The sequence below is a fragment of the Oncorhynchus keta genome, chromosome 18, assembly GCF_023373465.1.
Source record: "Oncorhynchus keta strain PuntledgeMale-10-30-2019 chromosome 18, Oket_V2, whole genome shotgun sequence".
Taxonomy (NCBI): Eukaryota; Metazoa; Chordata; class Actinopteri; order Salmoniformes; family Salmonidae; genus Oncorhynchus; species Oncorhynchus keta.
The window spans coordinates 17242966-17315054 of NC_068438.1; the positions used below are offsets into that span (position 1 = coordinate 17242966).

The following is a 72089-nucleotide window of genomic DNA, read 5'->3' on the forward strand; positions in this document are numbered from 1 at the left end:
TCTCTGTAAATAAATAGGACGTGGTCCATTTTTCTTTGAAAATTCTACACTCCTTAGCTACTTTTCTCCGTTTGGATAACGACATTTTGGCTAATGAGGGTGTAGTGGAGAGGTAGAGACATTAACAATCTTAACAACGTCGTAACAAGCAGCAGATGGCGCATTGATACCGTCTGCTGTTTTCAGTCTGTCTCAGTGATGCGGCTTGTCTTAAAAAAAAAAAAAAATTAATTCCATGTCTTTTATGCATTTTTTTCCACTTTCAAATTATCCTGCGGGCCTGATCGAACCTCCTTGGGGCCGGTTCCGGCCCGCGGGCCGTATGTTTGACACCCCTGGTCTAAACCAACAACATATGCCATGGCAGAAGATAGGCGATTAGTTACAGCTTTGCTTAATAATTTATAGTCAACACACAACATTGTTAAAGGTCTCCAATTTGCTAATGTCTTGGGGTCTCCCTTTTTATACACTAGAGAGATTACCCCTCACACATCGAAACTCCCATATGCTCTAAACCAAATATACCTCTAAACACTTCCAACAGATGACATCCAATTATATCCCAAAAAACGATGTAAAACTCTTTAGAGAGCCCATCCACTCCTGGTACTTTGTTATCTTTCATGCTCTTCAGCGCCCTATGAATTTAATCTAATTTCAATTCCCCTTCTAATTGGTCTCTAATATCTAAAGGTATCTGCACATCCACGCATTTTAAAAATGTAGTCCCTTTCTCATAATCAATTGTTTGTTTTTGAAATAGTTGAGAAAAGTGGTGTGTAGCGACACCAAGCATGCCATCTCCATCCTCAACCATCTCCCCATCTTGGTCCAATAAAGCCGAAATAGTCCTCCTCTTTCCCGTGATTTAATTTGCTTAAAAAAATATGCAGAGCACTTCTCATCATTTTCCCATTTATCTTGCTGACTTTTAAAAATGAAGTCTCGAGCTTTCTTTTCAAATAATGTGTGTTGCTTTTTCAGCAGGATGCCCAATTTGTCTTTATCTAATCCACCACCATTTACATTTCCTTGGCTGTGTAGATCTTTTAGTTCATTCTGCAATGTATAAAATTCTGTGTGGTTATTACGTACTTTGTCTTTGCAAAAATTCTGAATAAAAATCTTGATTCTTAATTTTGTGCTCTCCCACCACTCTATGACAGTATAATAAAAAGGTTTCATAGCTACACAGCCCTGGAAAAAATACCTGAATCTTGTCCCAAAAGTTTTGTCATGTAAAATGCCGTTATTAATTTTCCAATACCCTTTTCCAAATTCAGTTGTTTTTAAATCTACTGTCACAGACAGGCAACTGTGGTCCGAATAAAAAACCAGTGTAACGCTCGCGGAGGACACACGGAGTTCACGCGGAACAAACAGATAATCTATTCGGCTCCTCGAGCCCCTGCTGTTTCCCCAAGTGAAACCGGGATCATCCGCATGCGCTATTCTATAAGTATCAACCAAATTATATTTACCTATAAGACTTTTTACAAGATGCCCGCCGAGATTACCTCGGTCATATGACACATTAAAATCTCCCCCCATAAACACCTGTCTGTTTGTCATGAAAATAGCGTCTAGGTCGTTAAGCATTTCCCTCCTTTCCTTGGGTGCCGATGGTGCATATACATTAATAAATCTAAAACATTTACCCTTCCAATCGATATCTACTATTAAAACCCTCCCGTGTACTGCCGAAAAACTTCCTACTATTTTTAAATGCCTATTCCCACATATAACACCAACCCCTGTAGAATGCACCCCTCCGACACTCCACCTCGACTCTCCCTGAACCCATTCCCTCGTAAACCTCTCCACGTCATTTTGATCTTTTAAATGTACTTCTTGTAAAAAAACACACAGAGAAGCGAATGGAGGACAAATGGGAAAAAACAGTCGCCCTTTTAACTGGGTTCCTAAGCCCTCTAACATTGATGCTAGCTAGGTTAATAATAGACGACATGAGGTAAAGAGGGAAAAAGACATCTAAAAATTACATTATTTTCCAAACCCACTTTAAGTACATTAACTCATTTGGCGGCCTGTCTGGGAAACGATGGTCACCAGTCGTAGGACTGTCCACCAAGACAGGGGTCGGGAAAACACTGTCCTCCTCATGCTCCCCCTCCATCTGCGTGGGTGCAGGAACCCCACTGGGTGCCAGACCGCTGCTCTCGATGGAGGCCGCGCCTGACAGGGATAGCAGTCTCCTCTGCGCTGCCCAGGTTTCCCTCGCTTTTCTCCTCAGACTTCCCGCTTTCAAAACAACTGAAGCGATTCCCCCCTGTTGATAATGGGATAAGATAAAGGGTGAGTCGGTCAAGGATCGATGCAGACAAGGTGGTAGATTGTACGACAAGCGACAGGTTTATTCAGAGTGAAGATATCTGGTACAGCGTATATACGGGCCCCTCTGTTAGCTCATCAGAGTCTAGCAGAAAGGCACCTTGCTAACAGTGAGTACAAGCATCATATACACAACAGAAAGTAGGTTGATTTCTAGGAGATCGGATCTTCGGATTGGATCAGGCTGGGGTGTAGTCATCCGGCATTGGCTCTGTTGTCTGTCCGTCATCGTAGAATCCTGCCATGCCTGTTCTTGGTCGTCACACCATGTTCAGCTGAAAAGGAGATCTGGTGTGTGCGCTAGTTTGTCTCTAAGTCTAGGCTTTCTGCCAATCTGTGGGTGTCTTATCTGGGTGTCCTCGGCAGCTATGTGTGTACTGTATGTGCGTCGTCCCTGTCTTCTGGGGTCAGTGTGTAAGAGCGTATGCGTCCCTGTCCTGTCCTCAAGAGTCCGTGTGTAATGTGTGTGCGTCCCTATCTTCAGGGGAGTTGTGGCCGAACTGCCGGCTAGCACCTGTGGCTAGGAGTATCCTGTTGTGACAGTGTTCTGGATGATCAAAGTGAGTGTGTGTGTGAGAGATATCCTGTATGGGGCCCAACCTGTTTTACTATGAAAATACGTTGTCCCAGCTATAGTAGTGTAATGTCACCTACATAAGAATTAGCAGTCCTCTACACCCCCAAAGCGGACTTCTCCGTCGCCTCCATGCGGATGAGTGGGGAAACAGGGCTCATCTGCTTCCTTTTCACCGAGCACTTTCTCCTCTCTCTCACCGTTGTCCAGCTCTTGGTAGCCACGGGCGCGGTGGGCTCTCCCTTCTCCTCCTCCACTTGCTTATTCCAACTGCTGTCCGCTTCTCCTCTCTCCTCGTGAGATGATGATGGCGTCTCACTCCCGCTCTCCTCGGACTCTCGCAGTTCTCTCTCCATCACTAGCTCATCCACAACCTCATCAATAGCGCGTAGTTCCATGCCTTCTCCCTCATCTGGTCTTTTCCCGCTCACCGCTCTGGCGTAAGAGGGAGAGACTGCCTTCGGGCAGTGACGGAACAGGTGGTCCTCCGAGTTGCACAAACTGCAGCGCTTGGGCACGGTGCAATCCCTCATTGTATGTCCAATAGTCCCACAGTTTCTGCACCTTGTCTGCGAGCAGGCATCCGCGAGGTGCCCGTACGTGCTACACTTCCTGCAGAAACGAGGCTGTCCAGCATACATGAGGTAGCCCCTGTCTGCACCGATGGAAAAAGAAGCGGGAGGATGGCGGTAACCATCATGGCCGGTCTCGTCCTCCTTTAGCAGCACACGAAACTGCCTCTTCCCTGTCCAGATGCCTAGGGCGTCCTTAATGTCTCTCACTCCAGGCAAGATGGTCACATACCGGCTGAGGTAGCACACTAACGTTTCTTCAGTGACCCATGGGTTGAACATGTGCACCGTTAGCACCCTCATATTGTGCCTGCACATGGACTCAACGTTAAAATCCACGAGGGCGGGTGCTGTCGCGTTAGCACGGAAAAAGAGATAAACTGAGAAACAGGCAGACCTGAGGTATTCGTCATTTCTGGTAGAGGGAGGAAGGGGCGTTTTATTTCTACATAATCGTTAGTTATTTTATATTTCTTACCAATTTCATGCGTTCGATATTATTTTTAATCAAGTACGGTAAAATACATATTCGAATAATTCGACCTGCAATTTGATTTATTTCCATAGCTAGTACGACTCGATCGCGCACCCATTGAAATCATGTGGTACGCTCCATAGCTCTCTGTTGCCCCGGAAGAAAGCAGTTCGCTTTACCACTTGGAAAGTGATCAGCTCGCGAGGTTGCAACCGTGAAAGTTCATGATCTACTCGCATAAAAGAAACACAACTCTTGGAATCCAAGGTTTGCATAAAATATTCACATAGTTTTAATATCCAAAACTGTGTTGTGGATGCACTGACGTAAACCTGTGGCAAATATTTGGCTAGCTACGTTAGCCAACAACGGCTACATACGTTTTCTGACTTGTTGAGAAACTAAGTTTAGCATTCCAGCTAATCGTTTCCATTGTTTTGGTCGAATTCGATTGATCTCTTTACCCAGTGTATTCTAGCTAACCTTAGCTAGACATGCTAGTTAAATACAGCCTTCTTTGCCGGTCCCACGCATTCGACTGTTGGCTTTTGAACGTCATCGTGACAGAAATAACCTGCGAACTGGCTTGCTAAAGTATCTGACTGTTAGCTACCCGCGTTAGTTGGCTAGCTAGCTAATTAGCTTACATTTTTAGTAAACTCGAACTAGCTAGCTATCTTTCTTGACAACAAAAAAAAAGCACCGCCCAGTGTGTGTATTGGCGTAATCTTTATGCAGATAATTCATTTTGTGGTTAAGATGATTAATCACATGTATAGTCCTGATTCAGCCAGAACAACAACGTTGTTTGCTTCACTAAGCTAACTAACTTACTAACGTTAGTAGGTAATTGATTGATAACGTTGATCCAGTAATTTTACATTTGAAAACCTGGATCGTTGGGAAAGGTTCGTAAACAAGCATTTCGCTGTAAAGTCTACACCTGTTGTATTTGGTTCATGTGATGAATTACATTTTATTTCGAAAAGCAATGCATGTTGTAAGCTACCTGTCTAGTTAGCCTTTGCAATCGCAGTTAAGTTGGCTAGCCGCTAGCTAACATTAGTACTCTGACAATATTTCGTATGACAGGTCTAGCCTATCTTTTTTTCAAATTGGATTTGATAACAACCGTTATAACGTACTTTGGCATTGTATTATAGTTAATATTTAGACTATCTAGCTAGTTACCCAGTGCAGTGGGTTTCTGAATGTTTCGCATCGTTCGGCATTACGGTGACGCAGTTATTCTGACCAGCGTTGTTTGACGTTTGTTAGCACCTACAACAATAACTGGGAGATACTCCTGCATGTGTGTCGATGCATATCGTTATTTGTTGTAGTTCTGTGTGCGTTAACTGGGTGACTAACGTTAACTATTAGAATAACGATCATTGATATGTCTGCTGTCTGTACATTAAAGAATCCGGTAGAAATGTAACTTTAGATAACTAGACTATCAAGGTAACTTGGATGAAATCTGGCCGCTAGCTCTGATTTGACAATATCCAGTTATTTCACGTTTGTTTATCAGCTTCAAACAGAAAGGTCCACAGGTCTCGAGAACCCAAGGGGGGTATACCCATCTACCCAGTGGTGTAGTGGGGGCTATGTGCAGTATACTCACTTTTTTTCAGTGGGCATTGCCTACATTTTTTCCCCCCAGACCTAAAATAAAATAGTCTCCTGATGTGGTTTAAGCGTTGTTGTGGACTTAGACCATTCCATTTTGGCTGGTCAGTTCTCCCTTCCAGTTTCTAGAGCGTTGTTACCCTTTGGATGGTGGACAATTTTTGATACACACAGGAAACTGTTGAGCGTGAAAACCCCACCAGTGGGGGCAGTGTATAATATAATAATATATGCCATTTAGCAGACGTTTTTATCCAAAGCGACTTACAGTCATGTGTGCATACATTCTACGTATGGGTGGTCCCGGGAATCGAACCCACTACCCTGGCGTTACAAGCGCCATGCTCTACCAACTGTGCTACAGAAGGACTTTCCTTGCGCCTTTCCTTTTAGATAATTAGAGTATACCCACTTCTCCAGACACCACTGCAGCTACTGTCTATTGAATGGGCTACAGTCCTCATAACTTATGGACCAGATAGCAGCTAGCCAATTATTAACAACACATACATTGGATGAGATCTGTTTGTTTAGACGAGGTAGCTGCTTCGATATACAGCCAACTGGCTAACATTAAACATAGGAGTTATCTGATTTGTGGTTTACGCCTTGTCTGGCGCACAACCCCGAAAACCACTTACACAGGACGAAGCTAGCTTGCCAGTATATTAGCTACTATATCATCTCACCATTCCCTCCCGCTCGCTCTCTCTCTGTCTGTCGCTGTAGGATAGTACACAGTGTCCGTACTGGCTGAGGAGACAGACCTACAGACGGTATCACAGACACTGGACAGATTTGTAAGTTAACAGACTCATGAGTGAACTATTGGGATAACCCAGTACTGTAGCTAGATAGCTAGTTGAGCCACTGCCAGAGCAGGGGCATTCTGAGAGTTGATTAGCTATGTGATGTGACCATACTGTCTTGTCTTTATGTATGCTTTATAATGTTATGGTACTATGTAGTTTATCACCTCAAGTCTCACTGTAAACTGTGTTTTTATTATAGAATCTTATAGATTTGAATGGACAAGGAGACCAGAAATACATAGGTAGTTCTCCTATATACTATCTGTAAATAGTATACTGTTTATGGTATGGCTCTCAGCTCGGTGAGCTGACAGACTCGTGTGTGTGTGTGTGTGTGTGTGTGTGTGTGTGTGTGTGTGTGTGTGTGTGTGTGTGTGTGTGTGTGTGTGGACCCAGCCCAGCTAGTTAACCCGTGTGGAAACTCTGTGATGCCTGTGAAGAAAAAGAGGAAGTCTTCAGGGTCAGATGACCCGGGACTCAGGAAGTGTAAAATCACCTGGTGAGGAACCCTTCCTCACCCACCACCCGTCACCTCTCCTGCTTCTCACCTTTCCTGCGTCTCACCTCTCCTGTTCCTCACCTCTCCTGCTCCTCACCACTTCTTCCACCATCCTTCACTATTGGATGTTTGGTCTTTTTCCTCCACACACTCCATTTCATGATTCCCACCCCTTAAAAACCTGCTGTATTTAGAGCTGTAGTGGAACTCTGCCTCACCCAACCGTTCTACTGTAGACCTTCCTTCTCCTCACTCATTCCACCGTATGTGTGTGTTGCAGCTGCTGCTTGCTGGCTTTGCTCTGTGCAGTGAGCCTTGCTGCTTGACTGGGGAACTCAACACTCAGCACATATTTGTCCCATTATGCAGCACAGACCTCAATCAGTCCACAGGAAAGGAAAGATGGAGGAGTGTGTGTGTGACACTGAACATCCTAAGAACTCCTCTCATGCATGTGTCTGAGTCTGTTTAGTGACCATGTTCTATCCTGTGGTGTAGTTTCTGACTGTTCTATCCTGTGGTGTAGTTTCTGACTGTTCTATCCTGTGTGTTGTAGTTTCTGACTGTGTTCTATCCCGTGTGGTGTCGTTTCTGACTGTGTTCTATCCTGTGTGGTGTCGTTTCTGACTGTGTTCTATCCCGTGTGGTGTCGTTTCTGACTGTGTTCTATCCCGTGTGGTGTCGTTTCTGACTGTGTTCTATCCCGTGTGGTGTCGTTTCTGACTGTGTTCTATCCTGTGTGGTGTCGTTTCTGACTGTGTTCTATCCTGTGTGGTGTCGTTTCTGACTGTTCTATCCTGTGTGTTGTCGTTTCTGACTGTTCTATCCCGTGTGTTGTCATTTCTGACTGTGTTCTATCCCGTGTGTTGTCGTTTCTGACTGTTCTATCCCGTGTGGTGTCGTTTCTGACTGTGGTGTCGTTTCTGACTGTGGTGTCGTTTCTGACTGTGTTCTATCCCGTGTGTTGTAGTTTCTGACTGTGTTCTATCCTGTGGTGTAGTTTCTGACTGTTCTATCCTGTGTGTTGTAGTTTCTGACTGTGTTCTATCCTGTGTGTTGTAGTTTCTGACTGTGTTCTATCCTGTGTGTTGTAGTTTCTGACTGTGTTCTATCCCGTGTGGTATCGTTTCTGACTGTGTTCTATCCCGTGTGGTGTCGTTTCTGACTGTGTTCTATCCCGTGTGGTGTCGTTTCTGACTGTGTTCTATCCCGTGTGGTGTCGTTTCTGACTGTGTTCTATCCCGTGTGGTGTCGTTTCTGACTGTGTTCTATCCCGTGTGTTGTAGTTTCTGACTGTGTTCTATCCTGTGTGTTGTAGTTTCTGCAGACCTCAGGCTCCAGGCCGGTTGATCAGCCCAGAGGACCAGTTCTCCAATAAGAAATGTCTGGCCTGGTTCTACGAGTACACAGGTACAGTGCCTTCAGAAAGTATCCATGCCTAGTTAAAGGTAAAATAAAAATTACACATTTTGTTATGTTACAGCCTGAATTCAAAATTGAATAACTATATCTTTTTCTCACCCATCTGTATTGAAAATTAAATGTCTCATTTACATAAGTATTCACACCCCTGAGTCAATTACATGTTAGACAATCACCTTTGGCAGCGATTACAGCTATGAGCAATGTTCTCTCTCCAAGTTGGCTACTGTTGCTATTTGATCATAATGTAGGCCTATCAGAGTGGTCTATCATAGAAAACAATGTAGAAAATACATCCCATAACATGTTTACATGGAAATAGCTGTTCCTTCATTCAGCCTACAGTAGCAGACAATGTGTGGTGTTCAATGTTGGCCTACATTCCATAAAACTTAAATAAAATAAACAACTTTTAAGGATCGACATTAACCTGTTTATCCACTTGTCCTTCAGACAAGGTGACTGAAAATGTTGTGGTGTTTGATGCAAGAAACCACTATTCCCTTACCATTATTACAGATAATCAAACAAATTATGCTACCCTCTGCCTATTTGCTACTTAGCTTATTCAAGCCTGTCTCAAAATATGACACTGCCCCTTTTTTTTAAAAATAAGCTCTTTATGCGACTTGCTTTTGAAAGATGTCTAGAAAAGCATAGGTTTTGTGCTCTTACAGGAAGCAACCACTCCCTTACTGCTGACTAGAAATAACTGGGCTAAAACTGACTTACTAAAAAATGTACACATCTGGCTACATGCAGCTCTTGCTTTGATCTCAAAAGAAGCGCATCTACTCCCGACCACTTATGCTGTAAACACAGTTCAAAGTGAATGGAACAGCTCCATATATGGCAACGGTCTATTTACATATAGGGATACTGCAACTCTGATTGGCTATGGCGCACCGGTCTGTGTAGAGTATGGGCCTGAGTCATGCTTGTCAATGCAATAGAATCCTACTCTGTGCTCTACCTACAAGAAAATGTCTTACATAGTTTGTTTTGTTTCAGTATATTGCGTTGATTCGATCACAATTCGTACAGTAGAGGGAAACGTTGAAATAGTTAACTAAAGGGGAACATTTCAATCTCGTGCTTCTCTGTGTGGGGGGAGCTGCGAGTCTTCACGCAGTTTTGAGGGAACATTGTCTGTGAGTCTTTCTGGTTAAGTCTCTAAATGTTTTGCACACCTGGATTGTACAGTATTTGCACATTCTTTTTTTATGTTCTTAAAACTTTGTCAAGTTGGTTGTTAATTATTGCGAGACAGCCATTTTCAAATCTTGCCATAGATTGAGCAAATTTATGTCAAAACTAACCAGGCCACTCTCAGTGTATATTTGTCATTGTGTTTTAGGTTATTGTCCTTCTGAAATGTGCGTTTTTCAGCAGCCACCACCATGCTTACATATATGAAGACTGGTACTCAGTGATGTGTTGTGTTGGATTTGCACCAGACATAATGCTTTGTATTCAGGATATAGTTTATTTCTTTGCCAAATTATTTGCAGTTTTACTTTCGTTCCTTATTGCAAACAGGATGCATGTTTTGGAATATTTTTAATTCTGTACATTTTTCCTTATTTGTACTTGTCATTTAGGTTAGTATTGTGGATTAACTACAATGTTGTTGATTCATCCTCAGTTTTCTTCCTCAGTTTTCTCCTATCACAGCCATTAAACTCTGTAACTGTTTTAAAGTCACCCTTGGCCTCATGGTGAAATCCCTAAGCAGTTTCCTTCCTCTCCGGCAACTGAGTTGGGAAGGACGCCTGTATCTTTGTAGTGACTGGGTGTGTTGATACACTATTCAACGTGTAATTAATAACGTCACCATTCTCAAAAGGGATATTCAATGTCTGTTTTAGTTTAACCCATCTACCAATAGGTGCCCTTCTTTGTGAGGCATTGGAAAACGCCCTTGGTCTTTGTGGTTGAATCTGTTTTAAATTTAGTGCTCGACTGTGGGACTTTACAGGTAATTATATGTGTAAGGTACAGAGATGAGGTGGTCATTCAAAAGTAATGTTAAACACTATTATTGCACAAAGAGTGAGTCCATGCAACCTATTGTGTGACTTATTAAGATTATTGTACTCTTGAACTTTATTTAGGCTTGCCATAACAAAGGGGTTGAATACTAATTGACTCGAGACATTTCAGCTTTTTATTCATTTGTAAAAATGTCTAAACATAATTCCACTTTGACATTATGGGATATTGTGTGTAGGCCAGTGACACATCTCAATTTAATCGATTTTAAATTCAGTCTGTAACACGACAAAATGTGGGGGAACAGTCAAGGGGTGTGAATACTTTCTGAAGGCACTGTATGTCATGATGATCATAGATAGAACAATAAGATGGCCTATTAACTTGGCTACACACTCAGAACTCTTTTTAAATTGCAAGGAACTCTGAAGCTGATTATTGGTCACTAAGTATTGAGTCATTTATACCATTTTGTGTGTGTTTTTGTGCCTGCTTCCTGTGTACCAGGTCCAGATGAGGTGTTGGGTCCAGAGGGGATGGAGAAGTTCTGTGAAGACATTGGAGTGGAACCAGAAAATGTTAGTCTTCCTCGTCTTTTCTCTTCATCCATCCATCATTGATAATTATGATGTATGTTCTCTCCCTCCCCATCTTTTTCTTTTTCAGATAATTATGTTAGTTATTGCCTGGAAACTAGAAGCTCCAAATATGGGATTTTTCACTAAGGAGGAGTGGCTTAAGGGAATGACTTTACTACAGTGAGTAACCTTGATTTACCACTTCGCATGTCTATGTTCCTGATGCTTCTCACTCTACAGGTGTGACTGGGAAACCGTGTGTGTTAGTGACACTACACCCCCCCCCCCTCCCCCTGTAGGTGTGACTGGGAAACCGTGTGTGTTAGTGACACTACACCCCCTCCCCCTGTAGGTGTGACTGGGAAACCGTGTGTGTTAGTGACACTACACCCCCCTCCCCTGTAGGTGTGACTGGGAAACCGTGTGTGTTAGTGACACTACACCCCCCTCCCCTGTAGGTGTGACTGGGAAACCGTGTGTGTTAGTGACACTACACCCCCCTCCCCTGTAGGTGTGACTGGGAAACCGTGTGTGTTAGTGACACTACACCCCCCTCCCCTGTAGGTGTGACTGGGAAACCGTGTGTGTTAGTGACACTACACCCCCCTCCCCTGTAGGTGTGACTGGGAAACCGTGTGTGTTAGTGACACTACACCCCCCTCCCCCCTGGGAAACCGTGTGTGTTAGTGACCTCCCCCTGTAGGTGTGACTGGGAAACCGTGTGTGTTAGTGACACTACACCCCCCTCCCACTGTAGGTGTGACTGGGAAACCGTGTGTGTTAGTGACACTACACCCCCCTCCCCTGTAGGTGTGACTGGGAACCGTGTGTGTTAGTGACACTACACCCCCTCCCACTGTAGGTGTGACTGGGAAACCGTGTGTGTTAGTGACACTACACCCCCCTCCCCTGTAGGTGTGACTGGGAAACCGTGTGTGTTAGTGACACTGCACCCCCTCCCCCTGTAGGTGTGACTGGGAAACCGTGTGTGTTAGTGACACTACACCCCCCTCCCCTGTAGGTGTGACTGGGAAACCGTGTGTGTTAGTGACACTACACCCCCTCCCCCCCCTGTAGGTGTGACTGGGAAACCGTGTGTGTTAGTGACACTACACCCCCCTCCCCTGTAGGTGTGACTGGGAAACCCCTACACCCCCCCCCCTGTAGGTGTGACTGGGAAACCGTGTGTGTTAGTGACACTACACCCCCCTCCCCTGTAGGTGTGACTGGGAAACCGTGTGTGTTAGTGACACTACCCCCCCCCTCCCCTGTAGGTGTGACTGGGAAACCGTGTGTGTTAGTGACACTACACCCCCCCTCCCCTGTAGGTGTGACTGGGAAACCGTGTGTGTTAGTGACACTACACCCCCCTCCCCTGTAGGTGTGACTGGGAAACCGTGTGTGTTAGTGACACTACACCCCCCTCCCCTATAGGTGTGACTGGGAAACCGTGTGTGTTAGTGACACTACACCCCCTCCCCCCCGTGTGTGTTAGTGGCACTACACCCCTCCCCTATAGGTGTGACTGGGAAACCGTGTGTGTTAGTGACACTACACCCCCCTCCCCTGTAGGTGTGACTGGGAAACCGTGTGTGTTAGTGACACTACACCCCCTCCCCTGTAGGTGTGACTGGGAAACCGTGTGTGTTAGTGACACTACACCCCCCTCCCCTGTAGGTGTGACTGGGAAACCGTGTGTGTTAGTGACACTACACCCCCTCCCCTGTAGGTGTGACTGGGAAACCGTGTGTGTTAGTGACACTACACCCCCCCTCCCCTGTAGGTGTGACTGGGAAACCGTGTGTGTTAGTGACACTACACCCCCCTCCCCTGTAGGTGTGACTGGGAAACCGTGTGTGTTAGTGACACTACACCCCCCTCCCCCTGTAGGTGTGACTGGGAAACCGTGTGTGTTAGTGACACTACACCCCCCTCCCCTGTAGGTGTGACTGGGAAACCGTGTGTGTTAGTGACACTACACCCCCTCCCCTGTAGGTGTGACTGGGAAACCGTGTGTGTTAGTGACACTACACCCCCTCCCCCTGTAGGTGTGACTGGGAAACCGTGTGTGTTAGTGGCACTACACCCCCCCCCCTGTAGGTGTGACTGGGAAACCGTGTGTGTTAGTGACACTACACCCCCCTCCCCTGTAGGTGTGACTGGGAAACCGTGTGTGTTAGTGACACTACACCCCCCTCCCCTGTAGGTGTGACTGGGAAACCGTGTGTGTTAGTGACACTACACCCCCCTCCCCTGTAGGTGTGACTGGGAAACCGTGTGTGTTAGTGACACTACCCCCCCTCCCCTGTAGGTGTGACTGGGAAACCGTGTGTGTTAGTGACACTACACCCCCTCCCCTGTAGGTGTGACTGGGAAACCGTGTGTGTTAGTGACACTACCCCCCTCCCCTGTAGGTGTGACTGGGAAACCGTGTGTGTTAGTGACACTACACCCCCCCCCCTATAGGTGTGACTGGGAAACCGTGTGTGTTAGTGACACTACACCCCCCTCCCCTGTAGGTGTGACTGGGAAACCGTGTGTGTTAGTGACACTACACCCCCCCTCCCCTGTAGGTGTGACTGGGAAACCGTGTGTGTTAGTGACACTACACCCCCCTCCCCTGTAGGTGTGACTGGGAAACCGTGTGTGTTAGTGTAGGTGTGACTGGGAAACCGTGTGTGTTAGTACACCCCCCTCCCCTGTAGGTGTGACTGGGAAACCGTGTGTGTTAGTGACACTACACCCCCCTCCCCTGTAGGTGTGACTGGGAAACCGTGTGTGTTAGTGACACTACACCCCCCTCCCCCTGTAGGTGTGACTGGGAAACCGTGTGTGTTAGTGACACTACACCCCCTCCCCCTGTAGGTGTGACTGGGAAACTGTGTGTGTTAGTGACACTACACCCCCTCCCCTGTAGGTGTGACTGGGAAACCGTGTGTGTTAGTGGCACTACACCCCCCTCCCCTGTAGGTGTGACTGGGAAACCGTGTGTGTTAGTGACACTACACCCCCCTCCCCTGTAGGTGTGACTGGGAAACCGTGTGTGTTAGTGGCACTACACCCCCCTCCCCTGTAGGTGTGACTGGGAAACCGTGTGTGTTAGTGACACTACACCCCCCCCTCCCCCTATAGGTGTGACTGGGAAACCGTGTGTGTTAGTGGCACTACACCCCCCCCCTCCCCCTATAGGTGTGACTGGGAAACCGTGTGTGTTAGTGGCACTACACCCCCCTCCCCTGTAGGTGTGACTGGGAAACCGTGTGTGTTAGTGGCACTACACCCCCCTCCCCTATAGGTGTGACTGGGAAAAAACACCCACCCCCTCCCCCTATAGGTGTGACTGTGTGTGTTAGTGACACTACACCCCCCCCCCTATAGGTGTGACTGGGAAACCATGTGTGTTAGTAACACTACACCCCCCTCCCCCTATAGGTGTGACTGGGAAACCATGTGTGTTAGTGACACTACACCCCCCTATAGGTGTGACTGGGAAACCATGTGTGTTAGTGACACTACACCCCCCCCTATAGGTGTGACTGGGAAACCATGTGTGTTAGTGACACTACACCCCCCTCCCCCTATAGGTGTGACTGGGAGACCATGTGTGTTAGTGACACTACACCCCCCTCCCTATAGGTGTGACTGGGAAACCATGTGTGTTAGTGACACTACACCCCCTATAGGTGTGACTGGGAAACCGTGTGTGTTAGTGACACTACACCCCCCCCCCTATAGGTGTGACTGGGAAACCATGTGTGTTAGTGACACTACACCCCCCCCCCCCCCCCTCCCCCTATAGGTGTGACTGGGAAACCATGTGTGTTAGTGACACTACACCCCCTCCCCCTATAGGTGTGACTGGGAAACCGTGTGTGTTAGTGACACTACACCCCCTCCCCCTATAGGTGTGACTGGGAAACCATGTGTGTGTTAGTGACACTGACACTACCCCCCTCCCCTATAGGTGTGACTGGGAAACCGTGTGTGTTAGTGACACTACACCCCCTCCCCTGTAGGTGTGACTGGGAAACCGTGTGTGTTAGTGACACTACACCCCTCCCTATAGGTGTGACTGGGAAACCCCCTATAGGTGTGACTGGGAAACCATGTGTGTTAGTGACACTACACCCCCCTCCCTGTAGGTGTGACTGGGAAACCGTGTGTGTGTAGGTGTGACTGGGAAACCGTGTGTGTTAGTGACACTACACCCCCTCCCCTGTAGGTGTGACTGGGAAACCGTGTGTGTTAGTGACACTACACCCCCTCCCCTATAGGTGTGACTGGGAAACCGTGTGTGTTAGTGACACTACACCCCCCTCCCCTGTAGGTGTGACTGGGAAACCGTGTGTGTTAGTGACACTACACCCCCCTCCCCCTATAGGTGTGACTGGGAAACCGTGTGTGTTAGTGACACTACACCCCCCTCCCCTATAGGTGTGACTGGGAAACCGTGTGTGTTAGTGACACTACACCCCCCCCTATAGGTGTGACTGGGAAACCATGTGTGTTAGTGACACTACACCCCTCCCTATAGGTGTGACTGGGAAACCGTGTGTGTTAGTGACACTACACCCCCCCCCCTATAGGTGTGACTGGGAAACCGTGTGTGTTAGTGACACTACACCCCTCCCCTATAGGTGTGACTGGGAAACCGTGTGTGTTAGTGACACTACACCCCCTCCCCTATAGGTGTGACTGGGAAACCATGTGTGTTAGTGACACTACACCCCCCCCTATAGGTGTGACTGGGAAACCATGTGTGTTAGTGACACTACACCCCCTCCCCTATAGGTGTGACTGGGAAACCATGTGTGTTAGTGACACTACACCCCCCCTATAGGTGTGACTGGGAAACCGTGTGTGTTAGTGACACTACACCCCCCCTATAGGTGTGACTGGGAAACCATGTGTGTTAGTGACACTACACCCCCTCCCTATAGGTGTGACTGGGAAACCATGTGTGTTAGTGACACTACACCCCCTCCCCCTATAGGTGTGACTGGGAAACCGTGTGTGTTAGTGACACTACACCCCCTCCCTATAGGTGTGACTGGGAAACCGTGTGTTAGTGACACTACACCCCCTCCCTATAGGTGTGACTGGGAAACCGTGTGTGTTAGTGACACTACACCCCCCTCCCCTATAGGTGTGACTGGGAAACCGTGTGTGTTAGTGACACTACACCCCCCCCCCCCTGTAGGTGTGACTGGGAAACCGTGTGTGTTAGTGACACTACACCCCCCCCCCTATAGGTGTGACTGGGAAACCGTGTGTGTTAGTGACACTACACCCCCCTCCCCTATAGGTGTGACTGGGAAACCGTGTGTGTTAGTGACACTACACCCCCTCCCTATAGGTGTGACTGGGAAACCGTGTGTGTTAGTGACACTACACCCCCCTCCCCCTATAGGTGTGACTGGGAAACCGTGTGTGTTAGTGACACTACACCCCCCCCCCTATAGGTGTGACTGGGAAACCGTGTGTGTTAGTGACACTACACCCCCCCTCCCCCTGTAGGTGTGACTGGGAAACCGTGTGTGTTAGTGACACTACACCCCCCCCCCTATAGGTGTGACTGGGAAACCGTGTGTGTTAGTGACACTACACCCCCCTCCCTATAGGTGTGACTGGTGACAAACTATAGGTGTGACTGTGTGTGTTAGTGACACTACACCCCCCCCCTATAGGTGTGACTGGGAAACCATGTGTGTTAGTGACACTACACCCCCCTCCCTATAGGTGTGACTGGGAAACCATGTGTGTTAGTGACACTACACCCCCCTCCCTATAGGTGTGACTGGGAAACCATGTGTGTTAGTGACACTACACCCCCCTCCCTATAGGTGTGACTGGGAAACCGTGTGTTAGTGACACTACACCCCTCCCTATAGGTGTGACTGGGAAACCATGTGTGTTAGTGACACTACACCCCCTCCCCTATAGGTGTGACTGGGAAACCATGTGTGTTAGTGACACTACACCCCCTCCCTATAGGTGTGACTGGGAAACCGTGTGTGTTAGTGACCCTCCCTATAGGTGTGACTGGGAAACCGTGTGTGTTAGTGACACTACACCCCCTCCCCCTATAGGTGTGACTGGGAAACCGTGTGTGTTAGTGACACTACACCCCCCTCCCTATAGGTGTGACTGGGAAACCGTGTGTGTTAGTGACACTACACCCCCCTCCCTATAGGTGTGACTGGGAAACCGTGTGTGTTAGTGACACTACACCCCCCTCCCTATAGGTGTGACTGGGAAACCGTGTGTGTTAGTGACACTACACCCCCCCCCCTATAGGTGTGACTGGGAAACCGTGTGTGTTAGTGACACTACACCCCCCTCCCCTATAGGTGTGACTGGGAAACCGTGTGTGTTAGTGACACTACACCCCCTCCCTATAGGTGTGACTGGGAAACCGTGTGTGTTAGTGACACTACACCCCCTCCCTATAGGTGTGACTGGGAAACCATGTGTGTTAGTGACACTACACCCCCCCCTATAGGTGTGACTGGGAAACCATGTGTGTTAGTGACACTACACCCCCCTCCCCTATAGGTGTGACTGGGAAACCGTGTGTGTTAGTGACACTACACCCCCCCTCCCTATAGGTGTGACTGGGAAACCGTGTGTGTTAGTGACACTACACCCCCTCCCTATAGGTGTGACTGGGAAACCATGTGTGTTAGTGACACTACACCCCCCCTATAGGTGTGACTGGGAAACCATGTGTGTTAGTGACACTACACCCCCTCCCCTATAGGTGTGACTGGGAAACCATGTGTGTTAGTGACACTACACCCCCTCCCCTATAGGTGTGACTGGGAAACCATGTGTGTTAGTGACACTACACCCCCCTCCCTATAGGTGTGACTGGGAAACCGTGTGTGTTAGTGACACTACACCCCCTCCCTATAGGTGTGACTGGGAAACCGTGTGTGTTAGTGACACTACACCCCCTCCCCTATAGGTGTGACTGGGAAACCGTGTGTGTTAGTGACACTACACCCCCTCCCCTATAGGTGTGACTGGGAAACCGTGTGTGTTAGTGACACTACACCCCCTCCCTATAGGTGTGACTGGGAAACCGTGTGTTAGTGACACTACACCCCTCCCTATAGGTGTGACTGGGAAACCATGTGTGTTTGTGACCCCCCCTACAGGTGTGACTGGGAAACCATGTGTGTTAGTGACACTACACCCCCTCCCCTATAGGTGTGACTGGGAAACCATGTGTGTTAGTGACACTACACCCCCCTCCCTATAGGTGTGACTGGGAAACCGTGTGTTAGTGACACTACACCCCCTCCCCTATAGGTGTGACTGGGAAACCGTGTGTGTTAGTGACACCCCCCCCCCTATAGGTGTGACTGGGAAACCATGTGTGTTAGTGACACTACACCCCTCCCTATAGGTGTGACTGGGAAACCGTGTGTGTTAGTGACACTACACCCCCCTCCCTATAGGTGTGACTGGGAAACCATGTGTGTTAGTGACACTACACCCCCCTCCCTATAGGTGTGACTGGGAAACCGTGTGTGTTAGTGACACTACACCCCCCCCTCCCTATAGGTGTGACTGGGAAACCGTGTGTGTTAGTGACACTCCCTATAGGTGTGACTGGGAAACCGTGTGTGTTAGTGACACCCCCCCCCCTATAGGTGTGACTGGGAAACCATGTGTGTTAGTGACACTACACCCCCCCCCCTATAGGTGTGACTGGGAAACCATGTGTGTTAGTGACACTACACCCCCCCCCTATAGGTGTGACTGGGAAACCATGTGTGTTAGTGACACTACACCCCCTCCCTATAGGTGTGACTGGGAAACCGTGTGTGTTAGTGACACTCCACCCCCTCCCCCTATAGGTGTGACTGGGAAACCGTGTGTGTTAGTGACACTACACCCCCCCTCCCTATAGGTGTGACTGGGAAACCGTGTGTGTTAGTGACACTACACCCCCCCCCTATAGGTGTGACTGGGAAACCGTGTGTGTTAGTGACACTACACCCCCCTCCCTATAGGTGTGACTGGGAAACCGTGTGTGTTAGTGACACTACACCCCCCCCCCCCTATAGGTGTGACTGGGAAACCGTGTGTGTTAGTGACACTACACCCCCCCCTATAGGTGTGACTGGGAAACCATGTGTGTTAGTGACACTACACCCCCCCTCCCCCTATAGGTGTGACTGGGAAACCATGTGTGTTAGTGACACTACACCCCCCCCTATAGGTGTGACTGGGAAACCATGTGTGTTAGTGACACTACACCCCCTCCCTATAGGTGTGACTGGGAAACCGTGTGTGTTAGTGACACTACACCCCCTCCCTATAGGTGTGACTGGGAAACCGTGTGTGTTAGTGACACTACACCCCCTCCCTATAGGTGTGACTGGGAAACCATGTGTGTTAGTGACACTACACCCCTCCCTATAGGTGTGACTGGGAAACCGTGTGTGTTAGTGACACTTCACCCCCTCCCTATAGGTGTGACTGGGAAACCGTGTGTGTTAGTGACACTACACCCCCTCCCCTATAGGTGTGACTGGGAAACCGTGTGTGTTAGTGACACTACACCCCTCCCTATAGGTGTGACTGGGAAACCGTGTGTGTTAGTGACACTACACCCCCCCCCCTATAGGTGTGACTGGGAAACCATGTGTGTTAGTGACACTACACCCCCTCCCTATAGGTGTGACTGGGAAACCGTGTGTTAGTGACACTACACCCCCTCCCTATAGGTGTGACTGGGAAACCGTGTGTGTTAGTGACACTACACCCCCTCCCTATAGGTGTGACTGGGAAACCGTGTGTGTTAGTGACACTACACCCCCCTCCCTATAGGTGTGACTGGGAAACCATGTGTGTTAGTGACACTACACCCCCTCCCTATAGGTGTGACTGGGAAACCATGTGTGTTAGTGACACTACACCCCCTCCCTATAGGTGTGACTGGGAAACCATGTGTGTTAGTGACACTACACCCCCCTCCCTATAGGTGTGACTGGGAAACCGTGTGTGTTAGTGACACTTCACCCCCTCCCTATAGGTGTGACTGGGAAACCATGTGTGTTAGTGACACTACACCCCCCTCCCTATAGGTGTGACTGGGAAACCGTGTGTGTTAGTGACACTACACCCCCTCCCTATAGGTGTGACTGGGAAACCGTGTGTGTTAGTGACACTACACCCCCTCCCTATAGGTGTGACTGGGAAACCGTGTGTGTTAGTGACACTACACCCCCTCCCCTATAGGTGTGACTGGGAAACCATGTGTGTTAGTGACACTACACCCCCTCCCTATAGGTGTGACTGGGAAACCATGTGTGTTAGTGACACTACACCCCCTCCCCTATAGGTGTGACTGGGAAACCATGTGTGTTAGTGACACTACACCCCCCCCTATAGGTGTGACTGGGAAACCATGTGTGTTAGTGACACTACACCCCCCCCTATAGGTGTGACTGGGAAACCATGTGTGTTAGTGACACTACACCCCCTCCCTATAGGTGTGACTGGGAAACCATGTGTGTTAGTGACACTACACCCCCTCCCTATAGGTGTGACTGGGAAACCGTGTGTGTTAGTGACACTACACCCCCCTCCCTATAGGTGTGACTGAAACCGTGTGTGTTAGTGACAAACCCCCTCCCCCTATAGGTGTGACTGGGAAACCGTGTGTTTAGTGACACTACACCCCCTCCCTATAGGTGTGACTGGGAAACCGTGTGTGTTAGTGACACTACACCCCCCCCTATAGGTGTGACTGGGAAACCGTGTGTGTTAGTGACACTACACCCCCTCCCTATAGGTGTGACTGGGAAACCATGTGTGTTAGTGACACTACACCCCCCCTATAGGTGTGACTGGGAAACCGTGTGTGTTAGTGACACTACACCCCCTCCCCCTATAGGTGTGACTGGGAAACCATGTGTGTTAGTGACACTTCACCCCCCTCCCTATAGGTGTGACTGGGAAACCATGTGTGTTAGTGACACTACACCCCCTCCCTATAGGTGTGACTGGGAAACCGTGTGTGTTAGTGACACTACACCCCCTCCCTATAGGTGTGACTGGGAAACCGTGTGTGTTAGTGACACTACACCCCCTCCCCTATAGGTGTGACTGGGAAACCGTGTGTGTTAGTGACACTACACCCCCTCCCTATAGGTGTGACTGGGAAACCGTGTGTGTTAGTGACACTACACCCCCCTATAGGTATGACTGGGAAACCATGTGTGTTAGTGACACTACACCCCCCTCCCTATAGGTGTGACTGGGAAACCATGTGTGTTAGTGACACTTCACCCCCCCCTATAGGTGTGACTGAAACCATGTGTGTTAGTGAAACCCCCTCCCTATAGGTGTGACTGGGAAACCATGTGTGTTAGTGACACTACACCCCCTCCCTATAGGTGTGACTGGGAAACCATGTGTGTTAGTGACACTACACCCCCCTCCCTATAGGTGTGACTGGGAAACCGTGTGTGTTAGTGACACTACACCCCCTCCCTATAGGTGTGACTGGGAAACCATGTGTGTTAGTGACACTACACCCCCCTCCCTATAGGTGTGACTGGGAAACCATGTGTGTTGTGACACTACACCCCCTTAGGTGTGACTGGGAAACATGTGTGTTAGTGACTACACCCCCCCCCCCCCTATAGGTGTGACTGGGAAACCATGTGTGTTAGTGACACCCCCTCCCTATAGGTGTGACTGGGAAACCGTGTGTGTTAGTGACACTACACCCCCTCCCTATAGGTGTGACTGGGAAACCGTGTGTGTTAGTGACACTACACCCCCCCTCCCTATAGGTGTGACTGGGAAACCGTGTGTGTTAGTGACACTACACCCCCTCCCTATAGGTGTGACTGGGAAACCGTGTGTGTTAGTGACACTACACCCCCTCCCTATAGGTGTGACTGGGAAACCGTGTGTGTTAGTGACACTACACCCCCTCCCCTATAGGTGTGACTGGGAAACCGTGTGTGTTAGTGACACTACACCCCCTCCCCTATAGGTGTGACTGGGAAACCGTGTGTGTTAGTGACACTACACCCCCCCCCTATAGGTGTGACTGGGAAACCATGTGTGTTAGTGACACTACACCCCCTCCCTATAGGTGTGACTGGGAAACCGTGTGTGTTAGTGACACTACACCCCCCTCCCTATATAGGTGTGACTGGGAAACCGTGTGTGTTAGTGACACTCACCCCCCCTCCCTATAGGTGTGACTGGGAAACCGTGTGTGTTAGTGACACTACACCCCCCTCCCTATAGGTGTGACTGGGAAACCGTGTGTGTTAGTGACACTACACCCCCCTCCCTATAGGTGTGACTGGGAAACCGTGTGTGTTAGTGACACTACACCCCCCTCCCTATAGGTGTGACTGGGAAACCGTGTGTGTTAGTGACACTACACCCCCCTCCCTATAGGTGTGACTGGGAAACCGTGTGTGTTAGTGACACTACACCCCCTCCCTATAGGTGTGACTGGGAAACCATGTGTGTTAGTGACACTACACCCCCTCCCTATAGGTGTGACTGGGAAACCGTGTGTGTTAGTGACACTACACCCCCTCCCCTATAGGTGTGACTGGGAAACCGTGTGTGTTAGTGACACTACACCCCCTCCCTATAGGTGTGACTGGGAAACCGTGTGTGTTAGTGACACTACACCCCCCCTATAGGTGTGACTGGGAAACCGTGTGTGTTAGTGACACTTCACCCCCCCTACAGGTGTGACTGGGAAACCGTGTGTGTTAGTGACACTACACCCCCTCCCTATAGGTGTGACTGGGAAACCATGTGTGTTAGTGACACTACACCCCTCCCTATAGGTGTGACTGGGAAACCGTGTGTGTTAGTGACACTACACCCCCCCCCCTATAGGTGTGACTGGGAAACCGTGTGTGTTAGTGACACTACACCCCCCTCCCTATAGGTGTGACTGGGAAACCGTGTGTGTTAGTGACACTTCACCCCCCCCCCCCCCTATAGGTGTGACTGGGAAACCATGTGTGTTAGTGACACTACACCCCCTCCCTATAGGTGTGACTGGGAAACCATGTGTGTTAGTGACACTACACCCCTCCCTATAGGTGTGACTGGACACTACACCCCCTCCCTATAGGTGTGACTGGGAAACCGTGTGTGTTAGTGACACTACACCCCCTCCCTATAGGTGTGACTGGGAAACCGTGTGTGTTAGTGACACTACACCCCCTCCCCTATAGGTGTGACTGGGAAACCGTGTGTGTTAGTGACACTACACCCCCTCCCTATAGGTGTGACTGGGAAACCATGTGTGTTAGTGACACTACACCCCCTCCCTATAGGTGTGACTGGGAAACCGTGTGTGTTAGTGACACTACACCCCCTCCCTATAGGTGTGACTGGGAAACCGTGTGTGTTAGTGACACTACACCCCCCTCCCTATAGGTGTGACTGGGAAACCGTGTGTGTTAGTTAGGTGACTGGGAAACGTGTGTGTTAGTGACACTTCACCCCCTCAGGTGTGACCCGTGTGTGTAGTGTGTGACTGGGAAACCGTGTGTGTTAGTGACACTACACCCCCTCCCCTATAGGTGTGACTGGGAAACCGTGTGTGTTAGTGACACTTCACCCCCCTATAGGTGTGACTGGGAAACCGTGTGTGTTAGTGACACTTCACCCCCTCCCTATAGGTGTGACTGGGAAACCGTGTGTGTTAGTGACACTTCACCCCCCTCCCTATAGGTGTGACTGGGAAACCGTGTGTGTTAGTGACACTACACCCCCTCCCTATAGGTGTGACTGGGAAACCGTGTGTGTTAGTGACACTACACCCCCTCCCTATAGGTGTGACTGGGAAACCGTGTGTGTTAGTGACACTACACCCCTCCCTATAGGTGTGACTGGGAAACCATGTGTGTTAGTGACACTACACCCCCTCCCCTATAGGTGTGACTGGGAAACCATGTGTGTGTGACACTACACCCCCCTCCCCTATAGTGACTGGGAAACCATGTGTGTTAGTGACACTACACCCCCCCCTATAGGTGTGACTGGGAAACCATGTGTGTTAGTGACACTACACCCCCCCCCTATAGGTGTGACTGGGAAACCATGTGTGTTAGTGACACTACACCCCCCTCCCTATAGGTGTGACTGGGAAACCGTGTGTGTTAGTGACACTACACCCCCCTCCCTATAGGTGTGACTGGGAAACCGTGTGTGTTAGTGACACTACACCCCCCTCCCTATAGGTGTGACTGGGAAACCGTGTGTGTTAGTGACACTACACCCCCTCCCTATAGGTGTGACTGGGAAACCATGTGTGTTAGTGACACTACACCCCCCTATAGGTGTGACCCTAGTGACACTACACCCCTCCCTATAGGTGTGACTGGGAAACCGTGTGTGTTAGTGACACTACACCCCCCTCCCTATAGGTGTGACTGGGAAACCGTGTGTGTTAGTGACACTACACCCCCCTCCCTATAGGTGTGACTGGGAAACCATGTGTGTTAGTGACACTACACCCCCCCTCCCTATAGGTGTGACTGGGAAACCGTGTGTGTTAGTGACACTACACCCCCCTCCCTATAGGTGTGACTGGGAAACCATGTGTGTTAGTGACACTACACCCCCCCCCCTATAGGTGTGACTGGGAAACCATGTGTGTTAGTGACACTACACCCCCTCCCTATAGGTGTGACTGGGAAACCATGTGTGTTAGTGACACTTCACCCCCCTCCCCTATAGGTGTGACTGGGAAACCGTGTGTGTTAGTGACACTACACCCCCCTCCCTATAGGTGTGACTGGGAAACCGTGTGTGTTAGTGACACTACACCCCCTCCCTATAGGTGTGACTGGGAAACCGTGTGTGTTAGTGACACTACACCCCCCTCCCTATAGGTGTGACTGGGAAACCGTGTGTGTTAGTGACACTCCCTATAGGTGTGACTGGGAAACCCCCCCTATAGGTGTGACTGGGAAACCATGTGTGTTAGTGACACTACACCCCCCCCCTATAGGTGTGACTGGGAAACCATGTGTGTTAGTGACACTACACCCCCCCCCCCCCTATAGGTGTGACTGGGAAACCATGTGTGTTAGTGACACTTCACCCCCTCCCTATAGGTGTGACTGGGAAACCATGTGTGTTAGTGACACTACACCCCCCCTATAGGTGTGACTGGGAAACCATGTGTGTTAGTGACACTACACCCCCTCCCTATAGGTGTGACTGGGAAACCGTGTGTGTTAGTGACACTACACCCCCTCCCCTATAGGTGTGACTGGGAAACCGTGTGTGTTAGTGACACTACACCCCCTCCCTATAGGTGTGACTGGGAAACCATGTGTGTTAGTGACACTACACCCCCTCCCTATAGGTGTGACTGGGAAACCGTGTGTGTTAGTGACACTACACCCCCTCCCTATAGGTGTGACTGGGAAACCGTGTGTGTTAGTGACACTACACCCCCTCCCTATAGGTGTGACTGGGAAACCATGTGTGTTAGTGACACTACACCCCCCTCCCTATAGGTGTGACTGGGAAACCATGTGTGTTAGTGACACTACACCCCCCTATAGGTGACTGGGAAACCATGTGTGTTAGTGACACTCACACCCCCCTATAGGTGTGACTGGGAAACCATGTGTGTTAGTGACACTACACCCCCCTCCCCCTATAGGTGTGACTGGGAAACCGTGTGTGTTAGTGACACTACACCCCCCTCCCCCTATAGGTGTGACTGGGAAACCGTGTGTGTTAGTGACACTACACCCCCCTCCCCCTATAGGTGTGACTGGGAAACCGTGTGTGTTAGTGACACTACACCCCCTCCCTATAGGTGTGACTGGGAAACCGTGTGTGTTAGTGACACTACACCCCCCCCCTATAGGTGTGACTGGGAAACCGTGTGTGTTAGTGACACTACACCCCCCCCCTATAGGTGTGACTGGGAAACCATGTGTGTTAGTGACACTACACCCCCCCCCCCTATAGGTGTGACTGGGAAACCAGGTGTGACTGAGAAACCGATGTGTGTTAGTGACACTACACCCCCTCCCTATAGGTGTGACTGGGAAACCATGTGTGTTAGTGACACTACACCCCCTCCCTATAGGTGTGACTGGGAAACCGTGTGTGTTAGTGACACTACACCCCTCCCTATAGGTGTGACTGGGAAACCGTGTGTGTTAGTGACACTACACCCCCTCCCTATAGGTGTGACTGGGAAACCGTGTGTGTTAGTGACACTACACCCCCCTCCCCTATAGGTGTGACTGGGAAACCGTGTGTGTTAGTGACACTACACCCCCCTCCCCTATAGGTGTGACTGGGAAACCATGTGTGTTAGTGACACTACACCCCCTTAGGTGTGACTGGGAAACGTGTGTGTTAGTGACACTACACCCCTCCCTATAGGTGTGACTGGGAAACCGTGTGTGTTAGTGACACTACACCCCCTCCCTATAGGTGTGACTGGGAAACCATGTGTGTTAGTGACACTACACCCCCTCCCTATAGGTGTGACTGGGAAACCATGTGTGTTAGTGACACTACACCCCCTCCCTATAGGTGTGACTGGGAAACCATGTGTGTTAGTGACCTACACCCCCTCCCTATAGGTGTGACTGGGAAACCATGTGTGTTAGTGACACTACACCCCCCTCCCTATAGGTGTGACTGGGAAACCATGTGTGTTAGTGACACTACACCCCCTCCCTATAGGTGTGACTGGGAAACCATGTGTGTTAGTGACACTACACCCCCCCTCCCTATAGGTGTGACTGAAACCGTGTGTGTTAGTGACACTACACCCCCTCCCTATAGGTGTGACTGGGAAACCGTGTGTGTTAGTGACACTACACCCCCTCCCTATAGGTGTGACTGGGAAACCATGTGTGTTAGTGACACTACACCCCCCCTATAGGTGTGACTGGGAAACCATGTGTGTTAGTGACACTACACCCCCCTCCCTATAGGTGTGACTGGGAAACCGTGTGTGTTAGTGACACTACACCCCCTCCCTATAGGTGTGACTGGGAAACCGTGTGTGTTAGTGACACTACACCCCCTCCCCTATAGGTGTGACTGGGAAACCATGTGTGAGTGACACTACACCCCCCCCTATAGGTGTGACTGGGAAACCGTGTGTGTTAGTGACACTACACCCCCTCCCTATAGGTGTGACTGGGAAACCGTGTGTGTTAGTGACACTACACCCCCTCCCTATAGGTGTGACTGGGAAACCATGTGTGTTAGTGACACTACACCCCCCTCCCTATAGGTGTGACTGGGAAACCGTGTGTGTTAGTGACACTACACCCCCTCCCTATAGGTGTGACTGGGAAACCGTGTGTGTTAGTGACACTACACCCCTCCCCTATAGGTGTGACTGGGAAACCGTGTGTGTTAGTGACACTACACCCCCCTCCCCTATAGGTGTGACTGGGAAACCATGTGTGTTAGTGACACTTCACCCCCTCCCTATAGGTGTGACTGGGAAACCGTGTGTGTTAGTGACACTACACCCCCCTATAGGTGTGACTGGGAAACCATGTGTGTTAGTGACACTACACCCCCCTCCCTATAGGTGTGACTGGGAAACCCCCACCCCCTCCCTATAGGTGTGACTGGGAAACCGTGTGTGTTAGTGACACTACACCCCCCCCCCTATAGGTGTGACTGGGAAACCATGTGTGTTAGTGACACTTCACCCCCTCCCTATAGGTGTGACTGGGAAACCATGTGTGTTAGTGACACTACACCCCCTCCCTATAGGTGTGACTGGGAAACCGTGTGTGTTAGTGACACTTCACCCCCCTCCCTATAGGTGTGACTGGGAAACCGTGTGTGTTAGTGACACTACACCCCCCTCCCCCTATAGGTGTGACTGGGAAACCGTGTGTGTTAGTGACACTACACCCCCCTCCCTATAGGTGTGACTGGGAAACCGTGTGTGTTAGTGACACTACACCCCCTCCCTATAGGTGTGACTGGGAAACCATGTGTGTTAGTGACACTACACCCCCCCCCCTATAGGTGTGACTGGGAAACCATGTGTGTTAGTGACACTACACCCCCTCCCTATAGGTGTGACTGGGAAACCATGTGTGTTAGTGACACTACACCCCCCCCCCTATAGGTGTGACTGGGAAACCATGTGTGTTAGTGACACTACACCCCCCTCCCTATAGGTGTGACTGGGAAACCATGTGTGTTAGTGACACTACACCCCCCTCCCCCTATAGGTGTGACTGGGAAACCGTGTGTTAGTGTCACCCCTCCCTATAGGTGTGACTGGGAAACCATGTGTGTTAGTGACACTACACCCCCCTAAAGGTGTGACTGGGAGACCATAGGTGTGACTGGGAAACCAGGTGTGACTGGGAGTGTGTGTTAGTGACACTACACCCCCCCCCTATAGGTGTGACTGGGAAACCATGTGTGTTAGTGACACTACACCCCCTCCCTATAGGTGTGACTGGGAAACCGTGTGTGTTAGTGACACTACACCCCCTCCCCTATAGGTGTGACTGGGAAACCGTGTGTGTTAGTGACACTTCACCCCCTCCCTATAGGTGTGACTGGGAAACCATGTGTGTTAGTGACACTACACCCCCTCCCTATAGGTGTGACTGGGAAACCGTGTGTGTTAGTGACACTACACCCCCTCCCTATAGGTGTGACTGGGAAACCATGTGTTAGTGACACTACACCCCCTCCCTATAGGTGTGACTGGGAAACCGTGTGTGTTAGTGACACTACACCCCCTCCCCTATAGGTGTGACTGGGAAACCATGTGTGTTAGTGACACTACACCCCCTCCCTATAGGTGTGACTGGGAAACCATGTGTGTTAGTGACACTACACCCCCTCCCTATAGGTGTGACTGGGAAACCAGTGACACTACACCCCCTCCCTATAGGTGTGACTGGGAAACCGTGTGTGTTAGTGACACTACACCCCCTCCCTATAGGTGTGACTGGGAAACCATGTGTGTTAGTGACACTACACCCCTCCCTATAGGTGTGACTGGGAAACCGTGTGTGTTAGTGACACTACACCCCCTCCCTATAGGTGTGACTGGGAAACCGTGTGTGTTAGTGACACTACACCCCCTCCCTATAGGTGTGACTGGGAAACCATGTGTGTTAGTGACACTACACCCCCCCTACAGGTGTGACTGGGAAACCATGTGTGTTAGTGACACTACACCCCCTCCCTATAGGTGTGACTGGGAAACCATGTGTGTTAGTGACACTACACCCCCCTCCCTATAGGTGTGACTGGGAAACCATGTGTGTTAGTGACACTACACCCCCCCCCCTATAGGTGTGACTGGGAAACCATGTGTGTTAGTGACACTACACCCCCCTCCCTATAGGTGTGACTGGGAAACCGTGTGTGTTAGTGACACTACACCCCCCTCCCTATAGGTGTGACTGGGAAACCGTGTGTGTTAGTGACACTACACCCCCTCCCTATAGGTGTGACTGGGAAACCGTGTGTGTTAGTGACACTACACCCCCTCCCTATAGGTGTGACTGGGAAACCATGTGTGTTAGTGACACTACACCCCCTCCCTATAGGTGTGACTGGGAAACCGTGTGTGTTAGTGACACTACACCCCCCTCCCTATAGGTGTGACTGGGAAACCGTGTGTGTTAGTGACACTACACCCCCTCCCTATAGGTGTGACTGGGAAACCATGTGTGTTAGTGACACTTCACCCCCCTCCCTATAGGTGTGACTGGGAAACCATGTGTGTTAGTGACACTACACCCCCCTCCCTATAGGTGTGACTGGGAAACCATGTGTGTTAGTGACACTACCCCCCTCCCTATAGGTGTGACTGGGAAACCATGTGTGTTAGTGACACTACACCCCCCTCCCTATAGGTGTGACTGGGAAACCGTGTGTGTTAGTGACACTACACCCCCCTCCCTATAGGTGTGACTGGGAAACCGTGTGTGTTAGTGACACTACACCCCCCTCCCTATAGGTGTGACTGGGAAACCATGTGTGTTAGTGACACTACACCCCCTCCCTATAGGTGTGACTGGGAAACCATGTGTGTTAGTGACACTACACCCCCTCCCTATAGGTGTGACTGGGAAACCGTGTGTGTTAGTGACACTACACCCCCCTACCCCCCTCCCCCTCCCTATAGGTGTGACTGGGAAACCGTGTGTGTTAGTGACACTACACCCCCTCCCTATAGGTGTGACTGGGAAACCGTGTGTGTTAGTGACACTACACCCCCTCCCTATAGGTGTGACTGGGAAACCGTGTGTGTTAGTGACACTTCACCCCCTCCCTATAGGTGTGACTGGGAAACCGTGTGTGTTAGTGACACACCCCCCTCCCTATAGGTGTGACTGGGAAACCATGTGTGTTAGTGACACTACACCCCCCTCCCCCCGTGTGTGTTAGTGACACTTCACCCCCTCCCTATAGGTGTGACTGGGAAACCGTGTGTGTTAGTGACACTACACCCCTCCCTATAGGTGTGACTGGGAAACCATGTGTGTTAGTGACACTACACCCCCTCCCTATAGGTGTGACTGGGAAACCATGTGTGTTAGTGACACTACACCCCCCCCTCCCCTATAGGTGTGACTGGGAAACCATGTGTGTTAGTGACACTACACCCCCTCCCTATAGGTGTGACTGGGAAACCATGTGTGTTAGTGACACTACACCCCCCCTATAGGTGTGACTGGGAAACCATGTGTGTTAGTGACACTACACCCCCTCCCTATAGGTGTGACTGGGAAACCGTGTGTGTTAGTGACACTACACCCCCTCCCTATAGGTGTGACTGGGAAACCATGTGTGTTAGTGACACTACACCCCCTCCCTATAGGTGTGACTGGGAAACCATGTGTGTTAGTGACACTACACCCCCCCTATAGGTGTGACTGGGAAACCGTGTGTGTTAGTGACACTACACCCCTCCCGGTGTGACTGGGAAACCATGTGTGTTAGTGACACCCCTATAGGTGTGACTGGGAAACCATGTGTGTTAGTGACACTACACCCCCTCCCTATAGGTGTGACTGGGAAACCATGTGTGTTAGTGACACTACACCCCCTCCCTATAGGTGTGACTGGGAAACCATGTGTGTTAGTGACACTACACCCCCTCCCTATAGGTGTGACTGGGAAACCGTGTGTGTTAGTGACACTACACCCCCTCCCTATAGGTGTGACTGGGAAACCGTGTGTGTTAGTGACACTACACCCCCTCCCTATAGGTGTGACTGGGAAACCGTGTGTGTTAGTGACACTACACCCCCTCCCTATAGGTGTGACTGGGAAACCATGTGTGTTAGTGACACTACACCCCCTCCCTATAGGTGTGACTGGGAAACCGTGTGTGTTAGTGACACTACACCCCCCTATAGGTGTGACTGGGAAACCGTGTGTGTTAGTGACACTACACCCCCCTCCCCTATAGGTGTGACTGGGAAACCATGTGTGTTAGTGACACTACACCCCCCCCCCTATAGGTGTGACTGGGAAACCATGTGTGTTAGTGACACTACACCCCCTCCCTATAGGTGTGACTGGGAAACCATGTGTGTTAGTGACACTACACCCCCTCCCTATAGGTGTGACTGGGAAACCATGTGTGTTAGTGACACTACACCCCCCTCCCTATAGGTGTGACTGGGAAACCGTGTGTGTTAGTGACACTACACCCCCCCCTATAGGTGTGACTGGGAAACCGTGTGTGTTAGTGACACTACACCCCCTCCCTATAGGTGTGACTGGGAAACCGTGTGTGTTAGTGACACTTCACCCCCTCCCTATAGGTGTGACTGGGAAACCGTGTGTGTTAGTGACACTACACCCCTCCCTATAGGTGTGACTGGGAAACCATGTGTGTTAGTGACACTACACCCCCCTCCCTATAGGTGTGACTGGGAAACCGTGTGTGTTAGTGACACTACACACCCCCCCCTATAGGTGTGACTGGGAAACCGTGTGTGTTAGTGACACTACACCCCCTCCCTATAGGTGTGACTGGGAAACCGTGTGTGTTAGTGACACTACACCCCCCTATAGGTGTGACTGGGAAACCATGTGTGTTAGTGACACTACACCCCCCTCCCTATAGGTGTGACTGGGAAACCGTGTGTGTTAGTGACACTACACCCCCCTCCCTATAGGTGTGACTGGGAAACCATGTGTGTTAGTGACACTACACCCCCTCCCTATAGGTGTGACTGGGAAACCATGTGTGTTAGTGACACTACACCCCCTCCCTATAGGTGTGACTGGGAAACCGTGTGTGTTAGTGACACTACACCCCCTCCCTATAGGTGTGACTGGGAAACCGTGTGTGTTAGTGACACTACACCCCTCCCTATAGGTGTGACTGGGAAACCCCTACACCCCTCCCTATAGGTGTGACTGGGAAACCATGTGTGTGTTAGTGACACTACACCCCCTCCCTATAGGTGTGACTGGGAAACCGTGTGTGTTAGTGACACTACACCCCCCCCTATAGGTGTGACTGGGAAACCGTGTGTGTTAGTGACACTTCACCCCCTCCCTATAGGTGTGACTGGGAAACCGTGTGTGTTAGTGACACTTCACCCCCCTCCCTATAGGTGTGACTGAAACTGGTGAACCCCCTCCCACAGGTGTGACTGGGAAACCGTGTGTGTTAGTGACACTACACCCCCTCCCTATAGGTGTGACTGGGAAACCGTGTGTGTTAGTGACACTTCACCCCTCCCTATAGGTGTGACTGGGAAACCGTGTGTGTTAGTGACACTACACCCCCTCCCTATAGGTGTGACTGGGAAACCGTGTGTGTTAGTGACACTTCACCCCCCTCCCTATAGGTGTGACTGAGAAACCGTGTAGTTAGTGTAGGTGTGACTGGGAAACCATGTGTGTTAGTGACACTACACCCCTCCCTATAGGTGTGACTGGGAAACCATGTGTGTTAGTGACACTACACCCCCTCCCCTATAGGTGTGACTGGGAAACCATGTGTGTTAGTGACACTACACCCCCTCCCTATAGGTGTGACTGGGAAACCGTGTGTGTTAGTGACACTACACCCCCTCCCCTATAGGTGTGACTGGGAAACCATGTGTGTTAGTGACACTACACCCCTCCCTATAGGTGTGACTGGGAAACCGTGTGTGTTAGTGACACTACACCCCCTCCCTATAGGTGTGACTGGGAAACCGTGTGTGTTAGTGACACTACACCCCCTCCCTATAGGTGTGACTGGGAAACCGTGTGTGTTAGTGACACTACACCCCTCCCTATAGGTGTGACTGGGAAACCGTGTGTGTTAGTGACACTACACCCCCCTATCGGTGACTGGGAAACCATGTGTGTTAGTGACACACCCCCCCTATAGGGTGACTGGGAAAGCGTGTGTGTTAGTGACACTACACCCCCTCCCTATAGGTGTGACTGGGAAACCGTGTGTGTTAGTGACACTACACCCCCTCCCTATAGGTGTGACTGGGAAACCATGTGTGTTAGTGACACTACACCCCTCCCTATAGGTGTGACTGGGAAACCATGTGTGTTAGTGACACTACACCCCCTCCCTATAGGTGTGACTGGGAAACCGTGTGTGTTAGTGACACTACACCCCCTCCCTATAGGTGTGACTGGGAAACCGTGTGTGTTAGTGACACTACACCCCTCCCTATAGGTGTGACTGGGAAACCGCGTGTGTTAGTGACACTTCACCCCCCTACAGGTGTGACTGGGAAACCATGTGTGTTAGTGACACCACCCCCCCCTATAGGTGTGACTGGGAAACCGTGTGTGTTAGTGACACTACACCCCCCTCCCCTATAGGTGTGACTGGGAAACCGTGTGTGTTAGTGACACTACACCCCTAAAGGTGTGACTGGGAGACCATGTGTGTTAGTGACACTACACCCCCCTACAGGTGTGACTGGGAGACTATGTGTGTTAGTGACACTACACCCCCTCCCTATAGGTGTGACTGGGAAACCATGTGTGTTAGTGACCCCCCCTATAGGTGTGACTGGGAAACCGTGTGTGTTAGTGACACTACACCCCCTCCCTATAGGTGTGACTGGGAAACCATGTGTGTTAGTGACACTACACCCCCCTCCCTATAGGTGTGACTGGGAAACCATGTGTGTTAGTGACACTACACCCCCCTGCCTATAGGTGTGACTGGGAAACCGTGTGTGTTAGTGACACTACACCCCCCTCCCTATAGGTGTGACTGGGAAACCGTGTGTGTTAGTGACACTACACCCCTCCCCTATAGGTGTGACTGGGAAACCGTGTGTGTTAGTGACACTACACCCCCCTCCCTATAGGTGTGACTGGGAAACCGTGTGTGTTAGTGACACTACACCCCCCTCCCTATAGGTGTGACTGGGAAACCGTGTGTGTTAGTGACACTACACCCCCCTCCCTATAGGTGTGACTGGGAAACCATGTGTGTTAGTGACACTACACCCCACTATAGGTGTGACTGGGAAACCATGTGTGTTAGTGACACTACACCCCACTATAGGTGTGACTGGGAAACCATGTGTGTTAGTGACACTACACCCCACTATAGGTGTGACTGGGAAACCATGTGTGTTAGTGACACTACACCCCACTATAGGTGTGACTGGGAAACCATGTGTGTTAGTGACACTACACCCCCCTCCCTATAGGTGTGACTGGGAAACCGTGTGTGTTAGTGACACTACACCCCCCTATAGGTATGACTGGGAAACCATGTGTGTTAGTGACACCACACCCCACTATAGGTGTGACTGGGAAACCGTGTGTGTTAGTGACACTACACCCCCCTCCCTATAGGTGTGACTGGGAAACCGTGTGTGTTAGTGACACTACACCCCCCTCCCTATAGGTGTGACTGGGAAACCGTGTGTGTTAGTGACACCACACCCCACTATAGGTGTGACTGGGAAACCATGTGTGTTAGTGACACCACCCCCCCCTATAGGTGTGACTGGGAAACCATGTGTGTTAGTGACACCACACCCCCACTATAGGTGTGACTGGGAAACCATGTGTGTTAGTGACACCACACCCCACTATAGGTGTGACTGGGAAACCATGTGTTAGTGACACTACACCCCCTCCCTATAGGTGTGACTGGGAAACCATGTGTGTTAGTGACACTACACCCCCTCCCTATAGGTGTGACTGGGAAACCGTGTGTGTTAGTGACACCACACCCCCCCTCCCTATAGGTGTGACTGGGAAACCATGTGTGTTAGTGACACTACACCCCTCCCTATAGGTGTGACTGGGAAACCATGTGTGTTAGTGACACTACACCCCCTCCCTATAGGTGTGACTGGGAAACCGTGTGTGTTAGTGACACTACACCCCTCCCTATAGGTATGACTGGGAAACCATGTGTGTTAGTGACACCACACCCCACTATAGGTGTGACTGGGAAACCATGTGTGTTAGTGACACTACACCCCCTCCCTATAGGTGTGACTGGGAAACCATGTGTGTTAGTGACACTACACCCCCTCCCTATAGGTGTGACTGGGAAACCGTGTGTGTTAGTGACACTACACCCCTCCCTATAGGTGTGACTGGGAAACCATGTGTGTTAGTGACACCACACCCCACTATAGGTGTGACTGGGAAACCATGTGTGTTAGTGACACACACCCCACTATAGGTGTGACTGGGAAACCGTGTGTGTTAGTGACACCACACCCCCTATAGGTGTGACTGGGAAACCATGTGTGTTAGTGACACCACACCCCACTATAGGTGTGACTGGGAAACCGTGTGTGTTAGTGACACTACACCCCTCCCTATAGGTGTGACTGGGAAACCGTGTGTGTTAGTGACACCACACCCCCACTATAGGTGTGACTGGGAAACCATGTGTGTTAGTGACACCACACCCCACTATAGGTGTGACTGGGAAACCATGTGTGTTAGTGACACCACACCCCACTATAGGTGTGACTGGGAAACCATGTGTGTTAGTGACACCACACCCCACTATAGGTGTGACTGGGAAACCATGTGTGTTAGTGACACTACACCCCCTCCCTATAGGTGTGACTGGGAAACCATGTGTGTTAGTGACACTTCACCCCTCCCCTATAGGTGACTGGGAAACCATGGTGAGTGACACTACACCCCTCCCTATAGGTGTGACTTAGTGACACTACACCCCCTCCCTATAGGTGTGACTGGGAAACCATGTGTGTTAGTGACACTACACCCCCCTCCCCTATAGGTGTGACTGGGAAACCATGTGTGTTAGTGACACTACACCCCCCTCCCTATAGGTGTGACTGGGAAACCATGTGTGTTAGTGACACTACACCCCCCCCCCCCTATAGGTATGACTGGGAAACCATGTGTGTTAGTGACACTACACCCCCTCCCCCTATAGGTGTGACTGGGAAACCGTGTGTGTTAGTGACACTTCACCCCCCCTATAGGTGTGACTGGGAAACCATGTGTGTTAGTGACACTACACCCCCCTCCCCTATAGGTATGACTGGGAAACCATGTGTGTTAGTAACACTACACCCCCCCTACAGGTGTGACTGGGAAACCATGTGTGTTAGTGACACTACACCCCCCCTCCCCCTATAGGTGTGACTGGGAAACCGTGTGTGTTAGTGACACTACACCCCCCTCCCCCTATAGGTGTGACTGGGAAACCGTGTGTGTTAGTGACACTACACCCCCCTAAAGGTGTGACTGGGAGACCATGTGTGTTAGTGACACTACACCCCCCTACAGGTGTGACTGGGAGACTATGTGTGTTAGTGACACTACACCCCCCTTCCCCTATAGGTGTGACTGGGAAACCATGTGTGTTAGTGACACTACACCCCCCCCTATAGGTGTGACTGGGAAACCGTGTGTGTTAGTGACACTACACCCCCTCCCTATAGGTGTGACTGGGAAACCATGTGTGTTAGTGACACTACACCCCCTCCCTATAGGTGTGACTGGGAAACCATGTGTGTTAGTGACACTACACCCCTGCCTATAGGTGTGACTGGGAAACCGTGTGTGTTAGTGACACTACACCCCTCCCTATAGGTGTGACTGGGAAACCGTGTGTGTTAGTGACACTACACCCCCCCCCTATAGGTGTGACTGAGAAACCGTGTGTGTTAGTGACACTACACCCCCCTCCCTATAGGTGTGACTGGGAAACCGTGTGTGTTAGTGACACTACACCCCCCTCCCTATAGGTGTGACTGGGAAACCGTGTGTGTTAGTGACACTACACCCCCCTCCCTATAGGTGTGACTGGGAAACCATGTGTGTTAGTGACACTACACCCCACTATAGGTGTGACTGGGAAACCATGTGTGTTAGTGACACTACACCCCACTATAGGTGTGACTGGGAAACCATGTGTGTTAGTGACACTACACCCCACTATAGGTGTGACTGGGAAACCATGTGTGTTAGTGACACTACACCCCACTATAGGTGTGACTGGGAAACCATGTGTGTTAGTGACACTACACCCCCCTCCCTATAGGTGTGACTGGGAAACCGTGTGTGTTAGTGACACTACACCCCCCCTCCCTATAGGTGTGACTGGGAAACCATGTGTGTTAGTGACACTACACCCCCCTCCCTATAGGTGTGACTGGGAAACCGTGTGTGTTAGTGACACTACACCCCCCTCCCTATAGGTGTGACTGGGAAACCGTGTGTGTTAGTGACACTACACCCCCCTCCCTATAGGTGTGACTGGGAAACCGTGTGTGTTAGTGACACCACACCCCACTATAGGTGTGACTGGGAAACCATGTGTGTTAGTGACACCACACCCCACTATAGGTGTGACTGGGAAACCATGTGTGTTAGTGACACCACACCCCACTATAGGTGTGACTGGGAAACCATGTGTGTTAGTGACACCACACCCCACTATAGGTGTGACTGGGAAACCATGTGTGTTAGTGACACTACACCCCCCCCTCCCTATAGGTGTGACTGGGAAACCGTGTGTGTTAGTGACACTTCACCCCCCCCCTATAGGTATGACTGGGAAACCGTGTGTGTTAGTGACACCACACCCCCTCCCTATAGGTGTGACTGGGAAACCATGTGTGTTAGTGACACTACACCCCTCCCTATAGGTGTGACTGGGAAACCATGTGTGTTAGTGACACTACACCCCCTCCCTATAGGTGTGACTGGGAAACCGTGTGTGTTAGTGACACCACACCCCTCCCTATAGGTGTGACTGGGAAACCATGTGTGTTAGTGACACCACACCCCACTATAGGTGTGACTGGGAAACCATGTGTGTTAGTGACACTACACCCCCTCCCTATAGGTGTGACTGGGAAACCATGTGTGTTAGTGACACTACACCCCCTCCCTATAGGTGTGACTGGGAAACCGTGTGTGTTAGTGACACCACACCCCCTCCCTATAGGTGTGACTGGGAAACCATGTGTGTTAGTGACACTACACCCCCTCCCTATAGGTGACTGGGAAACCATGTGTGTTAGTGACACCACACCCCACTATAGGTGTGACTGGGAAACCATGTGTGTTAGTGACACCACACCCCACTATAGGTGTGACTGGGAAACCGTGTGTGTTAGTGACACCACACCCCACTATAGGTGTGACTGGGAAACCATGTGTGTTAGTGACACCACACCCCACTATAGGTGTGACTGGGAAACCGTGTGTGTTAGTGACACTACACCCCCCTCCCTATAGGTGTGACTGGGAAACCGTGTGTGTTAGTGACACCACACCCCACTATAGGTGTGACTGGGAAACCATGTGTGTTAGTGACACCACACCCCACTATAGGTGTGACTGGGAAACCATGTGTGTTAGTGACACCACACCCCACTATAGGTGTGACTGGGAAACCATGTGTGTTAGTGACACCACACCCCACTATAGGTGTGACTGGGAAACCATGTGTGTTAGTGACACCACACCCCACTATAGGTGTGACTGGGAAACCATGTGTGTTAGTGACACTACACCCCCCTCCCTATAGGTGTGACTGGGAAACCATGTGTGTTAGTGACACTTCACCCCCCCCCCTATAGGTGTGACTGGGAAACCATGTGTGTTAGTGACACTTCACCCCCTCCCTATAGGTGTGACTGGGAAACCATGTGTGTTAGTGACACTTCACCCCCCTCCCTATAGGTGTGACTGGGAAACCATGTGTGTTAGTGACACTACACCCCCCTCCCCTATAGGTATGACTGGGAAACCATGTGTGTTAGTGACACTACACCCCTCCCTATAGGTGTGACTGGGAAACCATGTGTGTTAGTGACACTACACCCCCCTCCCCTATAGGTATGACTGGGAAACCATGTGTGTTAGTGACACTACACCCCCCCCCTATAGGTGTGACTGGGAAACCGTGTGTGTTAGTGACACTTCACCCCCCTCCCTATAGGTGTGACTGGGAAACCATGTGTGTTAGTGACACTACACCCCTCCCCCTCCCCTATAGGTGTGACTGGGAAACCGTGTGTGTTAGTGACACTACACCCCTATAGGTATGACTGGGAAACCATGTGTGTTAGTGACACTACACCCCTCCCTATAGGTGTGACTGGGAAACCATGTGTGTTAGTGACACTACACCCCTCCCCTATAGGTGTGACTGGGAAACCATGTGTGTTAGTGACACTTCACCCCCTCCCTATAGGTGTGACTGGGAAACCACGTGTGTTAGTGACACTTCACCCCCTCCCTATAGGTGTGACTGGGAAACCATGTGTGTTAGTGACACTACACCCCCCTCCCCTATAGGTATGACTGGGAAACCATGTGTGTTAGTGACACTACACCCCCTCCCTATAGGTGTGACTGGGAAATCGTGTGTGTTAGTGACACTACACCCCTAAAGGTGTGACTGGGAAACCGTGTGTGTTAGTGACACTACACCCCCTAAAGGTGTGACTGGGAAACCGTGTGTGTTAGTGACACTACACCCCCTGTAGGTGTGACTGGGAAACCATGTTTGTTTGTGACCCCCCCTATAGGTGTGACTGGGAAACCATGTTTGTTTGTGACCCCCCCTATATGTGTGACTGGGAAACCATGCTTGTTTGTGACCCCCCTGTAGGTGTGACTGGGAAACCATTTTTGTTTGTGACCCCCTATAGGTGTGACTGGGAAACCATGTTTGTTTTGACCCCCCTATAGGTGTGACTGGGAAACCATGTTTGTTTGTGACCCCCTCCCCTATAGGTGTGACTGGGAAACCATGTTTGTTTGTGACCCCCCCTATAGGTGTGACTGGGAAACCATGTTTGTTTGTGACCCCCCTATAGGTGTGACTGGGAAACCATGTTTGTTTGTGACCCCCTCCCCTATAGGTGTGACTGGGAAACCATGTTTGTTTGTGACCCCCCCTATAGGTGTGACTGGGAAACCATGTTTGTTTGTGACCCCCCCTATAGGTGTGACTGGGAAACCATGTTTGTTTGTGACCCCCCCTATAGGTGTGACTGCATAGAGAGGTTACAGGGGAAACTGGACTACCTTCGCAATCATCTCAACGACACAATCATCTTTAAAAACATCTACAGATACGCCTTTGACTTTGCCAGGGTGAGTCTTCGTTCACTGGTTCACAGTCAGGCAATGGTTTGACCTCCTAAGAAGAGATAGAGGGTCTGGATGCATTTGGAAAGTATTCAGACCCCTTTTCCCACATTTTGTTACGTTACAGCCTTATTTTTAAATGGATTAAATCGCCCCCCCCCCCCTCATCAATATACACACAATACCCTATAAAGACCAGGGAAAAAAATGGATTTTTTTTTAGAAATGTTTGCAAATGTATATAAAAAATATAAAAAAATGGAATCACATTTACATAAGTACTTTGATGGTCCTGGGTGCTCTAGAGCAGGTTTTCATCAAGGATCTCTGTACTTTGCCCCATTCATCTTTCCCTCGATCCTGACTAGTCTCCCAGTCCCTGCTGATGAAAAACATCCCCATAGCATGATGCTTCCACCACCATGCTTCACCGTCGGGATGGTGCCAGGTTTCCTCCAGACATTCAAGCCAAAGAGTAAATTCTTGGTTTCATCAGACCAGAGAATCTTGTTTATCATGGTCTGAGAGTCCTTTTGGTGCCCTTTGGGAAACTCCAAGTGGGCTGTTATGTTCCTTTACTGAGGAGTGGCTTCCCTCTGGCCACTACCATAAAGGCCTAATTGGTGGCGTGCTGGTTGTCCTTCTGGTAAGGTTCTCCCATCTCCACAGAGGAACTCTGGAACTATGTCAGAGTGACCATCGGGTTCTTGGTCACCTACCTGACCTTGGCCCTCCTCCCCCGGTTGCTCAGTTTGGCCGGGCAGCCAGTCCTGGGGTCTGAGTCTCTTCACGGGGCCTCTGGGTGTCCAGGGGGCTGGCAATGGCAGCAGTCATGATGGTGTTGCAGACGGCTCTAGGAAGAGTCTTGGTGGTTCCTAACTTCTTCCATTTAATAATGATTGAGGCCACTGTGATCTTGGGGACCTTCAATCCTGCAGACATTTTTTGGTACCCTTCCCCAGATCTGTGCCTCGACACAATCCTATCTCAGAGCTCTACGGACAATTCCTTCGACCTCAAGGCTTGGTTTTTGCTCTCTTGTAGAGCCTTTCCTTATCATGTCCAATCAATTTAATTTACCACAGGTGGACTCCAAGTTGTAAAAACATCTCAAGGATGATCAATGGAAACAGGATGCACCTGAGCTCAATTTCAAATCTCATAGCAAAGGGCTGAATACTTATTATGTACGGTATCTGTTTTTTATTTTTAATACATTTGCAACATTTCAAAAGCCTGTTTTCCCTTTGTCATGGGGTGTTGTGTGTAGATTGATGAGGAAAAAAATGTAATTTAATCAAAAGGCTGTAACGTAACAAAATGTGGAAAAGGTCTGAATGCATACATTACCTCTTCCTCTTTATCATCTCTCTTACCCCTCCCCCTGACTCTCTGTTCTCTCCCCTTCTCCTCCCTCCCCCAGGATAAGGATCAGAGGAGTCTGGACATGGACACAGCTAAGTCCATGCTAGGGTTGCTTCTGGGGAGAACATGGCCACTCTTCCCTGTCTTCAACCAGTTTCTGGAGGTAACACACACCCTATGCTGAACACAAATGTGTTGTCCCTGCACTGACTCCCTCCTAATATCGATCTCCTTTCTCCTCCCCCTATCCCCGCTCCTCTATTGTCTCTTCCTCTATTTTCTCTCCTCCCCTGCAGCAGTCCAAGTACAAGGTGATGAATAAGGACCAGTGGTATAACGTCTTAGAGTTCAGTCGTACAGTCAGCACAGACCTCAGTAACTATGACGAGGATGGAGCCTGTGAGTACGTACACACACACTAAAGCATACAAAAACACACGAAAAAACACACACACACACAGTCCGTCTAACACTACTCTCTCGCTCTCGCTCTCTCTCTCTGCAGGGCCGGTGTTATTGGATGAGTTTGTGGAGTGGCAGAAAGCTCGGCTGGCAGCGTTATAGCTGAGGACACACTCGCCAAACCGCAGAAGAGGAGAAAGAGAGAAGCTCACATGAAGATGTTCTCCCTCCGTTTGAAATATACAGAAACGGCACACACACTATAGAGAGATGGCACACACACACCTTCCATGGACTGTGCACACACACACCCATACGGTGTCACGGCGTGCAGATACACTTCCAGTGACGGCCTCTGCTTAGTGGGCCAAACAGTGAAGTCCTCTCTCTCTGAAGATAGTTTGTCAGTGTTAATTTAAGCAAGTTCAACAAGGAGAAAACAAACAAAAAACGAAAGGGGGAACTATTTTTCATATATATTGCATCTGTGGCCACAGTTCTCTAGCCATTGTTGTGAAGCTCGACTGGGGAATTTTTTGGTTTCCTTGAACATTTTTTCCCTTCATTTTTGAGTCTTACCTTGTTTATAGTATGTTTTCAGAACAAGAATAAAGAATGGAATTCAACCAAATATACTGGGCTGTGATTGGTACGACCAAATTAATCTTGTTTACCATACACTTGCTTGATGCTCATTGGGTCTGGTGGATCAACAAGTCCAACATGGCCTTCGTTAAAGATCCAACACAGACGTTTTTATATCCATATCAAATATTTTATTGTTAACAATTAAGTACCTTAATATGATTGTTTTAAATTAAAATACTCAAAAAGAAACAGAAGTGGTCTGAGTGGGGAACTAGAGAACTATGTTATTGGCAGAAAGGTTTGGAACTCTTTCTTATTGGTCTATTAACAAATTTACTGCCTGGTGATGTCACCAGACAGGCCAAAACTCCATCCCACCAAAACAGGTGGTCTTTTCGAACAGTTCTTGCACTAAAAGTACATGATCTGAATTTTCACAGTATTACTCCAGCCTCAGTATGGAAATATACACAGTGTAGAAAGCATTAAGAAAACTGTCCTAATATTGAGTTGCAGCCCCCTTTGCCCTCAGAACAGTCTCAATTTGTTGTCGGGCATGGACTCTACAAGGTGTTGAAAGCATTCCAAAGGGATTGCTGGCTCATGTTGACTCCAATGTTTCCCACAGTTGTGTCAAGTTGGCTGGATGCCCTTTGGGAGGTGGACCCATTCTTGATGCACACGGGAAACTGTTGAGCATGAAAAACCCAGCAGTGTTAGTTCTTGACAATTAAACTGGTGCGCCTGGCACCTACTACCATCTTTTGTCTTGCCCATTCACCCTCTGAATAGCACACAGACACAATCCATGTCTCAAGGCTTAAAAATCCTTCTTTAACATGTCTCCTCCCCTTCATCTACACTGATTTGAAGTGAATTTAACAAGTGACATCAATATGGGAACATAGCTTTCACCTGGTCAATGTTTTGTACACTCAGTGTCTATAGAACACAGGGAAATCATGTTTTTTTTAAACTGCCCTGGTCCTTTAACCCAATAGAAAGAACACGATTAAGTCCCGAGGCAATAGCAATCGGCTTTATATTTAATCAATCACTTCCCTCTGAACACTTCCTCACATATTGTGTACCTCTAATTTGGAGCCCTGTCTTGCAGTCGTGTGATTCGCTAAGCTCAAATAATGATGAAATAAATCATATTTTTTTGTTCACTCTTACATAGGCCAGACTAGATGTTATTCCAGGCTTATTAGAGTTTTGCACAATTATAACCTGGGGACAAGGTTAGAACCATATACACTGGGATTAACAACACAATCATCCCAAGTTAACATGTATTTTATTTCATGTTTTATTTCCAATTACGTTAACAAAATATTAATGGAATCTGCTGGATTTGATGACAAGTCAAAATCTTAAATTTGTCTGGGAATTTGTGATTGAGTAAATGTTTTACAATGGAGTGAAATGGCAAGGCACTATCTGTTAAAGTTGTCCAGTAAGAAACTATTTTTTCTGTTCCAAACTATTTTGGTACGGTGTGTCTGTATGCCCTATTGAACATGACCCTGATCTTCCTGCTTAGGGGCTGCATCTATCAAGACTAGAAGGGCTGACCTAGAAACAGTTTTGCGTTTTAATTCGTAATGATTAAGATTTATATGAACCGGTCAGGATGGGATAATTTTTCAGCCGCCATACTGAGATGCTTTATGAATACAGGCCCAGATCTTGTATGTCACATCTCCAGTTGAAAGACTGGTTTCTCCTGGCCCTGGGATGGACTGGCTGTATCCCTTTCGTCAGGGTCTGAGTCTCTACCCGGGGCACTCTGGGTAGAGGGGGCTGGCGCTGGCAGCAGCCATGATGGTGTTGAGCCTGGTGAGGGACAGCGAGCACTGCTTGGGCGGGGGATAAGTACTGTTCTCTTCATGACATTTGCTCCTGAAGCTTCTCTGAGTTTTGGCCAGTGGAGATAGGCTGACTTTGTCCATGATAATGATTGTCGTCCAGGCAGAGTTATCCTCATCCTCTTGTTCCACATCCTGCCGGAATACCACGCTGACTGTTTCACCATGGTTACGATGTCCCTGTCCTAGCGACCGCTCCCAATTCACACACCTTAGGAGTGTTGGTAAAATGTATCTGTATTTAATGTTGATGATGATTAAATGAGGGAGGTAAAGAGTGAATGCATGTGAGTCCCAAGTGGCAACCTATTATATAGTGCATGTCTTATTAACACAACATGGATGCCTTACAACAGTACTTACAGCTGGTTGGATGAGTGTAGTTTGTCCTCCGGTCAGTAGGAGGCAGTAGTACAGGCTGCTGTGGTGAGGAGAGGCAATGTGGATCCGCAGGCTACCATCTCGTTGCATAGTAACCAACATCTTTCTGGTTGGCATGAAGACTGCTGTTCAGGACCTGACCAAATGGGGTCTGTCAGTACTGAACTGCTCCTACACACACACACCAGTATAAACAGGGGTATGGGGACATTCCAAAAAGATAGTCTTTTTTTGTGTGCATTATCTCACCTGCATGTGTTGTGTTCATGCAAGACAGTGTGAGGCTCCTCTCTTTGTGAACTCTGACCCTGGAGGTGTAGCTTAGGGTTTGACTGACCACACCCATACAGAGTGCTGAGCCAATCAGTACATACCCCGGAATTCTCCCCTTCCCCACCACTACACACACACACACACAGAGTAAGGATAATGTTTCCCAGAGGACCCATGTTGAGTAACATGTTTTTATATTCCACAGAGAAATAATAAAGCAATCAACCGATCAATAAATTAACCAATCAAGTATCTGACATGGGTTCTCTTGATATACTCCTTAATTAAAACACACAGGGTGAATAAGTAATAGCCTTGTGTGAAAAATTATATTTCAATACATTGCTCCTCATCATAATAGCATTATGACTTACTGTGTAGTTTGTTCTAAGTGTATCTCCTTAAACAACAAACCGACTTCATTTAAACTAACACGTTAGATGTTTCTTGTCCATCTCTCCCGTTGTCTGATGTGAATGTTGTCTTTCTTCAGTTCAGTAAAGTGCAGTTTCTCACATGACTCCAGTCCCTTAGTGTTAAACATTAATGACACAGCGCGACAGACAGACACTTCGCCACCTCGGTCACGGCCACTGGCAGTACATTACGCTGCGGTCCTTTTACCCGGTGGCCACAGGTGGGCGCTGCAGTATTGTAAATAGCAGAGACGTGAAAAACGTGTTGTTTCCAAACAAACTGTAAACTTATGCCGATTAAATTAAATTGTATTGGTGACATTCACACGGTTAGCAGATGTTATTGCGAGTGTAGTGAAATTGCTTAACCCAATACACACAAATCTAAATAAAGGGATGAAATAAGGATATGTACATATAAATATATGGATGGGCCATGACCGATCAGTATAGATGAGATGCAATAGATGGTATAAAATACAGTATATACATCTGGGATGAGTAGCGCAAGATATGTAAACATCATTATTAAAGTGGCATTAATAAAGTGACGAGTGATCCATCTGTTAGAGTGGCCAATGATTTCAAGTCTGTATGTAGGCAGAAGCCTCTCTGTGTTAGTGATGTCTGTTTAACAGTCTTGAGATAGAAACTATTTTTCAGTCTCTCGGTCCCAGCTTTGATGCACCTGTATTGGCCTCGCCTTCTGGATGGTAGCGGGGTGAACAGGCAGTGGCTCGGGTGGTTGTTGGCCTTGATGATCTTTTTTGCCTTTCTGTGACATCGGGTGCTGTAGGTGTCCTAGAGGGTAGGTAGTTTGCCCCCCCGGTGATGCGTTGTGCAGACTGCACCACCCTCTGGAGAGCCCTGTGGTTGTGGGTGGTGCAGTTGCCATACCAGGAGGTGATACAGCCCGACAGGATGCTCTCAATTGTGCATCTGTAGAAGTTTGTGAGGGTTTTAGGTGACAAGCCAAATTTCTTCAGCCTCCTGAGGTTGAAGAGGCGCTGTTGCGCCTTCTTCACCACACTGTCGGTGTGGGTAAATCATTTCAGTTTGTCTGTGATGTGTACGCTGAGGAACATGAAACTTTCCACCTTCTCCACTGCTGTCTCGTCGATGTAGATAGGGGGGTGCTCCCCCTGCTGTTTCCTGAAGTCCACGTTCATCTCCTTTGTTTTGTTGACGTTGAGTGAGAGGTTGTTTTCCTGACACCACACTCCGAGTGCCCTCACCTCCTCCCCATAGACTGTCTCGTTGTTGTTGGTGATCAAGCCTACTACTGTTGTGTTGTCTGCAAACTTGATGATCGAGTTGGAGGCGTGCATGGCCACACAGTCATGGGAGAACAGGGAGTACAGGAGGGGGCTGAGCATGCACCCTTTTGGGGCCCCAGTGTTGAGGATCAGCGAAGTTGATATGTTGTTTCCTACCTTCACCACCTGGGGGCTGCCCGTCAGGATGTCCAGGACCCAATCGCACAAGGTGGGTTTTAGACCCAGGGCCTCAAACTTAATGATGAGCTTGGAGGGTACTATGGTGTTGAATGCTGAGCTATAGTCAAAGAACAGCATTCTTACATAGGTATTTCTCTTGTCCAGATGGGATAGGGCAGTGTGCAGTGTGACGGCAATTGCATCGTCTGTGGACCTATTGGGGCGGTATGCAAATTGCAGTGGGTCTAGGTTTACAGGTAAGGTGGAGGTGATATGATCCTTGACTAGTCGCTCAAAGCACTTCATGATGACAGAAGTGAGTGCTACGAGACGATTGTCATTCAGTTCAGTTACCTTTGCCTTCTTGGGTACGGGAACAATGGTGGCAATCTTGAAGCATGTGGGGACAGCAGATTGGGATAGGGAAAGTGTTACATTGTTTCCAGACTGGCAAATTGATTGATCTGCTGCATACTGGCTGCAATTTGATTTGTTCACAGGCAGCCCAATTCTTTAATTGTTTCCACTAATTCTTCTTTTGACCGATCACATCAGATCTTTTCACATTAGAGCTTTTTCAGATCTGATTGGCCAAGAGACCAATTTGTGAAAAAGATCAGAATTGGGCTGCCTGTGTGAGCCCAGCCTAAACGCATGCCACTGTGCCACCAGACATACATCTTCGAAAACATTGTACAGCAACATTCTATCTTTCTTTGTGCGTTTTGAAACGAATTAGACCTAATTCTGGAGAAAAATAAAATATTGAGTTTGCGAAGTTGCTTTAGTTACAATTCTTTATGAAGAGTAAGGTGAGGAGTTTTGCCCAGAATCAAAAGATAATTATAAACTGGATGGTTCAAGCCCTGAATGCTGAATGGCTGCCAGCCGTGATATATCAGACCATATACCATTTATTTTTATGATCTAATTACGTTGGTAACCAGTTTATAATAGCAATAAGGCACCTGGAGGGTTTGTGATATATGGCCAATATACCAAGGCTAAGGGCTGAATCCAGGCACTCCGCGTCGCAAGTAAGAACAGCCCATGATATATTGGCCATATACCACACCCCCCTGCCTTATTGATTTAACATCACACTTTTTTTTATGACAAGGCAGAAATAGATTACTGTTTGGAAATTAGCCGAAATAGGCACTTAGTGGATTTATTCTCAAATGGTTTATGTGAAGAGCAGTAGGCTCCAATTAATATTTTCAAGAGCTTTGATTCAACTTGATCATGTCATTGGAGCAGTAGGTCTAGTGGACACTAAAATGGACCACATGATTCTGATCAACATGGTCAGGGAACAGGAGTAGCCAGAGCTCACCTCCCGCCGTAAGACTCAGCCCTCCCCTGTGTGTGAGAGAGAAAGAGTGAGAAAGAGACAGCAAGCGAGCCCTGGGGAGCTCGTGCATCAGAAGAGCAGCCTCCAGGAGCGAACCAGGGGTCTCACCGACTGAAGCCCCAGTACTACCGGAGAGAAACGAATACGTCACCGAGGGAGTCAACTCTTCCAAGGTAAACTACCCCAAACTAAAGCAGCCAGTCGGTTTTACGGAAATGAATGATGATGAATGAACTTATTTAATCTTTTGTAGAGCATAGCCCACAGCAATTATGCATATGAATGTCTCTGTGTGAATGTATTTAAACTTTTTTTAGAGCATACGATTTTACCAACTGCTAGCCAAGTTAAATTATATTCCACGATGTAGACCATCAACGGAGTTGAGCGAAGACGAGTGAAGACGCGAGTGGGCGGACTGGAGCTCGGAAGTTACATATATATAATATATATATATATAATATATATATATATATATAATATATATATATATATATATTTTTTTTTTTTTTATAAAAAAACGACGTATTTCAACAACCCCAAAAATAGCCCACATTTACACAGGACAAAAGCAGTATTTTAGAAAAATACAAAAATATGCATTTTATGTGATGTCGAAGCCCACACTAGATGTAGCGCAACTCCGTTGATGTGAAGTACAGTACATCGCGGAGTTGAGTTTTACTTGGCTACCAACTGCTCTGTCTTCAGAAAGTATAAAACAAACACGTTTTGACGTTAGTTCAGTTCAATAGTCTACTATCTATTTGTGGGTGTGGTTGATATGCTGAGCTCACTCGCAGGAAAGCAGAACATACACTTTCTTTCCCCCCAGCAGCTGCAGTCTGTAAAATGTGTTTAGACTTATTGAGCAGAGCTACTACCTTTGCCCCAGGCTGTGGAGGTCTGTTGTGAATCCTGACTTTCTCTCTCCATCCCCAACTCATTTTTCCTCAGTAGAAGTTCTAAAGCCTGATGAGTCATGTAGGACTCAACTATTCTTTTCAGTCCTATACTCTTGAGTATGTTAAATGGGGACTGAACTGTGAACAAAGAGACGGTTGTAGTATAGTTTGTCTCTGCCATTTCAGTCTGTACCATGTCTTTCGGTGTTATTGCCTGAGAACACCCTCACACCATGCCAGTCACACCCTCCGCTAACATTGGGTTGGTGTTGTGGTTCGAGTAGCTAGCTGATTGTTACAGACTAATGTGACGCTCGCTCCATTATTTATTTATTTAATTAGGCAAGTCAGTTAAGAACAAATTCTTATTTACAATGACGGCCTGGCAAAAGGCATCTTGCGGGGACGGGGGCTGGGATTAAAAACATAGGACAAAACACACATCACGACAAGAGAGATAACACTACATAAAGAGAGACCTAGACAACAACATAGCATGGCAGCAACACATGACAACAACATGGTAGCAACACAACATGGCAGCAGCACATGGTAGCAGCACAAAACAGTGTACAAACATTATTGGGCACAGACAACATCACAAAGGGCAAAAGGGTAGAGACAACAATACAGCCGTGGGCTCCCGAGTGGCGCAGCGGTCACTACAGACCCTGGTTCGATTCCAGGCTGCATCAAAACCAGCTGTGATTGGGAGTCCCATAGGGCAGCCCACAATTGGCCCAGCGTAGTCCAGGTTAGGCCTTCATTGTAAATAAGAATTTGTTCTTAAATAATTTGCCTAGTTAAATTAAATAAGTGTGCAAAGCTGTCAAGGCAAATGGTGGTTACTTTGAAGAATCTAAAATATATTTTGATTTGTTTAACACTTTTGGTTACTACATGATTTTATATGTGTTGTTTAATAGTTTTGATGTCTTCACTATTATTCTATAATGTAGAAAATAGTAAAAAAAAAAAAAAACCTTGAATGAGTAGGTGTGTCATCTTTTGACTGGTACTTTAAGTGCTTTACTCCACTGCCTAAAGGACTCTCAGAACATGATTAACAAGATTCTCTGGTCTGATGAAACCAAGATTGAACTGTTTGGCCTGAATGCCAAGCGTCACGTCTGGAGGAAACCTGGCACCATCCCTACGGTGAAGCATGGTGGTGGCAGCATACTGTGGAGATGTTTTTCAGTGGCAGGGACTGGGAGACTAGTCGGGATCAAGGGAAAGATGAATGGAGCAAAGTACAGAGAGATCCTTGATGAAAACCTGCTCCAGAGCACTCAGGACCTCAGACTGGGGGCGAAGTTTCACCTTCCAACAGGACAATGACCCTAATCACAGCCAAGACAAACACAGGAGTGGCTTCAGGACAACTCTCTGAATGTCCTTGAGTGGCTTAGCCAGAGCCCGGACTCGAACCCGATCTCACATCTCTGGAGAAACCTGAAAATAGCTCTGCAGCGACGCTCCCCGTCCAACCTGACAGAGCTTGAGAGGACCTGCAGAGAAGAATGTGAGAATCTCACCAAATACAGGTGTGCCAAGCTTGTAGCGTCATACCCAAGAAGACACAGGGCTGTAATATCTGTCAAAGGTGCTTCAACAAAGTACTTGGTAAAGGGTCTGAATACTTATGTAGATGTGATATTTCACTTTATTTTTTTTATTTTTTATAAACCTGTTTTTGTTTTGTCATTATTGGGTGTAGATTGAGGGGGAAAAACAACAACAATTGAATACATTTCAGAATAAGGCTGTAATGTAATAAAATGTTATGTCAAGGGGTCTGAATACTTTCCAAATGCACTGTACAAAGAGTGAGATTGATACACGATGAGTGTGGGATAGAAAGAAGGGTAGTATGGAGAAGTGAGACAGAATTAAAATAAACAGGCAGAGCAAATGAGATGAAGTGTATGTGAAAGAGGGGAGAGAAAGAGAGAGAATGAGAGCGATAGAGATGAATATGGAGAGGACCTCTGTAGTAGTAGTGATTTTGACATGTGGAGATAATGTTTCCTGTCAGGACAGAACCCAATAGTCCCCTTCTTAGACAGAACCCACAGCTAGGCTGGCCACATTCCATTCATACCCCTAGTCCCCTTCCCTAGTTCCTACTCCTTCAGATCTGCAAGGACTATATACACTGCTCAAAAAAATAAAGGGAACACTAAAATAACACATCCTAGATCTGAATGAATGAAATATTCTTATTAAATACTTTTTTCATTACATAGTTGAATTTGCTGACAACAAAATCACACACAAATTATCAATGGAAATCAAATTTCTCAACCCATGGAGGTCTGGATTTGGAGTCACACTCAAAATTAAAGTGGAAAACCACACTACAGGCTGATCCAACTTTGATGTAATGTCATTAAAACAAGTCAAAATGAGGCTCAGTTGTGTGTGTGGCCTCCACGTGCCTGTATGACCTCCCTACAATGCCTGGGCATGCTCCTGATGAGGTGGCGGATGGTCTCCTGAGGGATCTCCTCCCAGACCTGGAATAAAGCATCCGCCAACTCCTGGACAGTCTGTGGTGCAAGACCCATCTCAACGTCAACTGTTCAGAGGAGACAGTGAAATAGGCCTTCATGGTCGAATTGCTGCAAAGAAACCAACACTAAAGGACACCAATAATAAGAAGAGACTTGCTTGGGCCAAGAAATGCGAGCAATGGACATAAGACCGGTCTGATGAGTCCAAATTTGAGGTTTTTGGTTCCAACGGCCGTGTCTTTGTGAGACACAGTGTCGGTGAACAGGTGATCTCTGTATGTGTAAAAAGTGGCAAAGTAGTCTTTCAAATCTTGCTCAGATGTTTTACATGGCAACCGAAGGATAATGAGGTCTGATGTTCTATCAATATCTCTCTTAATTTTTACAGCAGAGGCGGCATCCATTTCATCCATCTTCATCTTCAAATAATATTTTTGCAGGAATCTCCTTGCGAATGATTTTGCCGAAGATTGTATCACCGCCGGGCTAGGCAACCTGGTGGTGGTGGATGGAGCGAGACATCAAATCAAATCATATCAAATTTTATTTGTCACATACACATGGTTAGCAGATGTTAATGCGAGTGTAGCGAAATGCTTGTGCTTCTAGTTCCGACAATGCAGTAATAACCAACAAGTAATCGAACTAACAATTCCAAAACTACTGTCTTATACACAGTGTAAGGGGATAAAGAATATGTACATAAAGATATATGAATGAGTGATGGTACAGAGCAGCATAGGCAAGATACAGTAGATGGTATCGAGTACAGTATATACATATGAGATGAGTATGTAAACAAAGTGGCATAGTTAAAGTGGCTAGTGATACATGTATTACATAAGGATGCAGTAGATGATATAGAGTACAGTATATACGTATGGATATGAGATGAATAATGTAGGGTATGTAACATTATATTAGGTAGCATTGTTTAAAGTGGCTAGTGATATATTTTACATCATTTCCCATCAATTCCCATTATTAAAGTGGCTGGAGTTGAGTCAGTGTGTTACTCAATGTTAGTGGTGGCTGTTTAACAGTCTGATGGCCTTGAGATAGAAGCTGTTTTTCAGTCTCTCGGTCCCAGCTTTGATGCACCTGTACTGACCTCGCCTTCTGGATGATAGCGGGGTGAACAGGCAGTGGCTCGGGTGGTTGTTGTCCTTGATGATCTTTATGGCCTTCCTGTAACATCGGGTGGTGTAGGTGTCCTGGAGGGCAGGTAGTTTGCCTCCGGTGATGCATTGTGCAGACCTCACTACCCTCTGGAGAGCCTTACGGTTGTGGGCGGAGCAGTTGCCGTACCAGGCGGTGATACAGCCCGCCAGGATGCTCTCAATTGTGCATCTGTAGAAGTTTGTGAGTGCTTTTGGTGACAAGCCAAATTTCTTCAGCCTCCTGAGGTTGAAGAGGCGCTGCTGCACCTTCTTCACGATGCTGTCTGTGTGGGTGGACCAATACAGTTTGTCTGTGATGTGTATGCCGAGGAACTTAAAACTTACTACCCTCTCCACTACTGTTCCATCGATGTGGATAGGGGGGTGTTCCCTCTGCTGTTTCCTGAAGTCCACAATCATCTCCTTAGTTTTGTTGACGTTGAGTGTGAGGTTATGACGAGTTTGGAGGGTACTATGGTGTTGAATGCCGAGCTGTAGTCAATGAACAGCATTCTCACATAGGTATTCCTCTTGTCCAGATGGGTTAGGGCAGTGTGCAGTGTGGTTGAGATTGCATCGTCTGTGGACCTATTTGGGCGGTAAGCAAATTGGAGTGGGTCTAGGGTGTCAGGTAGGGTGGAGGTGATATGGTCCTTGACTAGTCTCTCAAAGCACTTCATGATGACGGAAGTGAGTGCTACGGGGCGGTAGTCGTTTAGCTCAGTAACCTTAGCTTTCTTGGGAACAGGAACAATGGTGGCCCTCTTGAAGCATGTGGGAACAGCAGACTGGTATAGGGATTGATTGAATATGTCCGTAAACACACCGGCCAGCTGGTCTGCGCATGCTCTGAGGGCGCGGCTGGGGATGCCGTCTGGGCCTGCAGCCTTGCGAGCGTTATCACGTTTAAATGTCTTACTCACCTCGGCTGCAGTGAAGGAGAGTCCGCATGTTTTCGTTGCAGGCCGTGTCAGTGGCACTGTATTGTCCTCAAAGCGGGCAAAAAAGTTATTTAGTCTGCCTGGGAGCAAGACATCCTGGTCCATGACTGGGCTGGTTTTCTTCTTGTATTCCGTGATTGACTGTAGACCCTGCCACATACCTCTTGTGTCTGAGCCGTTGAATTGAGATTCTACTTTGTCTCTATACTGACGCTTAGCTTGTTTGATAGCCTTGCGGAGGGAATAGCTGCACTGTTTGTATTCGGTCATGTTATCAGTCACCTTGCCCTGATTAAAAGCAGTGGTTCGCACTTTCAGTTTCACGCGAATGCTGCCATCAATCCACGGTTTCTGGTTAGGGAATGTTTTAACCGTTGCTATGGGAACAACATCTTCAACGCAAGTTCTAATGAACTCGCACACCGAATCAGCGTATTCGTCAATGTTGTTATCTGACGCAATACGAAACATATCCCAGTCCACGTGATGGAAGCAGTCTTGGAGTGTGGAATCAGCTTGGTCGGACCAGCGTTGGACAGACCTCAGCGTGGGAGCTTCTTGTTTTAGTTTCTGTCTGTAGGCAGGGATCAACAAAATGGAGTCGTGGTCAGCTTTTCCGAAAGGAGGGCGGGGCAGGGCCTTATATGCGTCGCGGAAGTTAGAGTAACAATGATCCAAGGTTTTTCCACCCCTGGTTGCGCAATCGATATGCTGATAAAATTTAGGGAGTCTTGTTTTCAAATTAGCCTTGTTAAAATCCCCAGCTACAATGAATGCAGCCTCCGGATAAATGGATTCCAGTTTGCAAAGAGTCAAATAAAGTTTGTTCAGAGCCATCGATGTGTCTGCTTGGGGGGGAATATTTACGGCTGTGATTATAATCGAAGAGAATTCTCTTGGTAGATAATGCGGTCGACATTTGATTGTGAGGAATTCTAAATCAGGTGAACAGAAGGATTTGAGTTCCTGTATGTTTCTTTGATCACACCATGTCTCGTTAGCCATAAGGCATACGCCCCCGCCCCTCTTCTTACCAGAAAGATGTTTGTTTCTGTCGGCGCGATGCGTGGAGAAACCCGCTGGCTGCACCGCCTCCGATAGCGTCTCTCCAGTGAGCCATGTTTCCGTGAAGCAAAGAACGTTACAGTCTCTGATGTCCCTCTGGAATGCTACCCTTGCTCGGATTTCATCAACCTTGTTGTCAAGAGACTGGACATTGGCGAGAAGAATGCTAGGGAGTGGTGCACAATGTGCCCGTCTCCAGAGTCTGACCAGAAGACCACCTCGTTTCCCTCTTTTACGGAGTCGTTTTTTGGGGTCGCCGCATGGGATCCATTCCCTTGTCCTGGTTGAAAGGCAGAACACAGGATCCGCGTCGCGAAAATCATATTCTTGGTCGTACTGATGGTACTGATGGTGAGTTGGCACTGATCTTATATTCAGTAGTTCTTCTCGACTGTATGTAATGAAACCTAAGATGTCCTGGGGTACTAATGTAAGAAATAACACGTAAAAAAAACAAAAACTGCATAGTTTCCAAGGAACGCGAAGCGAGGCGGCCATCTCTGTCGGCGCCGGAATGCTATTACATGATGTCCCAGATGTGCTCAATTGGATTCAGGTCTGGGGAACGGGTGGGCAGTCCATAGCATCAATGCCTTCCTCTTGCAGGAACTGCTGACACACTCCAGCCACATGAGGTCTCGCATTGTCTTGCATTAGGAGGAACCCAGGAGGAACCCAGGGCCAACCGCACCAGCATATGGTCTCAGAAGGGGTCTGAGGATGTCATCTCGGTACCTAATGGCAGTCAGGCTACCTCTGGTGAGCCCTCCATGTGCCCCCCAAAGAAATGCCACCCCACACCATGACTGACCCACCGCCAAACCGGTCATGCTGGAGGATGTTGCAGGCAGCAGAACGTTCTCCACGGCTTCTCCAGACTCTGTCACGTCTGTCACGTGCTCAGTGTGAACCTGCTTTCATCTGTGAAGAGCACAGGGTGCCAGTGGTGAATTTGCCAATCTTGGTGTTCTCTGGCAAATGCCAAACGTCCTGCACGGTGTTGGGCTGTAAGCACAACCTCCACCTGTGGACGTCGGGCCCTCATAACACCCTCATGGAGTCTGTTTCGGACCGTTTGAGCAGACACATGCACATTTGTGGCCTGCTGGAGGTCATTTTGCAGGGCTCTGGCAGTGCTCCTCCTGCTCCTCCTTACACAAAGGCGGAGGTAGCGGTCCTGCTGCTGGGTTGTTGCTCTCCTACGGCCTCCTCCACATTTCCTGATGTACTGGCCTGTCTCCTGGTAGCGCCTCCATGCTCTGGACTCTACGCTGACAGACACAGCAAACCTTCTTGCCACAGCTTGCATTGATGTGCCATCCTGGATGAGCTGCACTACCTGAGCCACTTGTGTGGGTTGTAGACTCCGTCTCATTCTACCACTAGAGTGAAAGCACCGCCAGCATTCAAAAGTGACCAAAACATCAGCCAGGAAGCATAGGAACTGAGAAGTGGTCTGTGGTCCCCACCTGCAGAGCCACTCCTTTATTGGGGGTGTCTTGCTAAATGCCTATAATTTCCACCTGTTGTCTATTCCATTTGCACAACAGCATGTGAAATATATTGTCAATCAGTGCTGCTTTCTAAGTGGACAGTTTGATTTCACATAAGTGTGATTGACTTGGAGTTACATTGTGTTGTTTAAGTGTTCCCTTTATTGTTTTGAGCAGTGTAGTTGTAGGTAGTACCGTGACAGCTCCATCTAGACCTCCAGTAGACTTAAGTCCAACCAGTAGCGGTGGTTGACTGAACTGCATACAGTATTCCTGTAGTGAGTGAATGAATTATATTTTATTTTTGTGTCAAATCACCAGTTGGCAAACCCAATGCTTTTGGGATTAATTGACACAGAAACAAACTTTACAATGATTGACTGTGATACTTCAGTGATAATTCTTCTTCCTGTAGTCTCTGCAGTGTGCATCACATAAAAAGTAAAAAATAAATAACAATACAATTCTATACATAATAATAATGAAGTTTATCCAAACAAGTAGTGTATACTGAACAAAAATATAGACGCAACATGCAACATTTTCAAAGATTTTACTGGATGTGGAGTTGCTGGTCTGGCACAGTTCCACGTGGTCTGTGGTTGTGAGGCCGGTTGGACGTACTGCCAAATTCTCGAAAACCACGTTTGAGGCCGCTTATGGTAGAGAAATTAACATAAGATTCTCTGGCAACGCCTCTGGTGGACATTCCTGCAGTCAGCATGCCAATTGCAACCTCCCTCAAAACTTGAGACATCTGTTGCATTGTGCTGTGTGACAAAGCTGCACCTGTGTAATGAATCAGTTGAATCATCTACTTGATATGCCACACCTGTCAGGTGGATGGATTATCTTGGCAACTGAGAAATGCTCACTTAGAGGGATGTAAACACATTTTATTTCAGCTCATGAAACATGGGACCAACACTTTAGATGTTGCATTTATATTTTTGTTCAGTATAGTTAGTACTTCCAGCTGTTGTGAACCGACTACTCCCTTCACCCCTCTCCTTGTCTATGGTAAACACTGTGTGTGTGTTCTGTCTCTAATAGGGTTGTCAAACACTAACATGATTACACTACCTAGCTACATCCCATAAGCATCTCCATGACTACAAGAGTGTCCTGCCGACTGTCTGACCTGTGAACAGCAGCAATAGGTGTGTTTAGCAGACAGACAATGGTAAAAAACTTCAGACTGTAAAAGCCCACTATGCTAAAAGGTCTGGTAACCTCTGATCTAACATTGGAGTTGAGAGCTGGTTACTCCCAGTGATCCATTGGTAAACTAGGAGTGTCTGTTGTGTGTATGTGTCACGTGACTGGAGACGTATGTTGTTATGGTGTAACGTGCTGTGTTTGTTGAAAAAGAGGATATCCTTGAACAACGGTGGTTCTTTTTCTCTACTTTCAATGGGAGGAGTCAGTGTAGAATGTAGATAATGGGTCTCTGTCACTCTCACACACCACCCAGACATACACACACACACCCTTCTCTTGTTTGCCCTCTTCTGGGCATAGATCTGATAGACTGCCCACCAGAAAAATGTAGCCTTTAAGCTACGGTAACCACCATACTCAGGCTGCTGAGAGGAGGACAGCTCATAATAATGGCCTGAACGGAGCGAATTAAATGGCACCAAACACATGGAAACCATGTTTAATTTATTTGATAACATTCTCCTCCAGCTATGACCACGAGCCCGTCCTCCCCAATTATGGTGCCACCAACCTCCTGTGCTACCATTATCAATATCAGGTTTTTAAATATCAAGTGGCTGAGGTGGTCGGCGTGGCAATGGCCGCGCAGGCCCCTATCTTGGCGCTGTAATTTTGTCATGGAGCTGAGAGAAAAGGTTGCAGTTTGAAGCTAATATCCAGCCATTCGATGCATTTTCCCATGACTAATTCAGCGTTCTTTTGTTCAGACATAATAGCAAAATCAATACTGCTAAATTCATTGTTTTTATTCTCCCTCATTACTTAGCTTTTATGTAGGGGACTGTTAGTTCTCTCTTATTTATATACATATAATGTTATAGGTCCCTTATAATTTCTACGCTTTGTCTGGTATTGGTCGTTTAAGTTTACACAAAGTGTTTTTCCTTCCAGAAAATATAATTTTTTACACTGTTTGGACTTGTCTGTAACTGTGTGTGTTCCAGGGAGACGGTTGTGTCGTATGAGAACCAGTGTTTTGCTGCTGTGTGTGTGACAGTGTATGTGTGTGTGTTCCAGGGAGACGGTTGTGTCGTATGAGAACCAGTGTTTTGCTGCTGTGTGTGTGACAGTGTATGTGTGTGTGTTCCAGGGAGATGGTTGTGTCGTATGAGAACCAGTGTTTTGCTGCTGTGTGTGTGACAGTGTATGTGTGTGTGTTCCAGGGAGATGGTTGTGTCGTATGAGAACCAGTGTTTTGCTGCTGTGTGTGTGACAGTGTATGTGTGTGTGTTCCTGCAGGGTGATGGTTGTGTCGTATGAGAACCAGTGTTTTGCTGCTGTGTGTGTGACAGTGTATGTGTGTGTGTTCCTGCAGGGTGATGGTGGTGCCATTTGAAGGACAGGGCTATTCCTCCCTGCGTAAGAAGTGCCAGCAGCATCGGGTCCTGTTTGAAGACTCAGTGTTTCCGGCTACAGACCAGTCTCTGTTCTATAAGACGAACAGCATAGGAACCATCACCTGGAAGAGACCTAAGGTACCACACACTGACGGGAGGGGTGTGTGTGGGGGGGGAGTTAAAGGGCAATTCTGCCACTTTTCAACCTCATATTCATCCTCTTCAGCACCAAACCAGTGTCTACCTGATGTGAAAGCAGTGTGTTTCTATGATCTGTGGTTAAAAAGAGAAGAAAGGTCCTAGGATAAAAGCTGTCACCACTTGGTAGGATTAAAAGTCAAAAACAGTGATATTCAAAACAAAGAGTTTCTAACCAGAGGGAGGGTATTTTCTTGTTCCCCACATCACCGCGAATTCTCATAGTGTTTGAAAATCACAGTTTTGAAGAGTCCATGTTATCGCAGAAATGGACTCAACCGCACGATTGCCCGGCCATCCCGTCTACAGTGAGCGGTTCATTATTTTATTTGTACGGTAATTCTATTTTCATGACTGTCTTCATCCATAACTGTCGGTTACACGGTTATACAGTAATTGTGCCAGCCCTAGAGTTAAGGTGTTTGAATAAGCATTCAACTGAGAGTTTGTTTATTATCTCAGACTTTCAGATCGATTGGGGGGGAAGAAAGAAAATGGGTCAGGGAAGGTATAGAGGATGAAATGGAAGAAATGTTCCTCTCTATGAACCCTTCAAATGGTGTGTGGGTACATTAATATCAGGTGACCAGTAGGAGAGGAAGTAGTTAATATCAGGTGGCCACTAGGAGAGGAAGTAGTTAATATCAGGTGACCAGTAGGAGAGGAAGTAGTTAATATCAGGTGACCAGTAGGAGAGGAAGTAGTTAATATCAGGTGACCAGTAGGAGAGGAATAAGTTAATATCAGGTGACCAGTAGGAGAGGAAGTAGTTAATATCAGGTGACCAGTAGGAGAGGAAGTAGTTAATATCAGGTGGCCAGTAGGAGAGGTAGTAGTTAATATCAGGTGACCAGTAGGAGAGGTACTAGTTAATACCAGGTGACCAGTAGGAGAGGTACTAGTTAATATCAGGTGACCAGTAGGAGAGGTACTAGTTAATACCAGGTGACCAGTAGGAGAGGAAGTAGTTAATATCAGGTGACCAGTAGAAGAGGGAGTAGTTAATATCAGGTGACCAGTAGAAGAGGGAGTAGTTAATACCAGGTAACCAGTAGGAGAGGTACTAGTTAATATCAGGTGACCAGTAGGAGAGGGAGTAGTTAATATCAGGTGACCAGTAGAAGAGGGAGTAGTTAATACCAGGTAACCAGTAGGAGAGGTACTAGTTAATATCAGGTGACCAGTAGGAGAGGTACTAGTTAATATCAGGTGACCAGTAGGAGAGGTACTAGTTAATACCAGGTGACCAGTAGGAGAGGAAGTAGTTAATACCAGGTGACCAGTAGGAGAGGTACTAGATAATATCAGGTGACCAGTAGGAGAGGTACTAGTTAATACCAGGTGACCAGTAGGAGAGGTAATAGTTAATATCAGGTGGCCAGTAGGAGAGGTAGTAGTTAATATCAGGTGACCAGTAGGAGAGGGAGTAGTTAATACCAGGTGACCAGTAGGAGAGGTACTAGTTAATATCAGGTGACCAGTAGGAGAGGTACTAGTTAATATCAGGTGACCAGTATGTTATCACTGCTGATAGATGGAAACACTATTGCAACACACACACACGTCCTGGTTGTGCAGCACTGAGCTGTATCAGGAGCTAACGTGGCGTTGACTGTCTGAACACAGGAGAAGAGAGAGAGAGAGAGCAGTCCGTCCAGTGGGAGACGGATAAAACAAACAGCAACACTCTGGTGACAACCAACAGTACCTTCTGTCTGTTCTGCTTCACATCCGTGTGTGTCTACTGTTCCGATATTCATCTGTTACAGTACATGCCGCTCCCATGATATGTTCTACTTTCTTTATACTCTGCTATTATTCTACAGCTGTGGTTACAGTCCAGGTAAGGGAGGGTGTAACAGCAGGACTGGTTGGACCAGTAAATAAAGCCTTGGTGTAAAGGTATTACTCATAGATAATATATCTATTGTATTCATGTTTTTCCTCCAGCCTTGCTCCAACACAGCAGCTGATCAAGCTCAAGGCAAAAGGTTACTTCTCACCCAGTGAGATTCCTCAGGAGGGCCCCCTGGCTCAGAGAAAGCGCGGGTAGGGTGTGGCGGTGTGTGGTTAGAGCAGCGAACCATGGAAAGGGTTGAGAAAAGAGCCACTCTACAGTGTGTTAGACTTACTGATCTTCTTTGGGAGTGTACCAGAGGTTTTTATCCCCAATGTCTTTCACAAGACCTCTGATCCCCCTGTTAACCTCTAGTTATAGTAGTGTCTAGTACAGTCCCAAAGAGTAGCTTAGTGTGGTCAGGCCTGCTTCTCCTCTTCCTCTTCCTCCTCTGGTCCTGCTCCAGGGCCTACATCACCACCCCAGCCTGGTACTGTCCTCCTCGGGCTGGGCAGTGTACCGTATTTTACGATATACCGGTTTTGATGCATGGACGGGTTTGGGTTTTTACTTTACCTTCTATAACGGTATTTGAATGTTTGGTTTGTTAAATGTGATATGCCTGGTGTACCATTTTTATGGTTTACTTTGCTACTTGAGTCATATCTCTCCTCTCTCTTCTCTCTCTCTCCATGCCACTTTCCACACAGACCTAGCACCGCCCACTGTCACTCAAGGAGCACATTTCTTGTTTCTCAACCATGAGACACTTGTGTTCAGTCTGCATGATCAATGCAGCACATGCAACAATGTTGATGACAACGATGCTATTTTCACTTAGCTTCTTATTATAAATCAACTAGCGTTCTATAATTACACTATTAGTTTGTGTTTCTTACATCTGCCAACAGCTAGTTTGCATTTTCTTAGCAAGTTGGGCCTAAATCTTGTTAACCGCTAATGCAAATCATTAGCTAGCCAATAAATACTGTACTGAGTCAGAGCAAACGTAATTAGAAATACAGCCTGATAATACCAGTGATGGTGTAGACCTAATAAGCATGTATCTTCTAAATCAAAGAGGAATACGCAAAGCAAGAATTTTAGCTATATGAAGTAGCTAAGAGAAAACATTCCGTGAAGCTAAAGATTATAGGGTCCCCTAGGGAAAACACTTATCAACACTTTGGTTCCTTGCCTGTCACAATAACAACACCTTCCTGGCATTTTCATTTGTTTTCATGTCAAACAACACTGTATTCAACGTTCCCACTATTATATTCAAACTATAGAATTAGAATAATCATCATTTCCATGATTCCAACAGTTCACCCAAGTGTTCTGCTGTAAATCGCAAGTAAATTTGCAGGTCTAGATTGTTTGCCCATATCGTGCAGCCCTGCATTGCCGCAGTATGGAAATTATCTCAAATGAGTGCCGGAAATGGATGAAAATGCAGAAAATTATTCTTGATTCAATTGAACAGTATAAAACAATCAGAATGGAGAAAGACTCGTTGAAATCACTTAGAATATGTGTTGCCACCCTAGGATCACTCACTACACATAAAGCACCGTAGGTTCACTCACTACTCATAAAGCCTTCTAGGATAACTCACTAGTCATAAAGCCTTCTCGGATCACTCACTACTCATAAAGCCTTCTAGGATCACTCACTACTCATGAAGCCTTCTAGGATCACTCACTACTCATAAAGCCTTCTCGGATCACTCACTACTCATAAAGCACCCTAGGATCACTCACTACCCATAAAGCCTTCTAGGATCACTCACTACTCATAAAGCCTTCTAGGATCACTCACTACTCATAAAGCACCCTAGGATCACTCACTACTCATAAAGCACCCTAGGATCACTCACTACTCATAAAGCACTGTAGGATCACTCACTACTCATAAAGCCTTCTAAGAACACTCACTACTCATAAAGCACCGTAGGATCACTCACTACTCATAAAGCCTTCTAGGATCACTTACTACTCATAAAGCACCGTAGGATCACTCACTACTCATAAAGCCTTCTAGGATCACTCACTACTCATAAAGCACCGTAGGATCACTCACTACTCATGAAGCCTTCTAGGATCACTCACTACTCATAAAGCCTTCTAGGATCACTCACTACTCATAAAGCCTTCTAGGATCACTCACTACTCATAAAGCCTTCTAGGATCACTCACTGCTCATAAAGCCTTCTAGGATCACTCACTACTCATAAAGCACCCGAGGATCACTAATTACTCATAAAGCACCCTAGGATCACTCACTACTCATAAAGCCTTCTAGGATCACTCACTACTCATAAAGCCTTCTAGGATCACTCACTACTCATAAAGCACCCTAGGGCACTCACTACTCATAAAGCCTTCTCGGATCACTCACTACTCATAAAGCACCCTAGGATCACTCACTACTCATAAAGCCTTCTCGGATCACTCACTACTCATAAAGCACCCTAGGATCACTCACTACTCATAAAGCCTTCTCGGATCACTCACTACTCATAAAGCCTTTTAGGATCACTCACTACTCATAAAGCACCCTAGGATCACTCACTACTCATAAAGCCTTCTAGGATCACTCACTACTCATAAAGCCTTCTAGGATCACTCACTACTCATAAAGCACCCTAGGATCACTCACTACTCATAAAGCCTTCTAGGATCACTCACTACTCATAAAGCACCCTAGGATCACTCACTACTCATAAAGCCTTCTAGGATCACTCACTACTTATAAAGCCTTCTAGGATCACTCACTACTCATAAAGCACCCTAGGATCACTCACTACTCATAAAGCCTTCTAGGATCACTCACTACTCATAAAGCCTTCTAGGATCACTCACTACTCATAAAGCCTTCTAGGATCACTCACTACTCATAAAGCACCCTAGGATCACTCACTACTCATAAAGACTTCTAGGATCACTCACTACTCATAAAGCACCCTAGGATCACTCACTACTCATAAAGCCTTCTAGGATCACTCACTACTCATAAAGCCTTCTCGGATCACTCACTACTCATAAAGCACCCTAGGATCACTCACTACTCATAAAGCCTTCTCGGATCACTCACTACTCATAAAGCACCCTAGGATCACTCACTACTCATAAAGCCTTCTACGATCACTCACTACTCATAAAGCCTTCTAGGATCACTCACTACTCATAAAGCACCCCAGGATCACTCACGACTCATAAAGACTTCTAGGATCACTCACTACTCATAAAGCACCATAGGATCACTCACTACTCATAAAGCCTTCTCGGATCACTCACTACTCATAAAGCACCCTAGGATCACTCACTACTCATAAAGCCTTCTCGGATCACTCACTACTCATAAAGCCTTTTAGGATCACTCACTACTCATAAAGCACCCTAGGATCACTCACTACTCATAAAGCCTTCTAGGATCACTCACTACTCATAAAGCCTTCTAGGATCACTCACTACTCATAAAGCCTTCTAGGATCACTCACTACTCATAAAGCACCCTAGGATCACTCACTACTCATAAAGCCTTCTAGGATCACTCACTACTCATAAAGCACCCTAGGATCACTCACTACTCATAAAGCCTTCTAGGATCACTCACTACTCATAAAGCCTTCTAGGATCACTCACTACTCATAAAGCACCCTAGGATCACTCACTACTCATAAAGCCTTCTAGGATCACTCACTACTCATAAAGCCTTCTAGGATCACTCACTACTCATAAAGCCTTCTAGGATCACTCACTACTCATAAAGCACCCTAGGATCACTCACTACTCATAAAGACTTCTAGGATCACTCACTACTCATAAAGCACCCTAGGATCACTCACTACTCATAAAGCCTTCTAGGATCACTCACTACTCATAAAGCCTTCTCGGATCACTCACTACTCATAAAGCACCCTAGGATCACTCACTACTCATAAAGCCTTCTCGGATCACTCACTACTCATAAAGCACCCTAGGATCACTCACTACTCATAAAGCCTTCTAGGATCACTCACTACTCATAAAGCCTTCTAGGATCACTCACTACTCATAAAGCACCCTAGGATCACTCACTACTCATAAAGACTTCTAGGATCACTCACTACTCATAAAGCACCCTAGGATCACTCACTACTCATAAAGACTTCTAGGATCACTCACTACTCATAAAGCCTTCTAGGATCACTCACTACTCATAAAGCACCCTAGGATCACTCACTACTCATAAAGCCTTCTAGGATCACTCACTACTCATAAAGCACCGTAGGATCACTCACTACTCATAAAGCACTGTAGGATCACTCACTACTCATAAAGCCTTCTAGGATCACTCACTACTCATAAAGCCTTCTCGGATCACTCACTACTCATAAAGCCTTATAGGATCACTCACTACTCATAAAGCCTTCTAGGATCACTCACTACTCATAAAGCCTTCTCGGATCACTCACTACTCATAAAGCACCCTAGGATCACTCACTACTCATAAAGCCTTCTAGGATCACTCACTACTCATAAAGCACCGTAGGATCACTCACTACTCATAAAGCACCCTAGGATCACTCACTACTCATAAAGCCTTCTAGGATCACTCACTACTCATAAAGCCTTCTAGGACCACTCACTACTCATAAAGCACCCTAGGATCACTCACTACTCATAAAGCACCCTAGGATCACTCACTACTCATAAAGCCTTCTAGGATCACTCACTACTCATAAATCACTGTAGGATCACTCACTACTCATAAAGCCTTCTAGTATCACTCACTACTCATAAAGCCTTCTCGGATCACTCACTACTCATAAAGCCTTATAGGATCACTCACTACTCATAAAGCCTTCTAGGATCACTCACTACTCATAAAGCCTTCTCGGATCACTCACTACTCATAAAGCCTTATAGGATCACTCACTACTCATAAAGCCTTCTAGGATCACTCACTACTCATAAAGCCTTCTAGGATCACTCACTACTCATAAAGCACCGTAGGATCACTCACTACTCATAAAGCCTTCTAGGATCACTCACTACTCATAAAGCACCGTAGGATCACTCACTACTCATAAAGCACCGTAGGATCACTAATTACTCATAAAGCACCCTAGGATCACTCACTACTCATAAAGCCTTCTAGGATCACTCACTACTCATAAAGCCTTCTAGGATCACTCACTACTCATAAAGCCTTCTCGGATCACTCACTACTCATAAAGCCTTCTAGTATCACTCACTACTCATAAAGCCTTCTAGGATCACTCACTACTCATAAAGCACCCTAGGATCACTCACTACTCATAAAGCCTTCTAGGATCACTCACTACTCATAAAGCACCCTAGGATCACTCACTACTCATAAAGCCTTCTAGGATCACTCACTACTTATAAAGCCTTCTAGGATCACTCACTACTCATAAAGCACCCTAGGATCACTCACTACTCATAAAGCCTTCTAGGATCACTCACTACTCATAAAGCCTTCTAGGATCACTCACTACTCATAAAGCCTTCTAGGATCACTCACTACTCATAAAGCACCCTAGGATCACTCACTACTCATAAAGACTTCTAGGATCACTCACTACTCATAAAGCACCCTAGGATCACTCACTACTCATAAAGACTTCTAGGATCACTCACTACTCATAAAGCCTTCTAGGATCACTCACTACTCATAAAGCACCCTAGGATCACTCACTACTCATAAAGCCTTCTAGGATCACTCACTACTCATAAAGCACCGTAGGATCACTCACTACTCATAAAGCACTGTAGGATCACTCACTACTCATAAAGCCTTCTAGGATCACTCACTACTCATAAAGCCTTCTCGGATCACTCACTACTCATAAAGCCTTATAGGATCACTCACTACTCATAAAGCCTTCTAGGATCACTCACTACTCATAAAGCCTTCTCGGATCACTCACTACTCATAAAGCACCCTAGGATCACTCACTACTCATAAAGCCTTCTAGGATCACTCACTACTCATAAAGCACCGTAGGATCACTCACTACTCATAAAGCACCCTAGGATCACTCACTACTCATAAAGCCTTCTAGGATCACTCACTACTCATAAAGCCTTCTAGGACCACTCACTACTCATAAAGCACCCTAGGATCACTCACTACTCATAAAGCACCCTAGGATCACTCACTACTCATAAAGCCTTCTAGGATCACTCACTACTCATAAATCACTGTAGGATCACTCACTACTCATAAAGCCTTCTAGTATCACTCACTACTCATAAAGCCTTCTCGGATCACTCACTACTCATAAAGCCTTATAGGATCACTCACTACTCATAAAGCCTTCTAGGATCACTCACTACTCATAAAGCCTTCTCGGATCACTCACTACTCATAAAGCCTTATAGGATCACTCACTACTCATAAAGCCTTCTAGGATCACTCACTACTCATAAAGCCTTCTAGGATCACTCACTACTCATAAAGCACCGTAGGATCACTCACTACTCATAAAGCCTTCTAGGATCACTCACTACTCATAAAGCACCGTAGGATCACTCACTACTCATAAAGCACCGTAGGATCACTAATTACTCATAAAGCACCCTAGGATCACTCACTACTCATAAAGCCTTCTAGGATCACTCACTACTCATAAAGCCTTCTAGGATCACTCACTACTCATAAAGCCTTCTCGGATCACTCACTACTCATAAAGCCTTCTAGTATCACTCACTACTCATAAAGCCTTCTAGGATCACTCACTACTCATAAAGCACCCTAGGATCACTCACTACTCATAAAGCCTTCTAGGATCACTCACTACTCATAAAGCACCCTAGGATCACTCACTACTCATAAAGCCTTCTAGGATCACTCACTACTTATAAAGCCTTCTAGGATCACTCACTACTCATAAAGCACCCTAGGATCACTCACTACTCATAAAGCCTTCTAGGATCACTCACTACTCATAAAGCCTTCTAGGATCACTCACTACTCATAAAGCCTTCTAGGATCACTCACTACTCATAAAGCACCCTAGGATCACTCACTACTCATAAAGACTTCTAGGATCACTCACTACTCATAAAGCACCCTAGGATCACTCACTACTCATAAAGCCTTCTAGGATCACTCACTACTCATAAAGCCTTCTAGGATCACTCACTACTCATAAAGCACCCTAGGATCACTCACTACTCATAAAGCCTTCTAGGATCACTCACTACTCATAAAGCCTTCTAGGATCACTCACTACTCATGAAGCACCCTAGGATCACTCACTACTCATAAAGCCTTCTCGGATCACTCACTACTCATAAAGCACCCTAGGATCACTCACTACTCATAAAGCCTTCTCGGATCACTCACTACTCATAAAGCACCCTAGGATCACTCACTACTCATAAAGCCTTCTACGATCACTCACTACTCATAAAGCCTTCTAGGATCACTCACTACTCATAAAGCACCCCAGGATCACTCACGACTCATAAAGACTTCTAGGATCACTCACTACTCATAAAGCACCCTAGGATCACTCACTACTCATAAAGCCTTCTCGGATCACTCACTACTCATAAAGCCTTTTAGGATCACTCACTACTCATAAAGCACCCTAGGATCACTCACTACTCATAAAGCCTTCTAGGATCACTCACTACTCATAAAGCCTTCTAGGATCACTCACTACTCATAAAGCCTTCTAGGATCACTCACTACTCATGAAGCACCCTAGGATCACTCACTACTCATAAAGCCTTCTAGGATCACTCACTACTCATAAAGCACCCTAGGATCACTCACTACTCATAAAGCCTTCTAGGATCACTCACTACTCATAAAGCCTTCTAGGATCACTCACTACTCATAAAGCACCCTAGGATCACTCACTACTCATAAAGCCTTCTAGGATCACTCACTACTCATAAAGCCTTCTAGGATCACTCACTACTCATAAAGCCTTCTAGGATCACTCACTACTCATAAAGCACCCTAGGATCACTCACTACTCATAAAGACTTCTAGGATCACTCACTACTCATAAAGCACCCTAGGATCACTCACTACTCATAAAGCCTTCTAGGATCACTCACTACTCATAAAGCCTTCTCGGATCACTCACTACTCATAAAGCACCCTAGGATCACTCACTACTCATAAAGCCTTCTCGGATCACTCACTACTCATAAAGCACCCTAGGATCACTCACTACTCATAAAGCCTTCTAGGATCACTCACTACTCATAAAGCCTTCTAGGATCACTCACTACTCATAAAGCACCCTAGGATCACTCACTACTCATAAAGACTTCTAGGATCACTCACTACTCATAAAGCACCCTAGGATCACTCACTACTCATAAAGACTTCTAGGATCACTCACTACTCATAAAGCCTTCTAGGATCACTCACTACTCATAAAGCACCCTAGGATCACTCACTACTCATAAAGCCTTCTAGGATCACTCACTACTCATAAAGCACCGTAGATCACTCACTACTCATAAAGCACTGTAGGATCACTCACTACTCATAAAGCCTTCTAGGATCACTCACTACTCATAAAGCCTTCTCGGATCACTCACTACTCATAAAGCCTTATAGGATCACTCACTACTCATAAAGCCTTCTAGGATCACTCACTACTCATAAAGCCTTCTAGGATCACTCACTACTCATAAAGCCTTCTCGGATCACTCACTACTCATAAAGCACCCTAGGATCACTCACTACTCATAAAGCCTTCTAGGATCACTCACTACTCATAAAGCAAGATCACTCACTACCCATAAAGCACCCTAGGATCACTCACTACTCATAAAGCCTTCTAGGATCACTCACTACTCATAAAGCCTTCTAGGACCACTCACTACTCATAAAGCACCCTAGGATCACTCACTACTCATAAAGCACCCTAGGATCACTCACTACTCATAAAGCCTTCTAGGATCACTCACTACTCATAAAGCACTGTAGGATCACTCACTACTCATAAAGCCTTCTAGTATCACTCACTACTCATAAAGCCTTCTCGGATCACTCACTACTCATAAAGCCTTATAGGATCACTCACTACTCATAAAGCACTGTAGGATCACTCACTACTCATAAAACCTTCTAGTATCACTCACTACTCATAAAGCCTTCTCGGATCACTCACTACTCATAAAGCCTTCTAGGATCACTCACTACTCATAAAGCACCGTAGGATCACTCACTACTCATAAAGCCTTCTAGGATCACTCACTACTCATAAAGCACCGTAGGATCACTCACTACTCATAAAGCCTTCTAGGATCACTCACTACTCATAAAGCACCCTAGGATCACTCACTACTCATAAAGACTTCTAGGATCACTCACTACTCATAAAGCACCCTAGGATCACTCACTACTCATAAAGACTTCTAGGATCACTCACTACTCATAAAGCCTTCTAGGATCACTCACTACTCATAAAGCACCCTAGGATCACTCACTACTCATAAAGCCTTCTAGGATCACTCACTACTCATAAAGCACCGTAGGATCACTCACTACTCATAAAGCACTGTAGGATCACTCACTACTCATAAAGCCTTCTAGGATCACTCACTACTCATAAAGCCTTCTCGGATCACTCACTACTCATAAAGCCTTATAGGATCACTCACTACTCATAAAGCCTTCTAGGATCACTCACTACTCATAAAGCCTTCTAGGATCACTCACTACTCATAAAGCCTTCTCGGATCACTCACTACTCATAAAGCACCCTAGGATCACTCACTACTCATAAAGCCTTCTAGGATCACTCACTACTCATAAAGCACCGTAGGATCACTCACTACTCATAAAGCACCCTAGGATCACTCACTACTCATAAAGCCTTCTAGGATCACTCACTACTCATAAAGCCTTCTAGGACCACTCACTACTCATAAAGCACCCTAGGATCACTCACTACTCATAAAGCACCCTAGGATCACTCACTACTCATAAAGCCTTCTAGGATCACTCACTACTCATAAAGCACTGTAGGATCACTCACTACTCATAAAGCCTTCTCGGATCACTCACTACTCATAAAGCCTTATAGGATCACTCACTACTCATAAAGCACTGTAGGATCACTCACTACTCATAAAGCCTTCTAGTATCACTCACTACTCATAAAGCCTTCTCGGATCACTCACTACTCATAAAGCCTTCTAGGATCACTCACTACTCATAAAGCACCGTAGGATCACTCACTACTCATAAAGCCTTCTAGGATCACTCACTACTCATAAAGCACCGTAGGATCACTCACTACTCATAAAGCCTTCTAGGATCACTCACTACTCATAAAGCACCGTAGGATCACTCACTACTCATAAAGCACCGTAGGATCACTAATTACTCATAAAGCACCCTAGGATCACTCACTACTCATAAAGCCTTCTAGGATCACTCACTACTCATAAAGCCTTCTAGGATCACTCACTACTCATAAAGCCATCTAGGATCACTCACTACTCATAAAGCCTTCTAGGATCACTCACTACTCATAAAGCCTTCTAGGACCACTCACTACTCATAAAGCACCGTAGGATCACTCACTACTCATAAAGCACTGTAGGATCACTCACTACTCATAAAGCACCGTAGGATCACTAATTACTCATAAAGCACCCTAGGATCACTCACTACTCATAAAGCCTTCTAGGATCACTCACTACTCATAAAGCCTTCTAGGATCACTCACTACTCATAAAGCCTTCTAGGATCACTCACTACTCATAAAGCCTTCTCGGATCACTCACTACTCATAAAGCCTTATAGGATCACTCACTACTCATAAAGCCTTCTAGGATCACTCAC

The 72089-nt window shown here is 47.3% G+C and overlaps 2 protein-coding genes and 2 long non-coding RNA genes across 12 annotated transcripts in view; 3 read left to right on the top strand and 1 right to left on the bottom strand.

Annotated features, from left to right (window-relative positions):
• Positions 1–4081: 4081 nt before the first annotated feature.
• LOC118397376 (DCN1-like protein 5) lies at positions 4082–42895 on the top strand. 5 transcript variants are annotated; one of them, XM_052467501.1, is made up of 10 exons: positions 4082–4243; positions 6338–6408; positions 6817–6919; positions 8238–8329; positions 10841–10911; positions 11000–11091; positions 40395–40503; positions 41921–42025; positions 42159–42261; positions 42368–42895. In XM_052467501.1, exons 3-10 carry the CDS (start codon positions 6849–6851, stop codon positions 42424–42426), a joined length of 702 nt encoding a protein of 233 aa, XP_052323461.1. In that variant the 5' UTR covers positions 4082–4243; positions 6338–6408; positions 6817–6848; the 3' UTR covers positions 42427–42895. The 5 variants fall into 5 exon arrangements, with proteins under 5 accessions (XP_052323461.1, XP_052323458.1, XP_052323457.1 ...); XM_052467498.1 differs by lacking the exons at positions 4082–4243; positions 6338–6408; positions 6817–6919; ... (1 more) ...; positions 10841–10911; positions 11000–11091 and adding exons at positions 39934–39974; positions 40096–40182 and having other exon boundaries at positions 40224–40503; positions 42159–42265; XM_052467497.1 differs by lacking the exons at positions 4082–4243; positions 6338–6408; positions 6817–6919; ... (1 more) ...; positions 10841–10911; positions 11000–11091 and adding exons at positions 39934–39974; positions 40096–40182 and having other exon boundaries at positions 40224–40503.
• Positions 22820–39389, top strand: LOC127908660 (uncharacterized). 5 transcript variants are annotated; one of them, XR_008067902.1, is made up of 7 exons: positions 22820–22855; positions 23598–23649; positions 24055–24158; positions 27691–27796; positions 37033–37737; positions 39030–39081; positions 39289–39389. It is a non-coding gene; the product is annotated as an uncharacterized LOC127908660 (long non-coding RNA). The 5 variants fall into 5 exon arrangements; XR_008067900.1 differs by lacking the exons at positions 22820–22855; positions 23598–23649; positions 24055–24158; positions 27691–27796 and adding exons at positions 34205–34595; positions 38583–38730 and having other exon boundaries at positions 37085–37641; XR_008067898.1 differs by lacking the exons at positions 22820–22855; positions 23598–23649; positions 24055–24158; positions 27691–27796 and adding an exon at positions 34205–34595 and having other exon boundaries at positions 37085–37737.
• A 55-nt stretch (positions 42896–42950) lies between the features above and the next one.
• Positions 42951–45588, bottom strand: LOC127908661 (uncharacterized). The gene is made up of 3 exons (XR_008067903.1): positions 45354–45588; positions 45087–45240; positions 42951–43541 (listed from the first exon to the last, which is right to left on the bottom strand). It is a non-coding gene; the product is annotated as an uncharacterized LOC127908661 (long non-coding RNA).
• A 2767-nt stretch (positions 45589–48355) lies between these two features.
• Positions 48356–72089, top strand: part of LOC118379069 (calpain-5-like) — a 37898-nt gene continuing 14164 nt past the window's right edge. Inside the window, exons 1-2 of the mRNA XM_052467502.1 lie at positions 48356–48756; positions 59200–59359. Of these exons, the coding sequence (XP_052323462.1) occupies positions 59204–59359 (156 nt within the window). The 5' untranslated portion in view covers positions 48356–48756; positions 59200–59203. The remainder of the gene's footprint in view (positions 48757–59199; positions 59360–72089) is intronic.

Excerpts from the sequence above, each read along its gene's own strand:
- LOC118397376 (XM_052467501.1), top strand. The coding sequence starts at position 6,849 with ATGCCTGTGAAGAAAAAGAGGAAGTCTTCAGGGTCAGATGACCCGGGA. Across the intron at positions 6,920-8,237 it reads AGGAAGTGTAAAATCACCTG|TTTCTGCAGACCTCAGGCTC; the intron begins GTGAGGAACCCT and ends TGTGTGTTGTAG. Across the intron at positions 40,504-41,920 it reads ACGCCTTTGACTTTGCCAGG|GATAAGGATCAGAGGAGTCT; the intron begins GTGAGTCTTCGT and ends TCCCTCCCCCAG.